The 60,948-nt window shown below is 42.5% G+C and overlaps 1 protein-coding gene across 1 annotated transcript; it reads left to right on the top strand.

Moving 5' to 3' along the window:
* Nucleotides 1-24,248: 24,248 nt before the first annotated feature.
* Nucleotides 24,249-60,210, top strand: JAG1 (jagged canonical Notch ligand 1; the record flags this gene model as incomplete). The annotated part of the gene is made up of 26 exons (XM_081997956.1): nucleotides 24,249-25,598; nucleotides 26,551-26,856; nucleotides 37,719-37,770; nucleotides 43,279-43,533; nucleotides 44,546-44,606; nucleotides 48,425-48,555; nucleotides 48,870-48,989; nucleotides 49,452-49,565; nucleotides 50,097-50,210; nucleotides 51,051-51,164; nucleotides 51,568-51,614; nucleotides 52,166-52,339; nucleotides 52,844-52,994; nucleotides 53,526-53,690; nucleotides 54,212-54,325; nucleotides 54,962-55,075; nucleotides 55,186-55,299; nucleotides 55,424-55,540; nucleotides 56,055-56,082; nucleotides 56,196-56,281; nucleotides 57,090-57,203; nucleotides 57,454-57,563; nucleotides 57,645-57,881; nucleotides 58,214-58,345; nucleotides 58,817-58,967; nucleotides 59,753-60,210. Exons 1-26 carry the CDS (start codon nucleotides 25,521-25,523, stop codon nucleotides 60,208-60,210), a joined length of 3,657 nt encoding a protein of 1,218 aa, XP_081854082.1. The 5' UTR covers nucleotides 24,249-25,520.
* Nucleotides 60,211-60,948: the final 738 nt, after the last annotated feature.

Here is a 60,948-nt window from a genome sequence, read left to right on the forward strand (position 1 = left end):
AAAATAGTTGAAGCACACAAGCTACATCTCCAGTTCAGGAAAGCATCCCTATTCAGAAAAGGTGTTTATGCACACAATTACCCGTTGTCCCGAAGAAGGATGGATTTCAGTATGTGTTTAAGTGTTGTCAGAGTCTGGATTGGCAGCCTTGTACAAAACAAATGTGCTTAAATACATTTTGAAAATATTCCTGAACTTAGGAAATACAATGGTAACAAAGCTCAAAAGGACTTTTGAGGAGGATTTTTTGTCTGGGCTCACTTGGTTTTTAAATATAAAAGTATAAATTAAGCACAAATTAAATTCCTACTTCAACTATCTTAGGTGTTAAAGGTACTTACTTCCTTGTGACTTGTTAACTGACAAATATTTCCAAGTTAAACATTGATTTTCCTTTGCTTCCTTTCATTCCTGTCTTGAGCAATCTCTCGGATTGTGGGATTACAAAAAGAGTACATACATATATCACTCATTTCAGGTTTCATGGACTTCGGAATCATTAGGTCTTTATACAGTAAACCTACAAGAGCCAAGTCAGACTACATCTTTGGAGAGTGCTATTGCTTTGAAACCGAAGTAGTTAAAGTCAGCAGAGGTGCAATCTGTCCCACTATCTGGCAGGACATAGTTTTGCAGAGATAACTGAGGGGAATTCTATGGCATGCAAAATACATATGGTCATATTAGATAGCCTTGAGTTTCCTTCTCATCTAAGATCCATTGATTTAGTTATGTTTCTTTGGTAAATGAAAGAGTAACTTCTGATGAGATGCAGATATATTTGCATCTTCACTGAATTTCTGCTGTACCTCTTTGAACTCAGTATTGTCCCAACTTTGGACTAACTTCACTGTGATTTTACTGTTTTCTGTTTATGAAAGCAATCACAAAAATGAATAAAATAAGCACAACAGCCTATGAAAAACATTTAATAAATAAAACGTCAGTGGAGTAGACAAAGCCCAGAACAAAAATCTTCTGAATTTTGGGTCTGCTTTGCTACTTGCTCCCAAGAGCTGAGTTACTTGCTCCACTTTTCTGCTTCTTTTTTTTCTTAAAAGTAAGAGAAAAGCTGCCTGCTTGTTTTTCTCTCAAGAATATTGTCAAAATTAATTGATTTTTGTGCTTGCTTCATTTATTTAGTTTACGCAAATTTAGTAAGGCCCTCATCCAGTAAAGCTCCTAAGCATATACTCCACAAACAATTGTATGGCCTTCTGTAAGAACACAACACCTTGAACCTGACCTTCACAACTGTGATTTTTCGTCTTGCTTTCTGTGCACTCACTACAGTTTACCAGTACATTTCGGGGTTTTTGTTAAAATGGATTTCCCCTTCTACACATGCAATGAGACTATCTCTAAGAGCAAACCTGCCCTCCAGCTTGGCTTCTCTGAACACAGCAGAGACTGCAACAATGAATGCAGGGAAGAGAAAAGCTTGTTGGAGAGAGACGTAAGGGAGATGAATGGGGCTTTATGTTTCTTCTGCAATGAAAAGAGTAATGATATAGAAGGGCAGAAGAAAAGATTTGAGATACTGCTCTGGGTTCTTTATGTGTAAGCAGGGGTCACCTATGCTGATTTCTAAGGAAAAAAGCAAAAAGGAGCCCAGTGGCCATATAGCGTAACGACTATGCATACCCCAGAGCTTGAGCGCCTAAATGGCATATTTAAGGCTCATGAAAACTGTACCTTCAATAGGCTCTGATATCTGTCAGTCAGACTTTCATTAGCAAATCAGCCTCCAGCATTGAGTGATGTTGCTATTAGGAGTGAAGAAGCCTGTTGGTTAGGCAGAGTACTGTCTCCTTTTATTTGGAGCAACCTCTGAGAACTGTAAAATAATAGGAATAAAGTGAACAAAGACAATCTTCTGTGTGGAAGAAAGAAGAATTCAAAAATTCCACCAAAGTCAAAGCATGTCAGAAAGACAGTATATGAGATAAGGGAAGTTTAAGCAGTAATTTTCCTTCCTAGCCAACAGGAACATGGTCTCCTTTCAGGTAATGGCTGATTCTGAAGCCATAGATGATTTATATAGTTTAGTTAAATCAGGCAGGGAAGGCAGACTATTAAATGTACAGGAGTACTACACTGAAACAGTACAGAAAAAAAGATGGAAATATTCTGTTATTAATCGATAGCTGAAAATACAAGCTTGTTTAAAGGTCACGCTGATATTATAGTGTAGAGAGGAGAAAGTGAGAAAGAAATATCGTTAAAGTATTTAGGAATAACACAACTAGAACTTGACAAGAAAAGGAAGCCTAAACTGAAACTTAGGGGGCAGGGACAGTTCTGACAGATTGAGAGACAACATACAGAAAAAGAGACCTGTGGCAAAAGTATCGGAGTCCGCAAAAACAAGACATAGTATGTGAATAAGAGAAGCCAAGACAACATCTGGTATTTGGAAAAAGATACCAGAACTGCAATGGTTCACATCATTTTGGCATTTGCAAACTCTTGAGGGGAGGTATTGGAGAAAGTCCAGTACAAAGTCAATGGACACTGCATGACTAGCTCAGGAAAGGTTGTAGGACATTAGATAATGCTGCAGAGGATCAACTGACTGCTGAGAAAATGGATTGTTTCATTCAAGTTGGACACAAATATGCAAGACAGTTTGATCCCAGAAAAAGCAATATTTGTGCTACCTTGTCACTATTGGCAACGACCATAGAAAACAGCCAACAAAAAGGCAAAACTCTTCTCTTTAGTAAGGAAATGTAAACTAAGAATTGAGGTAGTTAAACTGGAGAGATATATTGTATAGCAGTACCAAGAGAAAGTATCTACTGTGGTAAAAAAACATGTTCCTGGGTCTTAAGCGTGTACATTCACTACAAGGTTATGGGACAGAAATAAATGAAGACTTTGATGTAAACTTTCAGGGGCAAGCAATTTCTCTGAGTGCACAAAACTTGGAGAGCTCAAACATGTGATATTTTACACTCCTGGGAAAGTGTCCCTGGAAGCTACTACAATATTTGAACAAGATTATTGCTTGAGAATGAGCAGAAGAGCCAAGAGTCAGTTCAATCATCAGTTCAGATTAAGGGAAAAAAATGAGTTCTTCAGCTGTGTATTGGTACCTCCATTCTCCCTCAATAAAAAAATATCTCAAACCTTTAAATGTGCTCACTCAAGCAGCCAAAGAGATCAGATACGGAGATCCATTGGGAGAGTAGCATGTGACATGAAGATAATGCTCAGTCTAACCATCCAATACTGATCTGAGAGGACAATGGCAGGGAACAGACCCGAAGGCAAATCACAGGAAAAAATAGGAAAAACTGAAGGAAAAAGTTAGAGGTGCCAGACCAAAGGTGTGACTGCAAACTTAAATGTGAATTCCCTTGGAAATTTCTAAGGTGGGTACCAGCACAGCCTTGACAGCTGGGATGCTGAAGTGTCTGAAGACTCACAGTTTGCTGTAGTGGCACAGAGCATCCTGAACAATGAATGAATACTACTAATTAGTTAATAGATATTTAGACCACATAAAATGCTGTATTACGTTAATGTTTTGTGGGAAACTACCTTTAACATAATTTATTATGAGCAAGTCAGAATTTCATATGTGACACACTCTCATACTAAGTAAAGCTGGGTCTGTCAGACACCTTGGTTCCAAGCAATTTCTGCATGGCAGAGGACAGGATGCTACTCTTGCTTTTCACACGTTTCTCACTGATGACAGTCCTCTGCCAAAACTTGCAAGGTTGCACCTCTATCAAGTTCATGGTGAATAAGGTAAGGCTCTGCTCACTCTGATGTAATCTGAAATAAATGGGATGGACAAATGATCAGATTAAAGAAGTGGGTCAGATCTGCCACTGGCGCCGCTCCACTGACGTCAATAGAACTAAGCTGATTTACACCAGCTGAGTATCTGGCCTGGAGGTTTCAATGTATTTAGACAAAATAAATGAAAATGCACATAAAAAGCTCCCCTTGGAAGATCCCAAGTCCAAACCCCTCATTCCTAAATAGAGTAAATAAATTACAAGAAAGCAGTTACTGTAGACATCACTTGTTACAAGTCAACAACGAACAGAATAAAGGTCAGGCCACCCTAAATCTTTAATTGCCCCTTACACTCCTGAGTGAGAAACTGATAATTCAGACCAAAATCACCTTAACTCTGACCCAAAACAAATATCTTAGCAGTAACCGTTCCTGGAATGAACAGGTGCTGTCCTTTGCCTCATGAAACATTAACTTCAATCCACATCAGGCAATTGAGACTACAAAATAAAGCTTAGCTTCTGCCCAGAACTGGGTCATACCTTTATTGTTGAAGAAAAGCAATGTTTGTCGTCTATATACAGGAACACAAACACTTTCTGAAAACACACCTACATGCATAGCTAAACTTTCAGGTGTTCCGCAAACTTAAGTTCACACCCCACATCATTATCCTAACTCTTAATACCGTTTCCTTTAGAAAATATCTTTATAATTGCTCTTCTTCTAAATAATACTTCAAAAATATTACAGTCAGACAATACGGGTGCATTGTAATACTTTGTAACTTCATCACTGATGAGGAAATATTTAGCTGTTGATAGTGTAAAACAACTATAATAAATGGAAAATCAGGCTTACTATAATGAAATTATAACACATACACATTCCTTTGCATCTAGGAAAAATAGGCCATATCCTCAGATTAGTGGAAATCAGCGTTGCCCTGCAGAAATTACAGCTTTGCCACTCACACCAAGTGAGTGTTTGCTTTGCCGCATTTATCATACCAAAAAATAAAACATATCCTCAGTTATTTAAGGATAGTGATCTAGAGAGGTAGAATTTCAGATAAGTTTAGATACACTTATTTTCATGAATGACATCAAGCTGTACGTATTCCATACAAAAGCACTCCAATCTCTCTCTCACTTTCCAATTTACTTCAACCTTAGCCATTCCTAGGTGCTTCTGTTCACACTGTGTTGGCTTAAAGCACAGATGTCTCTGCTGAGGCCTAGAAGAGAGCTGGAGACTTCTATCATGTTTTAAAAGTCCACCAAAAATAATACATACAAGGAGCAGCCAAAGTGTTTTGCTGGACATACAAACTTAGTCTGGCATCTCCCAAGTTTCTACTGCTTATATTTGCCACACTTAGGTGTTTTACATACACAAACTCCCCCCAAAATATTTGCAAAGTAAATAGATTTGTTTACATTGTTGATTTTTTTTCCTCACAGAAAAATAACCATTTTCCACTTCTCCACTTCAGCCTCATTTTTGAGGTCTTACTGATTCCAGCTTTCTGCTGTCTTGGGACTTAGTGTGCACCTGCTTTGTGCTACAGAGAGCACGAGCAAGGATGCAAACCTGGGAAGGCTGATTTGCTAGTCTAATCTTTCCTCCTCTACAAGCAATTATCGAAGCCTTCTTCCCTGCTGTGTGTTTGTGCACCAGAAACCCTCCTCTCCAAACATCTACCCTGTGTAGTTGTATGCAGAATAAGTCTTGTGTTGAACTTATGCTGCCAGAATTCCTAAAATGCTACAGCTAAGCACAGAATTTGACCTATAGCACAGTGGAAGAAAAGTTCAAACACAAAATGAGATATCCATTCCACAATCTGAATTCCAATAAGCAATTTCCTTTTCCCAGTGTACCACAGATTCTCATCAGATAGGCAATAACAGACAGAAACCTTGCCAGTTTTTATTTTATTTTTTTATAACCCATAAAATTTATTCAAGCAATTGTACAGATTTCAGGCTTCCCTTTGATCAGTCTTTGCAACAATGACTCCAGGCCTTTGCCTAGGTATGATTCCTCAATCCCAACACATACAATGGAAGTGCCCTAGCCCACAGAAAGCCTTCTCATTAAAGCTCTAATCTGTTCCACTACATTCTTGCAAGACAGAATTATCCAGCTTTAAAGCATGCCTCAATAGTGAGCTGCAATAAGACTGATAGAAACAGCTTAAGTAATTGGATTGCTATATGGTATTGAATGTCTGACAACAAAAGATATCAATCTCTATTCTACTACCGAATCTTTGTTCCTGCAATGAATTCATTTAGTAACGCACTTGGAGGCTTGCAGTCCCTGCAGGAGAAATAACAGACTGCAGACACAAAAGCAGGGCCATCTGATGAGCACAGAGAAAGCGACTGTGCCGTTCCAAGAAGTTAATTACAGTGAACAAAAGCACAAGACTATGACTTGTTGACCATTACCATAATCACATTACTATAGTCTTCTTTTATTCCCAGCAGCAGAGGGTCTATTCTTTCTTTCCATTTGGCACTGTGCATCATATTTATGTTTTGTCACCTGGAATATATTGTAGAACAGACCTCCCTCCAAAGATAGCAGGAAACGTCACACTTCTGCTTTGGTGCTGTTTCTTTTACAATTCATTCTTTCAAGGCTGATTTACACATATTGTAAGTAGATAATTTTTTTTTAAACTTTGTTCAAAGACAACAGCTCCCAAGATTTTCTGCAAATGAAAATCTGTAAGAATGATTGCCTATAAAAGCTGGTGCTTATGACATATGATACTTTTATGATTTATGTATATTATTGTAATTCAGACATGATAGAATGGTACATGACATACTGTTTACACTCACACCATTTTTGGAGCTAAACATATCCCACACTTGCATATAAACTAAAAGAGGGTACATTTACACTAGGTTTAAGGAAGACATTTTTCACAGTGAGGATGGTGAAACACTGGCACAGGTTGCCCAGAGAGGTGGTGGATGCCCCATCCCTGGAAACATTCAAGATCAGGTTGGACGGGGCTCTGAGCAACCTGATCTAGTTGAAGATGTCCCTGCTCACTGCAGGGGAGTTGGACTAGATGACCTTTAAAGGTCCCTTCCAACCCAAATTATGCTATGATATTTAAAAACATTTCAAATCTTTCTGGTCACTCCTGATTTATTCCACAGCAAAGTCCCTTCTAATAACATGTGACAAATATTTTGCTTCAAACAAAAGCAAGTTCTAAGACCTTTAAAATGGATGACTTGATGGAATAGCACTGAGACCCAGTGTTTTCATAGCTATGAGACAGTAATGTACCAGGGGGCTAGGATACCGAGAATTGAGGGAGCTGGGTGGCATCTGTGCCTGAGAAAACCCTCAGCTTTTGATTCCATATGCCAGGGGACAAATTTTAACTGGTGTACATCAGCCTAACACAAAGTTAATATATCTGGTTCCAATAACTCCACACGTTTCATAGAAAATACAAACAAAATAAAATGTAGCTGATGTCGTCTTCTTCAAAGTAGCTTAAATGGCACAGTGAATTAATTCCCAGCCACTTAGAATTACTCAAATGGTGCTGTGCCAAAAGCTGTATGAATTTATTTTTTAACACTACGATCAGCTTCAGTGGAGAATAAGCACTTCCCAGTTTGGAAGACAGGGAGAAACAGGATTGTTTGAGGTGGAAAAGACCAAGGCAGTGTCCATTCCACCCAGAAAGCTCCAGAAACAAGATCCTCAAGTGCTCTCCAAGAAAAGGGAGAAATGAACAAAAGGATGAGAGAATATTAAAATCACCAACTTTCTCTGGTGTTCAACCAGTGGCCAGGAAGAAAATGGCTAAGTAGCAAGAACTTGCCTGCAATCCATCATGGATTCATAGTTTCTGTACAAAGGACCCAATATCTCTGCTATTTAACTTAACATAAGGATCATAAATCAGCAGAACACCACCTTTTAACTAACCAGCCAGTGTGCCAAGAATATTGTCATAGAAGCAACTGACTTGCCAAGTGCTAACTGAACAATCAAGCCTCAAAAGAAGCTCTAGTCTATCCAAACCCTACCTCACCCATGGCTGGCCACGGAACACCTTAGCTAGTCACTACAGCCCACATCCTGCCTCTGTCACAAAGGAAAGCAAATCATCTCTGTCACAGTGAAGGACAGGGAGGTTTAGTGAAGCGTGATTCTCCAGACCTCAGCTGACCAGTGTAATTTCTACTTTGCTAGAATGCATCTCACCCAAACTGATCCTTTTCACACCCCCAAAAAAATCCCTTGTGGACCAGCCAAACCCTGAAAACTTTCAACCAAAGCAGGACAACCTATTGAATAAGAAAATCCCGAATAGAACCCTAGGGAGCCCACTGGATGACCACAGGGCAGTCTGATAAAAATCACCCACCACTGACTGGAATTGCTCTCTGTGGTACAGTCTGACACACCACAGCACATTTCCTGTCATACACAACCCATATTCCAGCAACAGCCCATCAAGACCAAAAACCAAAAATACCCATTTCTCCTGAAGCATTTCTCCCCTCCAGAATGGCAATGCGCTACGAAACCCAGTATTCAGACATGGAAACTGAGGCACCAAATGGCAGTGAGGCTTACTGGTTAGTTAAACCTGGAGAGGACTGTGGGGTCCTGAGGCTCACCAGGCCTCTCCTCTTTCAGCTGTGAATTCAGGAATGCCCCAAAAAGTTTTGTTTGAATTGTGACAGCTTCTAAATCCAGTCCTGACTTTTTAATAGGGGCACTGCTAGTTTGGAAACACTAAGCAGTATAGTGTATGTAATGTACATCCCTATGTAATGATTAAAATCAGCAGTGCTGTAGGCTTTCTTGAAACTTGCTGAAGATTTATTTTTTAAACAAGAGAATGATTTATTTCAACAATTATCTTCAGGCGGATTAAATTATGTGCTTTCAGGGCTCTTATTCACCACAAAATTAAGAACACTGGGTGCCAGCCATGGAAGCCCCATGATCCTTTGAGACTCGGCACTGATGGAGACTCATCCCGACCCAGGAGAAAGAGCTGTCTCTTTCCCATGGCCACAAAATGCCATCCCTGACCTTCTGCTTGGCTCCACCATTTGCACAAATCCTTTGGCTTCCCCCTACTTGACCTCCTGCAAGTTGCAATAGACATATAAGGCACATGGCTCCCCAGGACCACACTAGGCATGCTCTGGGTCGGTGTCGTGACAGAAGAGTTAGGCTCTGAAAGGACTGACTGATTAAAAGCCAGATGGCCCAAAGCAATAGCATCTCCTAAGAGTATCTGTTTTAAAATGCTCTGAAAGACCAAAGATTTTTCAAGGAAGCAGTAGCCTTCAATGGGCGGGAAGTCTTCACCAGGAACACTGAAAACATTTTTTGTTTTTATGACTAACATTTAAGAAAGCTTTTCCTGCATCTCACAAGGGAGGACCCTGCTAGTAGTCTAAGAGTATATTTATCATCATGCAAGGCTACTTTTTGGCTTTGATGAATCAGGCTGAAAGTTGAGAGGGAGGAAAGGTATTAGTGATTTCTTGCTGATAAGTAATCTCTTCACCTCCAAGAACCTCAAATCCAGATTTAAATAAAGGGGTTCTTCCATCAGGCAAATTTTTGGAAGAATGACTCATGCCTTTCCCCCATTGCTGAAACTCAGATCTCTGTCTCATACAGAAGAATCCTCAAGTGTTGATTCTCCTTTTCCCTTCCCACTCCCTTATTTCTGTTTCCCTTGATTTCAGCTTTTGCTCCCTTTATGGTTTTACAGCTTTGACTCAGTAAACAAAAGCCAGTTGTTCTGTGTGTACTGGACTTGTTCCTGTTCTTTTCACCACAGACCAAGATCACTTGAAATAAGCCATTCACACTGCCTAATGCTCAGTGTCAGCAGCAAGACACTCTGAAATATGGAGAGTGCAAGCCTTCCTAAAACACATACTCCAGAATTAAAGATACCCAAAGGTACAGGAAACATTAAAATTGTAATGTGATCATCCTGTAGAAGACCACAGGCCCTGAACCAACAGATTTTCAGTACCACCATGCTATGAGTCACTATCAATTTACCTCCAGCAGCAATATGAAAGATCATGCTCAGACTGAAAAGTCATGCTCAGTGCTGCAGCTCTCCTGTAATTTAAATACCTTTATTTTCACTCAGCTGTAATTATTAAGTAGTAGCAGCACAGCACGCCTACCTGGCTCAGACAAGCTATCGTTTTCTTAGCAACAGAATTAATTGATAGTCTAAAACCTAAAAAATAAGAGCCTTGGATGAGATAAGTGTTCTAAAATCTTGTCTAGATGGTTCTTTATAATATATGGGCATTTAGTATAAATTTTATTACCTTCCTATTACAATAGTGTCACTACGTAAGTTCCTTGTCTGAAATAATGAATCCACAGAAAGGAGAGAAGAGAGCAGAAACATGAGGGGTCCAGAGACTGGCAAGTGAAGTGCCTAGAAGCTTAAAGAAATATCTGGAAAAAATAGGCTGAAAACAGTAGGATTATCACTGTTAAATGCAAATGAGATGAGAGCTACGTAACAGACCAAACATGCAGAAAGTGAGACATGTCCTCTTCAGACTCTCTCATAACAAAAGACAAAGGTTCTGCCAATGATGTAGAAAGACAATATTCTAAAGTGATTTAAGAAAAGTCTCAATATTATTCTGTGGAACTCTGCCAGAAGAAAACTGGGAAACCAAAAATGCTGCATTTCAAAATGAATCAGTGTTATTTAGGACAAGATACAACTAAATGGTTATAAAACCCTGTGATTTTGATCCAAACCACTACCTAATGGCTCAGGATATTTTTTTCCTTTATGCAAATAATTACCTGCTTTCTAATTTCTTTGCCCCTTGTACTGACCAATAATGACAAATGTTATCTCACTGGATATCTTATCTGGTATGACAGTGTTCATGCTTCTCTATTGCCTTCCTTCTTATGTAACTGACTTCTCTATAACATAGTGATATTAATAGCTTTTTCCTTTTTTAAAAACAGTCGCTTTCAAGCTCAGAGTTGTTAGAAATCTCTTGAATGCAGGACTTTCATTATGAAAGTGCTGCTTTTACAAAATTTATTGTGATTATAGCTTTTAGTTGACAAAAAGCCAATGACTATTTTGAGTAAGAATACAATTATTGTCCTAACATATGTAATCATAACAGATACTGGGAAGGATCCACACTATAATAAAAGCAACAGCTATGTTAACCGTTATGTAAAAGCAGCTGTTTCTAATGTTTAAGGATCTTCTTTACAGGCTTTTGAGCTTCTGGAAGTTTGGGGGCAACTGTTTGTTTATTTTTGAAAAACCTTGAATAATAGGCTAATCATTTTTAATTGTGGTCAAAGTTATCAAATATTTAATCGTGTTTTAGAAAGCTGTGTCCTGATGAAAAATGTGTAAAATAAAAACCCCACAGGTCCTTTTAGCTCAGTTTTCAAGCTATGTTTATCAACACTGGTTGAGTCATCTGAATGAAAGACTAGCCTTGTAGTCAATCCACGGGGCACACAGCAAGGTATTTCAGCAAAAGAACCTCAGACAATTGATGTCTTCAGGTTCATGTTAAAGTGTATATTTCATTTCCTGCCTGGGTTGTTTTGGGGTAAGGTCTGGGCTAAGTGCTTATTCCTAAGCAGGCTTTCTTACGCACTTTAATTCGGTTTATGTCTCTATGCCATTCTCCTGTTCCAACTACTTTGGACTAGGGATTGTCTCCTGATTAATATAATTCATCTCGGATACCAGTTATCAGTGCTAAGCACAACCATCACAATCATATTGGAAGCTGTCTCACAGGAATCAGCCTTTCACTCTTCATCTCTGTACCAAGCGATTTGTTGTCCTTAAAAAAATCCCAGTTCCATATATGACTTTCCAGATATCAGAGGCCAGCTAAACACAGTGGGACAATATAAAAACTCCTGGACTCAATGAGACTCCAGGATATTTTCTAGCAACTTTGAAATAGTCTGCATAAAATTACTCAGAAGTTGTCCAGCCTGCTTTAAGGTTGGTCTAGTCCATGCTTTTCTTCAAGGTCTCTTCAACCTTTCTCCCATCAATGAGCTTCTCTCAAAAAGAAGGAGTTCAAAAAACTCTCAAAACTCTGCAAGTCCAGCACCTTCTCCTCTTTTGACCGGGATCACCCAGTTAGCCACTGGATGCAGAATGCTGATTGAATTTCAGATCTGCTGGCCATATATCTACCAAGAACAAAGGAGGTCACAAATGTAAATTTATGCTGTATTTGGAAGGCATCACCTTGGGAATAAATTTTGCAGAAATCCTCCTCTAGTAGCAAGATGCCCTTACCAAAGCTAGCTTGGGCTTGGGGGATAATCCTCTTTCAACAAAACCCCCTGCATTTTTTGTAACCTGAACTCACAAAAATAAAGACCACGTTTGAGTAGAAAAACAGAAGTCACTGTATGGACATACTCTTTTTAGAGTGCCAGCTTTATTTTGACAGTTCAGGTCTGACAGCTTTGCATTCTGTCACTTGATGTGGATAGGCTGAAACAACCTAAAACCAAGCCATGCACAAACTTCTGCTCAGCAACAAATCTTCCCAATCACTTGCCATCAACGACTGCAGTGCACTCACTCTGCCTACAGAGCACCATAAGCACTCTTTCTAAGGGAAACATCATGCTTAGAATCACAACATAGTGAACTGTCAAGTCTTATTTCCCTTCTTAATGGGTTAGCAAACGAGCTGACATATTTTTAAAAGCATCTAACTTTTGAATTGATAGTGTTTATCCTTGGCTATTATTTTTAACGAAGCCTACTCTGGCCACAGTACAAACATTCCTTTTGCTGCAGGCTGCCCCTTTGTCTAACAATCTGATACATGGGGCCTATTGACTGGTCCACTGCTCACACAGAGATGAGCTTCCCTGGATCTAGAGCTCAAACTTTCACTAGTTTCCATTCAGGCTAAAAGTGGTCATGTTAAAAAAAGTTCAAAGAACTGGCAAACAATTCCAGAGTCCTAGAGAAATAAAATATTGCTAGAGGAAATCTTCGTCTGGCGCAAACAAGCCTCTATTGGTACAGTGGCAAAACATTGTTTTCCACCTACCCCATAGCCCTCCCAGTGACAATCTTCAGAAGAGTAGCATTTCTACAGTAACCTGCCCTTCACACAATGAGCAGGCATCTTTTAGTGCACAGTCAAGGGGAAGATGGGAAGGTGTGACGTATATCCTATGACCTACACAGGATGGGTGCAGTGGGGCCTGCCCTTCCTGATGGCAGGCTGCTCTGGAAAGCAGAGAGAAAAGGGGCTGCTCTATGTAAAACAAAAAAAAGATGGAAATAGAATCTTTCCAACTACCAGGACAGCATCAATCCAGCTTGTGTCCTGTCCTCACATCTACAGAGCTCTGGGGAACTTGCTCTGCTCCAGCCTTAGGCAATATGGACCAGGATGCTTTCAAAAAGTATGTGGCTGCAGAAGTAAGGGATGGGGTGTGAGAGGTAAGAGACACGTTCAGTTCTATGTAAAGAAATGTGGCTCATAAAGAAGTGTTGCCTTCTCCCTTGTTTGCCTACATGAAATAAATTACCTTCTGCACAAGGAAAGAGTTGTTTCCTACCAAAGGTAAGGTAGGTGCCACACATGCAGCTTCTTCAGTTGGAGAGCCACATGGAAGGAGGTAGCAGGACAAGAGAGGCAGGGAGAGGTTTGCAGGACCCACAGGAGGGAACACAGCTATCCCGGAAATCCCAGACTCTTCATGGCTGTTGGACAAAGGACCCTTCTCCGTTCTGCAAGGTCCTTCCTCTTGTATCAAGAATTCTGTGAATCAAACCCCTGAGGAGTTCGGGAATTATATGCCCATCATTTCATGAAGATGCATTCAAGAAAGGACTGGACAAGTCATTAAGCTGAAGAGCAACTTCACAGCAACACTTGCCAAATCCCTATCAATTCAATTTTTACAAGCATTGATTATTGCAGGAACATATTTACTTAAACATAAGTAAAACAATGACTTTAAAAATACTTAGCAATAACTTTCTTTTTATATTTTCTATTAAAAACAGTTCTGAGGTAGATTTGTACTCTCATATATAACACATTAAACAAATGGATTCCAACTTAACCAGCTGATACCTCTATATATTCAGAATTGTTCTGTTCTGAAAGTATGAAAGTTAAACTACCTAAATATTGCAAGTTTAGTTACAGAAGATGACTTGATGATGTGCTTTAACAGCATTATGGGCAAGCAGTAAAGCAAACATGTTTTGCCACAAACTTGGGCAGAGGGAGTCTCAGGGAAGCTAGCGAGAGAAGGAAAGTAAGAGATAACGTAGAGTGGTGAAAGGCAAAAGTTGCTATCAGTGAGATCTGGTGCCGAGTATGTCCCTTATATGTTACTTTGAAATACAATGGACATGCAAAAACAGGCTGGAAAAAATCCTCTGAGGAGAAAAATCTATTACCTTACATACCCCTCCCCTCTCAAGTATCTTCTTTAGCAATCTTGCATTTGGTTTCAGTGTAATATGAACAGACCTATCTACTTACAAAAGCTCCTCTTTTCCCACCAGCCTTGTTTGTTATTTTACGTGTTTCTGCATCATTTGCAGAGTTTGCTTTGATCTACATTCCTCCTGGATGCGCAGTTTCCTTTTCAACTACCAAAAGGAAAACTGTTTGGTTTGAGAATTTGCTTATTTTGAAGCTCCGCTGGCCCAAAATACCTATTTTTAATCCGAATGAGCACAGCTCAGTGCTTTCAGCTCTTCAGCACTGGTTGCCTTCCTTTCAGGAAAAACCTCTTTGAAACAATAAGTGACCTCTTCATACTCTAATAAAATTACCAAACCGTAATCCTAGCTGGCATAAATGAGAGTATTCTGCTTGCTACAGCTGAGTTTGAATATATTCATGCATAATTTGATCCTTGAATTGCATTTATTTTAGCACCATTCTGAAATGGCCAATATTTTGTTCCATGTCTGACACCCAACAACATATACCATGCTGCTCTAAAACACCACCATAGCAGGTAATTATGAATATTCACAATATTTTTCTGTTACAGACTCATTCTGTCTTCCACCAATGTCAGAACTCCTGCTGCCTCCAAGGGCTGGCTGGGCTTTGGTGCATTTGTAATATGACTGTAAATCCTTCTGCATACAATATGTGATGTTGAATGAAAAGTCTGAGCCATTTTAATCCTTCCTCCTTCTCTAAAAAGCATCACAATGCCACCACACTAGGGATAGTCCATAGACAAAACACAGTTCATAAATAACAGGTAAACAATCTTCAAATGAGAAGAGAAGACAGTACACATCCTTGTAATGACTCTTTGACTGGGAAACAGGATATATTCTTCAAGGATCTTGCAGGAATAGTCCCAGAGGACAATTAGAGATTAGATCTTCTCTTCTATGGGGTTAGGCCACAGGAGTTAACTTGGGAAACAATTCAGATAAACAAAGCGCTAGCAAGAGGAAAGACACTGTTAGATTTTGCTTCTGTGTCTTTACTAGACACAGGCCTTCATGTCAAGCTCCACATTAAGAACTTAGTTTCAAAGGGTAACAGAGCATTAATTGACATCACCAGTATTGGAAAGGAGCAACCCCCTATGATTCTGGAGACTAACTATTGTAATATTCTTAATGAGATAGCCTAGAATTAGAGGATCCCGATCCACTGACTGAAAGTAAGGCCAAATGTGGTTAGTATCCCTCAGCAAATACACAACTCCTTCTGTAAGAGCAAGTGCAGAAGCTTGGAGATTCATGCTCTCTTCATCTGCAGCCTGGTGTACTATATGCAAAGGCAGACATGTCCTCCATGAATACTTTTTGTTTTAAGAAAAAACTGATGAGGAAAATTTGTATTCAAGTGCACGTGCGTACACAGACACCACCATGTGTAGAGCTGCATAAGTAGTGGGGGAAACAGTGTTCCTACTTTGCAAGAAGAAAAACGTCCCTCATAAAAACACAGCTATGCCCACTTTACCAGAGTAAATATTAAGAAAACAGTTATCAAGGATGAGTAACTGAAATGTCCAAGAACAGCTCCCCTTTTTCATATACATATATATGAGGGCAAAAAAAAAGCAAACACATGGAGGAGTGTTTATGCCCACCCTTCTAAGCCTGTGTGAATTATGAAGAAGCTTTGCTGGAAGAGGAGACACATATATAGAAGATCCGAACTTCTATATATGTGCTCTGTATCCAATCTAAAATTAAGAAAATGAAAGCTACTTCCTGCTAAGTGTATGTGGATGAGGCCATTCAGATTCTAGTGTAAAACATAGTGGTTTTCTGTATGCACTCTTTTGGAACACTTTTCTCTGTATCTTTAAAATATAAGACTTTAATAATAAGGATACATTAGAACATAGTGATGGTGCTCTTTGTGGTTCATTCTGTGAAGCCAGGTTCCCTGTCTCAGAAACTGAGAAGATTAAAACACCACAGAAGAGAATTAGTACTTGAGGCACCCAAATAGTAATGCCAGTGGATGATCAGGAAAACACCTGGTTTCTTTTTTTCTAGATTTAAAGTATCTAGAAACATATATAAATTGTAAATCTTGGATAAATAAGCTAAAAGCAGGAAACACCACACGTTCCAGCTGGCAATGCATTACAAAAGCAGAACATCAGGGTGCCCCCAAAGCAGATGCCTACGAGCAGTGTCCGTCCTGCTGCCTGCAACGCACTGCCTCAGCTGTGCTGCCTGCCATCTTTGGCATTGTCAGTACCACAGCTTGCATCGTTAAGATTTGAAACTGATCCACTTCAGTGATTAGTCTGATCCAACGACACAGACAGAAGAGCAGGATTTAATGGGCAGGCAGGCAGGAAAAGTCTTTTAACACTTTAGAAAACATTGACTTGGTGGAAGGAATTGGCTAGCTCAAGGGATTAGTAATGAGATACTGAGCCCCTTAGCTCTAGGTCACCACACTGAATCTGGTCCAGGTCAGTAGAAATCAAAAGCTGTTGCTGTTCGGTGGCCTTCAGGAAGTCAGTTGGTGGTCCTAGTCCAGCCACGACTGGCAAAATATCTGTACCGTCATTACCAAGAACAGTTGGCAGCACTTACAGGAAAAGTTTAGGACTGGCACAGTACAGGAAAAGACAGAGCAGAGAAAGATGTCCCAGCGAACACACTAGGCTGGGACTCAAGAAAATGGGAAAACAAGCTCCCAGATCATCTACAGATTTCCAATGTGACTTGGAATACAACTTTTGTTTCCTCACTGCTACGGTCTTCACAAGGCGTTTGTGGCCTAAATGTGTGTGAAGGGCATAGCACTTGCTCAAGTTCAGAACCTCACCTTTAAAATGGGAGTAACTAGTTCACAGGGTTGCTGCAGGGAGATCCACAGTAAAGGCCTGATTAGATACAAAAGCTAAACAAGAAACCAAGGTGAGTGAGCAAGCAAACCCTTTCTACATAAAATCAGCTCCCCTAACTCCAAAGGCAGGCATTTGCTGAGTATGCACAAGGCTCCCATCTGCAAAGCTCTGTGTTTAATGTGCTTAAAAAGAACAAATTCCCCTTACAGCAAAAAATACCCCCTAAAAAAAACGACATTCCCACTGTTGCCCAGAAGAGCACCATCAAAGAATCCAGCTGCTCCCAGCTTTTATCCAACCTAGGATGAAATTCTAATGTGTTGTGCAGGAGGTCAAACAGATTATCATAATAGTCCCTTCTGGCCTTAAAAACTATGAAATTGGAGAGTGAATCACAAGATATCGGTCACTCTTGAAAGCAGGATGGTAGGCGGCATAGCTCAATGATAGGGTGTGATACGGCAGAGTAAATCCTATGCTCTTAGGCCATGTGAAGCTGGGAAACTGACATTTTGCCTTCTTTGTTGCCCCTTTGGGACACTGAGAAGAGGTGGCAGGTTATTATAATAATAAGCCAGTCCATTCTCAATGCAGCCTAAGAATATTGCCTCTTACAGGGGTGAGTGCGTAAAGGATTGAGAAACACTAGTTATTTTCAAACTGGATTAAGTCTTTCAAAAGCTAATAGGTTTCCAATGAGCTGTGGTGCTGCTGCTGCAGCTGCTCTAATTTGAGAATAAAAGAATGCAGGCTTTGTGCCTAGGGACCTGTTATTGATCTGAGCAAGGAGGATGGGAAGGAAGGGGCTAGAGGAGGGTTATCCTCCTTTCAGCTGGGGGGGGGGTGTGTCTTTTCAAAGTCATATTATCTGCTAATAACAACAAAGCCTAACCCCATGACATGCTGCTCTATACAGGATTGCACTTGTTGAGAACTAAAAGCATTAGAGAAAAAAAACTCCTCTGGCAATCTTGCGCAGCTAACTTCATTGAGGGTCCACGAGACTCAACAGATGGGTCTCGGGACTCCCTCATTAGGAAACGCGCCTGTCCCTTTGCATCTGGTGTCCCCCTCTGCTCTGTGCCCCGCACTCATTAGCATTGCAGGCTCACAGATTCCTTAGCACGTGCTTCCAATAAATATTGGAAAGAAAGGAGTGGGGGAAGCCACTGCTTGGAGCAGCAAGATGAGGGTTCACCCCCCAGGCTGGGAAATCCTTCTACACATACACACACACGCCCCTGCAGCCCCAGAGGAGGGAGGACAATAAAAGGCAGCCAACAACAAATGTGCATTTAAAGGGACAGGTGTGGAATTGCTTCTATTCAAGTTGTGGGAGATCCTCATTCGTTCCCCTCTGCCACAGTAAATAAAAATCATCATTATATATATATAAAATCCCAGCAGTCAGGGCAACACACAGACTGTGGATCTGCAAGAGTCTGTGGTCCTTTTCAGACATAAAGCGGATACGCACTGGGTAATGCCATTACCTTCAAAGGAGTTAATTGGTTTTAAGGATCCAATTCTACAGCCACGCTCTTCTTCTTTCAGGTCTTCACCAAGCATGTCTTGCTGCCACAGTGCCAGAAATCGGGTCTGTCCTTCATCACACCTGGAGTGGTCACATCACACTTGGAGCAATTGAAGGGAAAATCATCTCCCATGTGTTTGAAAACATTGTGAGACAGAACAGCTGACAGGGAGGCAGGAATGTAAAACCCTTCAGATACTGTGGAAAGAGCAAAGAAAAACCTTTAATCAGAGAGGCAGAGTGACAGGGCACTGCATCTCGCTCATAGTCCCAAGAATAAGGCCTTTTATTTGCCATCTCTCCATGATGTTCTTATGCCATTCCTTCCCATTCACTCTTGTTCCCACTGTCCTGCTAGTAGTTGCAGGCACTTTGATCACAGCTAACTCCAGAGCGGGACTGGGAGAGGCTCAAGTGATTAACTGCTGAAGCTGACACGGACCTTGTTCAAAATGCAGTGTTTTAACACCAAAACTCCCAAATCAGAGCAGACTCAGACTCATACGAATGCTGCTGGCTCTAACATACAGTCCTGTCACATCTCTCACTGCATGATCAGTGACAGAAAAGCCCTCAATGCACATACAGGTAACATCTGCATGCCAGTGGCACTGTTGTAACATGCTGAATGCTCAAGAGTTTTTTTTTTAATTCCGATGTGAAGTATGGACACAGATAAAGCCATTTTTAGCCCCTTTGCCTAAGACCTTGTCTTTATCTCTACCACCAAGGATGCTGGCCACCTTCTGGGGCCTGTGCTTTATCTAAAAATATTTAGCTGATACAAAAATGTTCCTTCTGCCAGGGAGCAGGCAGTGCCAAGGGACTAGATAAACACAGGCCATTGTGCCACTGTATATACCCCTAACTCCCTGGACAAGTGTTTCCCCTGCAGATCATCCACCCAACTTTGAGGCTCAACTCGCTGGCCATTCCAGCAAGTTACTTAAGCACATCCTTAACTTTTGTTCCTTGATTCAGACACGTTTATATTTTGGTCTGAAGATGGATTTTAGTAATCCTAACTCCTCTAAATGTTTCTTCACACCAAATGAAGCAACTCCCTTTATATCCCCATGCAGGACTAAGTAAACTCAAGGCCCAGAATATTAAATCAGCCATGGAATAATGGCAGGCAAGGGCAAGAAGTCATATACTGTAAACCCAAAGTTAAATTTGCTAACCACAGCTCTCTTCTTTTTAGCCATTTCCTTAGATAAATGACACCTCTGTACACTTCAGTCTTGCACCCTTTGGATAGTTTGTGATTGAGAACACACTGAACACATAGTATTATATGCATTTAACAATGAAAACAATCTACATGAAAAGAAAACTTCAGACATTTTGATGCTTTCATAACAAGAAAATGAATCTTGATCTGAGCACTTACTCAATAAAATTGGCTAAAAGAAGCACACTTGCCAAAAGCTGTGAGGAAAACCCTACTAAAAACTTGGAGCGCTCTTAGAAGCATCTGTTGTTTATTGGAGACAGGACTCTGCCTAGGTTTCAGTGCAGCCTTTTCTACAACCGACAAGAATAGCTGAGGTTACTGCTTATCAAATGAAAGTGTCATCTTGTCCATGACAGACGTGCCAGCACTGCTCAGTGTCAGAGTCTTTGCACCTACTGGAAGCTACTCTAGCTTGATAAGCTGTACCCCTACTCAGACCTAAAACTGTAGTCTCAGCTTTCCCCTTTTTTTAGAAAGCAGGGATTTGAGATCAAATCACTGGTGTATATGGATCCCACCACTGGGGAGGATAACTGAAGGACAAAGCAAGTGGGTTCACAGGTTAACGTGGAGGCATCCGATCTCTGAAGGGTTAATAAGAAACAACCAGAAAGCAGGTTTTATATGCATATAAATAAAGGAAACTGAAGGAGGAACAGTACTAGTCTCTGGAATGGAGTAAGGTCTCAATTTTAAGCTGTGACAGAAAGCAATAATGTTATGGATTCAGTTAATTACAGCTGGATAAAACTTAAAAGCTCTACAATAGACATATTTTTTAGCGCTACAACTTTTAACTCTTTCAGGGGCTTTACTGATTCTCACTACAGTCATTTCTGAGTACCCCACTGCCTTTATTTTTTGTTATTCTCAGAGTATCTTCTGAATTAGATTCAGTGCCTCATTTTAATTCTAGGGAGCTAAGGCACAGAGAAACTAAGGTGGGCATTTCGAAGTCACAAAACACACATGCACAATACACACAATGGGGCTTTGAAATTTTAATTCTCTTAAGCAACATGCTTCAGGGAAAGAGGAAAGTAAGTGCTTGTAGTAGCAAACTGGATTTAGGTCTCTGGTCACTGGAGCATCTTATTCTCCAAAATCTTTTGTCACATTCGGAAAGCTTGCCTACAGATACAGCTTTAAGAAATTGCCTGACTCTGAAGAACTGAAGCTTTTATGGAAGTAGGAATGCCCTGCTCAGTGTTTGGTAAACTTCACTCTTTCTCCTAACCTCTGCCACTTGCTCAACTTCCTCATCAGAGGTAGTATTCTCTCCTGATCTATTTGTGAAATAGTCTAACACAGGGTGTGGCCTCCCCACAAAACGCTTTCTAATTAGTTTCTAAACATTAAATGACTATGGAAGTGCAATTCCCATTCCACTCAGGTGATGAAAAGCTTTACAGGAGTTCAGTCTCACTTTGTAATTAGAGAAATTAGCTTTCTAAGTTTAGATCACTCAACTGTGCAAATGGGTTCATCTGCTGGAATGTGTTGCTCTGAAATGTGTGTCAGCCAAGCAGCACAGCACAGTCCCTATCTCTGCCTCCGCGACACTCGCCCAAGTCGGGAGGTCAGTTCCAGTACAGCAAGAGGAAAATCAAGTGTTATGGGTGTATTATAGGAAAGGCCTTATCTAAAAGCTCACTCATCCGTGATTGACTGTAGTGATATGTTCTTCTCCATGCAACAGCGAAGCTTAACTCCTAGATAACGGATTATGTGAGTGGATGAAATATTCACTTTTTCACTCAGTTTGTCCAGAATTATACCTAAAATTGCAGCAAATGAATTTTAGAGGGTGGCTAATTTAGAGAAGCAAAACTCCTTTTATAAAAATCCACAGAAAAACGAAGGGCTCCTCTAGCCTCTTCATTTGCTGTGAAATGAGGCCATCAAGCTTTATGAATTCTTTATGACTACAGATTCCACATTTCAGCCAATCCTTTTCTGGTAGCCCTTTCTACCAGGTTATTGAAGGCTGATGCAGGATCAGGCCCCCACGATTATGCAACCATCTTGATCTGCATTACAGTAGTAAACAGAAGTTTAGTCACTGACTTGAAAATGAGATGGATTAGGTCCCTGAACGAAGTATTTTTCCAGCGGCGCCATTCCAAGCTTACCTTCAGGTATCACAAATCTAAGGAAATCCTGTGGGATTGTTCACAGCCGTGATTCAATGAGTCACTGAGCTTTAAAAGGAAATTACAACTTTCCTAACACAAAGAATTGACTTCACGACACCTGACCCTCATAAACCAGGCACTCCCTCTAAAGGCTGTGATCCTCGTCCCACCGAAGTCCCGGGCATTCTCCCAGTGGCTTCAAGAAAGCAGGATCTAACTCTATATTAGGGAACTGATTCAGGCCTGAAGCAAAGTACTGTCTGTAGCACTGGACCTTGGCACACTAGATGCTTATAATGGCTTCTAATGTGGATGTAATCTAATTATGTCAGAATAGGAAGATTAGCAGGAAGTAGCTTTACGCAATGTAAAAAGCTTTGCGCCAGACACTGAAAAGTTCTTCGCTGGCCTCATAGGAAGACACGTCAGCTCTGCACCTTGTCAGACACGGACATATGCAAGTAGAGCATTGCAGCAGGAATTTTACATGCACCAATCTCGGGCTACTCAAAGCACCTACAATTCAGGCTCCCTGTGCACATGCAGCAATTTGTATATACTCGTGTACACACTGTGAAATGGGCATCTTAAAAAGATCCTCAGGCTGCATTGTGCACCACGCTCAATTGGTTTTCAGTGCTGCTGTGCAGTAGCTAAAGATACGGCCTTGAGAGCTCAGCAAAGAAAAGTAGGGAAATAGGACTTCAGGGGTGAAATTTTGGCCGTAATAAGTTAAGGGCATTTTGCTATACTGACTTCCATGAGGTCAAAATTTCTTTCAGGGCTGCGAGGGAGAGGGTTTGCAATGTGCTTCTGCACATGACTCGCGCCCTGCCTTGGTTTACCTGTCAGTAATACTTCGTGTCTCAAGACATTGGGAGGCTTAATTCATTAGTGCTTGCAAAGCATTTTAAGTCGTTGGACAAGTAATTCGTTTTAAGGGCAGCTACACTGCTGAGTCACAAGCACTGTGGGAACCAATGCTCTGGATTTCCTAAGCACTGAAGTCAAACAGGTGGAGTAACCTTTTGCAGAAAGGCCAACTCCAGACCTGCCCTAAAGGTATGGAGCATACCAGCAGGCACCAGGGTATTTAAAGGCCCAGAGGAGCACATATGTGGCACTTGTGAATGAGTAACATTTAAATAGGCTGCGGAAGCTAACCAACACCCACTGAAAAAAAGAAGAGAGGCACTGGTTCTTGTATCACCAAACTGCAGCCGCTTTGTGGATAAAACACAATGAAGGTTTACCAGCCTGAGAAAAGTTAATGACTCCAAGTAAGGAACAACTGATACTGTTAGAACTTCTGGGATGAACGAGGTTGGAAGGAGTATTCGGCAAGCGTGTACCTCGCAGGCATGCCAAAATTGCTGGTATGTAATCTAAGTTTTGAATTTGCAAATGGGAAGTGATCTGCAGGAGGTTGATGAAAGTAGGAGCATGGTTCTAGCGTTAGGGGCACACGTACTGCCTGCTTCACAGCCTTAGACAGTCTGTAACAGGATGGACCTTACCACAGCCAAGAACAAGCATGCACTTTGCTTTTGCCATAGGAAATGAAAACAAAGGAGATAAAATTAGGTCAGAAATCTTGTTTTCCTCTATACCACTGACTGTGGTGTATAAAATAGACATTCACACATCAACTGTGTTAGATCAGGGCGGAATAGGAGGTGGGGACGTAAGAATAACTTTGGTCAGACCAAACATCATGTAGGCCAGGTTCCTGTCTCAAGAAGAAAGGGACAGTGATGCAGTGACAGTTCCCAGCACCCTTGCCCAACTTCTAGAACAGTAGCTCAGGGACTTCCCAAACCAGAGACAAAGTTAGGGGTGGTTTTGGGTTTTTTTTCAATGCCCTTTGATGTGTAGATTTTCCTCTGGGACCTAACCTGACACTTTTTGCTACTGTGCAAACTGTTGGGCTTCTCTGTCCTGTGGCAAGGAGTCCCACAGGTAAACCACCTGCTATGTGCCTCTGCTCCTGAAAGGATGTGGCTGACAAACGCCAGCACTCGCTTGGAAGCTGGGATGCATGCCTCCAGCACCGGGAGCAGGCAAGCCTGACGGTGCCTCTGCACTCACCCAGCGCCATCTTCCCCGGACTAACCCGCCTGGAGCTGTAGGATGAGCATGCGCCCCGCTCGCAGCTCCTTCCCTCCCGAACCACGGGAGATACATGTCGGTGCGGGCTCGTGTTGAGGAGGGGACGACTAGCACCTCCGCTTCCCTCAGGAATGCCTCAGAGACCTCAGACACCGGGCCGTCCGTCCCTCCTCTGCCCTCGGAGAGCGAAAACCCGCTCTCGGGGAGCGCCGTCGGCTCAGCGGCTCCCCTCCCCCCGCCCCCCTCAACCGTCCCTCAAAGGGTCGCGCCACGAGCGAGCGCGCGCCCCTCCCGCCCCGTAACGGCTGCGCTGCCTCAGGTAACGCGGGCCGGGAGAGGCGGGCGGCTGCCGCCGGCCGAGGGCAAGGGAAGTTTTCACTGCAAAAACGACCCCAAAGGCTTCATTTTTCCTTCAGCCAGCCACGAGGAGGCGAGGAGGAAAGGGCTGCGGCTCCCGCCCCGCTCCCGGACAGGGAGGACCCGCGCGTCCCCTCAGAGAGCGGCGGGCGGGAAAAGCCCTCTCCGCCGCGCGGCGCTGCCTCAGCCGCGGGCGCCGCCGAGGGAACCCGCCCGCGTTCCCAGCAGGCGGGCGGCTGCTCCAGGTGGCCCGTGAGGCACCTGCAGAGCGGGGCTTCCCAGGGGAAGGCGGGGCGGCCTGGCGCCGGGGCCCGCCACCTCCCTCAGAAGCAGCCGCCACCCGCGGAGCGGCCAGCCCTCCTCTCCTCCGCCACCGCCTACCACCTCCTCATCTCCTGCCGGTACCTACCTTCCCCTACTCCTGCCATTCCCCTCCCTCCTCCTCCTCCTCCTCCTTTCCCCCCTCATGCATATGGATGCGCGCATGCGCGGGCGGGCGGCCTCCCCGCCTGCCGCCGTGGGCTAGATGAAGCCGAGCGGCGGCGGGGCTGCCAGACGGGCGGCCGGCTCCCGGGCGGTGTGTGTGCTGCATGTGCGTGTGTGTGCGTGTGTCTCGGGGGGCGGGGGGCTCGCTGCGCCTCCGCCGCGCGGTGGCCGGCGCCCTGAAAGAAATAAAAGGCTCGGGATAATAATCGCAATAATAAAAAAAAAAAAAAGAGAGAGAGAGGAAAGAAAAGGGAAAGAAAAGAGGGAGGCGAGAGAATAAAAGGAGGCTGGGCTGCTTTGCATTGAAGACCGGGGCGCTATTGAAAGCGCTTGAAAAGCGGCGTTGTTCGGCGCGGGTGCGCGCCGCAGCCGGCGCGGTATATTAGAGCGGGGCGGCGGCGGCGGGCAGCAGCGGCGGCGCCTCCTCCTCCTCCCCTTCTGGCCCTCCCCGTCCCGGAGCGAGCGGCAGCGGCGGCCTGCAGGCAGGCGGGCGGGCGGGCAGCGCGGCGGCGGCGGAGGCATGCGTGCGCCCCGGCGGGCAGCCGCGGCGGCGTGCTCCCTCGTCCTCCTCCTGGCCCTGCTGGGGCTGCGGGCAAAGGTACGTACCCGCGTCCCCCCGGACTGCAGCCCCTCGCGGGAGGAGAGAGGGAGGGAGAGGGGGGGAAGCTTCAGCGAGCCTGAACGGGGCTCTCGAATCCGCCGCGCAGAGCCGGTTGCGGTAATTTTGCCGCTTTTCCGCGAAACGCGGCTCCCGCGGTGATTGCGGTGGATGGCTTTTAAAAAGCCCAAACATTCGGCGATGCACAAGGCGCGTTTGCAAACTGCTCCAGCGAGAGTGGCGTTACTGCTGCTAACTTTCCTGCGGAGGTGGCAAACGCAGAAGTCCTCCGTGCGGCAAGACCTAATTCCCTGGGAATAAAAAATCCAACTACTTGCAAACCGCTTTTTTTCGAAATTAATTTCTTTTCCTTTTTTTCTTTTTTCTTTCTTTTTTTTTTTTTTAAACGGGGCTAATGGCAGTGCTCTTTGGGTGACTAATGGGCAAGGTCTGAATCTCAGCTGAGCAGCCTTGAGCGGGAAGGCTCTTTTCCCCGTCTCAGCTGCACCTCGGAGAAAGCAGAGGAGTTGCATTTCCAGGGTACTTCAGCTATAGCGTTTTGTTGGGTTTGCCCTCGCATATACACTCTTGATTTGGTTTAGTTTTATTTCTTAACGATTTAGAAGCTTTCCCCACGCACACTGTTTTTTGGAGTTGGCACTCAAGGTTCTTTATTAGCATTAAAGGTGTTATTTGGCTGGGATGATTTATGAGCCTTTCTCATGGATGTCTGATAGGGAAAAGCTTGGAGTGGTTGTTTTTTTTTAATGTTATGCGTGTGCTTCTTGAAAACACGCTTAAAACGACTTTCTCCTGTCTGCAGAGTTGTTGTGAATTGCGCTTGGGGAAAAAAGTGAGGTAACTGTATGTTTCTTGTTTTTTTGTTTGGTTTTTTGGTTTGGGTTTTTTTTTTTGTTGTTGTTCTCCTCCGGTTCTTTCTTGGGATTAACAGGTGACTTTAGCATCGGGACAGTTCGAGTTGGAGATCTTATCCATGCAAAATGTGAATGGTGAACTGCAAAATGGAAATTGCTGTGATGGCACCCGAAACCCAGGAGATAGAAAATGCACCAGAGACGAGTGTGATACCTATTTTAAAGTTTGCCTGAAGGAGTATCAATCGCGGGTCACTGCTGGCGGTCCTTGCAGCTTTGGATCCAAATCCACTCCTGTCATCGGAGGAAATACCTTCAATTTAAAGTACAACCGGAATAATGAAAAGAACCGGATTGTTATCCCTTTCAGCTTTGCCTGGCCGGTAAGTTGCGTGGCCTGCTCTGGCTCTGCTTCTGTTGGACGGTGCTGTTTGAGATGGCCATAATGAGCCAAGCTCTAACTTCTTGCGCAGGGGGAGAGGGACCAGGATTGGGGAGGGAGCAGGCGTCTTGGCAAGAGCGTCAGGGATCCGCAGCACAGAAATGAGTAAAATGTGGTGGTGTTTTTGTTTTTGTTCCCTGGGGCTCACAATGCACAGCCTGTTAAATTTGAAAGTCAGATGTGCAGTGAGGGGGATCTAAATGGGTCAGGGAAGCAAACCCAGTATCTCTGCACTTTACAGCATGAATAAGTCTCTTGAGACTTAGAAGGTCAGTAGGGTTTTTTTTTTTCTGGTGTTTTTTCGGTTGTGGTTTTTTTTTTTCTTCTTCTAAACAGTGAAGTTTTGGACTTAAGCCAAAATAGCAGTGGGTTAGGGGCTGTAGAGGGATCCCGTGTGAAAAGTGTGTGTCACAGCTGGCTCCTTTCCCTGGAGCGTGTTTGGGAAGGCTTCCTGCTTCTCCCAAGGGGAAATCTTACTGCTCTGCTTGGTGTTGATGGGAGCTGCTGTTGCTGCTCTTGGTGAGCTAGTTGCCAGCTTCCCTGGGAAGCTTGCTATGTTTTGAGGCGCTTGGGGGCTCTAGAAGCTAAAGGGTGAGGAAAGCCTGCCCTTAGCTTTTGGTCCCTTTCACTCACTCCTCCCTACAGCACACCTTTTCCTGGCTATTTGCTTCAGCGGTCCATAGATTCTGGCTTCCCTCTAGTTGTGTGCAAAACTTGATGGCTCAAGGAGGTGGGGCTTTTTGCCAGGCACTTTCCCAGCATTGCAAATACTGGTCAGTCTTGTAGAGCTGTGAGATGGAGAACGGGTGACCCTTTCATTAGCTGAAGCCTGCTTTGTTGTTGGGCACAGAAAGACCCCTTGCTTAGACTTCAGTGCTGCTTGTTTCTTCTGGGGTGCTCAAGAGGTTTGATATGGTCAGCTCTGCAGAGTCCTTTACTCACTGCACAGAAACTGAGGACCGTCTTTGCAAAACAGCCATACTTCAGGACAGACCCACAGAGTCAGGCTTCAGTGCCATAGGGTTTCTGGACACAGAAGACTGCCCATGGCCTTGGATGGCAGGAAGTGCAGTGTTTTGTGCCCAGCAGTACTGCGTGCGGGCAATCAAAAGCTGAGGATGACTGATCTGAGGGGCTCTTATGCATGCACAACAGCCTGGCTTTTGAGGTGGCTCTTTGGGATGCTATGGTAGAAAAGCTAAAAACTCCCAAATTCATGCTCCTGAAACTTATGTTTAGAGATCACCTAGGAAACAAAACTGTTTTTCCCCCTTCCCCTTCTCCAAAGGCGCTGAGCAGACCATTTCCCACCGGCTGCCTTGGGATATGTTGATGCTCAGCAGTTTTGAAAAGCCAGTCATCCTAACCTAGATGCCTAAGGTCATTTTTGCGAGGGGAGGAGGGCTCTTACGTGCACACAGGGGAGGGGTGAATCTTGTTTCCTATCCTCTGTCATTATCGCTGCTGGCGAGGTGGAAGCACGCATAGACTTTCCACTCCCTCCAAAGCTTGGCCCTTCCTAGTCAGATAAGGACTGGTTGCTGGGTGGTCCTGGCCTTTTTTTGGGGGTGAAAGTCTGCCCCAAAAGCATTTCTCCTCCAGTTGTAGTGTAGACATCCACTTTGTAGTCCTACTGCCGAGGGCTGCAGGCAGCCATGTGTTCTTGAAATGTCCTGTGCTGCCTCCTACCTGCCTCCTCTGTCAGCTGTGACTGCTGAAGAGGCACAAGGGTGAAATCAAGTCTGTATTTTTAAGGAGATAGCATTACAAGGTACAATAGCAGAGTTAACAAAAGTATTCTCTGTTGGAAGTACAAGTCTGTCCTTTCTCTTTTATTTTTTTTTTCTACCTTGAAATGAGATAAAACTGTTATCAAATATGCCATCAAAGGGATAAAGGGCTTTGTAAAAATCTGAGGTATTTGAAGCTGTGCCAGTGACTGCAGTGCTTGTGTTGCAGATTTTAACTTTTTTTCAGAAAAGTTGAGGTTCATCAAGGATTTTTTTTTTTTTAGCTAGTCCCTTACCCTGCTCCCAGTAATTTGAGTGCCTTGAATCTGAAGATATATGTGTGTGTATATAAAAATGATGTGAACGCTGAACATGTGCCTTTTAACAACCCCTCTCTTCATAGGGTTGGGAAGGGAAATCTGTGCGTAGAGGGTGGGTTTGAGGGGGTGGGGACCCTGGGAGAAGTTTCTTAAGCTTGCCTGCATCTTAGTAAAAGAAATGCTTCTATTGTCCTGCTGAATCTAATTGAGCATTGGAATCCTAGAGCAGCAGCAGCAAAACTCCAGTGCAGCCTTTGAAATGTGTAAAACTTGACAACTTCAGACACTCTGGTTCCTAAGAGTGGAATTTTTGGAATAAACTCTTGCATATTCCCATGCAGAAATGCACTTTTGGAGATTGTGATGATAGTCGGTTTGCGATTATCAAGCCTGCCTCCCAGCTTTAACTTTGATAGGACAGAGCTTTTATGCTAGCCATTGCGACTTTCAAATGGCATTTGAACAAAAGAATATCTAATGTGGCAAAGCTCTTATTTGTACTAAAATTATGTACACAAATCATTTTAGCGGTTTTGAAAGCTTTACAGATAAAGTAGTAAACTTAATTAATCAACTCAAATCTGATGCTGAAATTTCAGAACTTAAAAAAATTCTTTAGATGGGTGAATGTTTTTGACTTGAGTAAAAGCTTGAGACTAGCATTGCATTTACCAATGTGGCTAAGCATGAGTTGGCTTTGAATATATCCAACGGCAAACTACAGTAAAGGTTATAGGAGCTACAACAAAATGTTAATCATACTGCACTTGAAAATTCGTGCTCATCTCTGAATATGTGGTGTTTCTGTTCTGTCTGAGGGAGGCTTTTCTTGGATGTTCCAGCTTGAGTCAGTAACATTAAGAAGTCTTGCTGCCTTGACTACTTTAAAAAAAAAAAAAAAAATCTCTTCCCATATCAAGCTGCCCCCTTATGCCGTATGTGAAAAATAGTTATGTTGCATTAGAGGTCTTTATTCATCATGCAGGAGAGGAAGAAAAGAGAATGGTATGCTTTAAGTGTATTGTTAGATCTGGCTTGTAATGTAGATTTGAAGTGTTGGAGTCTTATTAATAATGTATGTGGTTTGCTCTTGTCAGTTTTTGATATGTACCCCTGTGAGTAATGGGTATGGAGACGGTGGGCCATAAATTAATTTAGGTGATGGAAGGTTTGAGTAAGTTGCTAGGAAACAGGTCAGCAGACCAGCATAAAGGAACTAGAGGGCATCAGCTACTGCCCCTGCAGTAGCTAGCAATTCTTCTGTAAACTGAAACAATAGTGAGAATGATTTAAAAAAAAAAACCAAAACCCAACCAACCAAGCAAAACCCTACAAGACATGTAGGCTTGCTTCTTGCATTCACTTTGAGACTTTGGTGACTTTCTTGACAGGCAAACCTGGCTCACGAAGCCATATAGAAAAGTATGAAACAAAAGAATTTCCATGTTCCACTTGTCAAAGTCTGTCTCAACAAGTTTTGTTTCATGGTAGACACATGCTCGTCTTTGACATAAATCAAATGTCTTGCCTTTCTTAAAGAATCCAAAGTGTGATGTGTGCTATACCTTAAGGGAGCTGTGCGTGAATTAACTAAGCAAAGTTTAGTGCTAAGCTTTGCTTGGTTATGTAAAGAAAGATCTTTTGGGAGTTTGGTGAGACTGTGAGTAAGAAGGAGGTCAAACTTGGCAATTGCTTTGGTATGCATAGCTCCAATTTCAAACGTCTTGTTTATCCTGAAATTATGATCCTTGTAGTTATTTAATATTGGGGACAATTGCACCAACACACCAGGAAACTACTGAGGTGGAAAAAACCCCCTCCAGTATCTAAATGACTTCAGCATAAAATACAATTAAAAAGCTTTGAACATTTTATTCCAACCTTACTCTAAAAAATAAAATAGTCAGCCTTTCCGCTTTTTGATGACAAAATCTTACTGCAACTGGTTCCTGAAGACATAAAATATATTTTCTGGGTAGGCATTGTTTTTTCTGGCTAGGAGGAGATAATGAAAGAGCTGTAGTGGTTTTTAAGCTTCATGAACTTTTTCTTCTTGTCTTGACAGAAGAGGCTTCCAAAATACTAATCTGCAGCTGATACTAAAGTAACAGCCTTTTGAATCTGAGAGAAAAATGTCACTTCATTCAACTGCTTTTTTAAAACAAACAAGCAAACAAACCAAACACTAGGTCACAGTCATAAAACTAAAGCTTGTTTTTGGATTTTATTTTTCTCTCCCTCCAGTTAACTTTTTGAAAACTTGTAGAAGCAAATGCTAGATGTTGTTCAAGCTTTTCTTAAAGAGTTCCTGATAAGTCATCTTGGAGCATGGGCAGAGCAGAAGAAATGTTTATAATAATAAAATGCATATTAATCAAGTCTACACTGTGTCATTTATTGTTGAATAATAATTTAAGAATAAATCTTCAGCATTCAAAGGGCAATGTTTTGCCTAGGATTACTATCCAAAATGGAGCTGAGAGTATTAAGTGACATCTGAAGCATAATTAGCATCCACAAGGCTGTTTTTTCCCAGGACTGCAGAGAAGTGATGCATCTATTCGGAGGTTTTGGACTTTCTATGTTCTTAAAAGTTATTTATGTTCCAATCTATTCAGAACTTCATCTTCCTGGTAAATCCATTTGACTATATTACCATAATATGTCTAAAAATAAATCTTCATCCTGCCTGCTTGCAGAATTTTTGTTCTTGTTATAATAAAGGCCCGCTGCAGTTTAACTTCAGTGGCAGCTGGATTTGAAGGCATTGAAGCTTATTCCTAAACTTTCTCAGACTACCTACATCCAGTGCTGTCAGCTTGTTTATGCAGCTGGAAGTCTGCATTTCTGAAAATGAATTGCATAAAACTGATGCTTTATGCTTAAAATTCTAGTCAGGTCAAGAAAACTTACCGCTTCATTGCGGACTGAAGGCTGGAATAGAAGTAAACTAGTTCTGAAGCTAGTAAAGTTGGGCCTTAGCTAATTAAGTGAGATGATGTGCCTTACAAGAGGCTTGTGCTCTCATACATGGCACTTTTTCCAACTTCAGTTGATGCCCTGCAGTACATGCAAAAACCTTATGCTGCAGTTCTTAAAAGTATTTCTGCGAAGGTAACACTAATGACCCGATGGGTGTTGAGAAGTTGACCCAAACTTGGCTTTGCATTTCTGCTGATGAATAGAAGTTTTATATGTTAATTGACACAGTTATAATAATTTTAGCTGGTAACCCATATGCGTTAACATGGGGAAAGATGTCAAAACCAGCTGTTGCCTTCATTTCTTGTTCATCTGTGGAGCTCATGGTTCTGTGGTCACTATTCTGCAGCATAAATTGCACTGATTATTCTTGTGGTATTCAGAAGAAACTGTAAAATGTGGATAGAAGTGGTTATAGTGGTTTGTAAATAGTCAAACATCCAGAGTCTTTTACCAGCTCAACCCAGTTCTTATGCACTTAGGTAAATAAGTAGAAAGGCTTCTTGTTCAGGCTTGCTCTATGTGAACCTGACTGTTTTGCTTGGCTGGCTACTAGGTATTCCCTCTATTAACCTTGCCACCCTTTTGTAACTGGTGCATTTAATTATCAGTGAGATGCTTTAAACAGGTAGGGGGACTGATAAGAGCAGGTAAACTGCTTGTTGGGGAAGGTTGAAAGCAACCATTGACATCTTGGCCTACCTGCTGGTCTTTGACAAGTGGGGCTCCGTGAGAAAATAACTCCGTAACGAGATAAGGTGCTGATTAAAATGCTGCTGTTGTACGATGCACCCTGGTAGCTGAGATCGATTCAAATCATTAGTTTAAAAAGAAAGGTGGGGGGAGGGGAAGTTATACTTTTTTCTTTTCCTTTCTGTACAGGAGGGGAGGAGGGAGGACCCCAAGTCTCCCCACTCTATCCCAGGACATTGTTCGGTTAATGCATGCTAGTTTTATGATTGGAATACATTGTAGTCCGGCCACCCAGACAGAGGCATTTACTGCTAATATTAACCAAGAACAATAGCATGGCCATACTGACTGCAGTGAGGATTACAGAACATAATGGGGCCTATCCAAAAATAATGCTAATACAGGACAAGCAACAGGAAGCAGCAGTGGACTCAGCATTGCTCGGCTCCCAGACAAACCATGGACTTACTTCACACAATGGCAACTTCAGCACATTATGTATTCACAGGATACTCATTATTCCAGCAGGCTTGCCAGATCAGAGATCAGCCTGGTTTACTGGATGCTTAAGCGTATGCATAGTTTGGATAGCGGTACTTTTGTGTCCTTCATCGTTTGGCAGGAGGGTGGCAATTGCATCGCAGCGAAGGTCTTGACTTCAGTTACTAGCTTGGCTTGTGCTAAGGCCCAATGGGGGGGAAAGTCTCTCCTGGAAGCTGCTAATATAGTTAAATTTGTTTTCATGTCTTCTCCTTTATGTGGCAATGAAGTGTTTACTGGCACTAACAGCAATGAAGGAACTACTCAAAATGAAGACTAAAGGAACAGTGTGCTCTGTTTTCATGTGGGCATATTCTGATGAGGCTCTTGGCTGGGTTGCCTGCTTGAGGTTCAGCCTAGCTCTTGGCCATGGACTCTGGGGCGTGAGATTGTTACAGCTTAGACTTTGTTTATATACGCAGGCTTGAGAGAGTAACAGCTTTATAGGGTGTTGCCTTATCCTTATGTAGGCCTGCCCAAAGAAAAGCTTCCTGATGATGTTGCATTTGACAAAGGGTTAAGAGGGTTAGGTTGCTTCCCTCCTTTTCCCAAATACGTCCACGTCTCCTCTGGGTGAGGAACCGGTTGTCTTCAACTGCTTTGAAGGAATATTCTGTTGTCAAAGTTGACTGGCTGACCAAAGCATGACATTGTGACACATCTGTATAGCAGCATCGTGACTGGTCATGTGGCAACAGGGGTACCGAAGTGAGAGTCCTGCTGATGTTTAGAAGAAGTGGTTTTGTGACTAGCCTTAACTCTGCTCAGAGATGCCTTCCTTCCTGGCCCTTGGCCACTTTGGAATACGCTTCAGTTTCCCTCTTCCCTATCTCACCCCCTTCCAGCTGAAGGGAGGAGGGATTGCTAGAGCTCTTGGCAATTTGCTGTGGCCTGCTGTGACAGCATGCCAGTCTCCAAGCCTCCTTCCCTAGGATGCAGACAGGGTGCGGGCACCGTCCTCAAACTGGTCTTCACAGCTGTGCACGGCTGGCAGAGCGTGAGGAGAACATTGCTGGGCTTAACCTGCTCTCCTTGTTTGGCAGAGGAGGAGCAGGCGTGCATTCAGAATGCAAACTTCCCACTGCATTTGTCTAGTCATGGTTTCACATGCTCAGCAAAGCTCTTGCATGGTTTAACCACAAGGATAGGAGGGAAAGAAGTTTGACTAGTTGCAACCTCTTCCAAAAGGAGGCAGTCCTTTCACTAATGAGCCTGATGTTTTAATCTTGCTCTGTCCCACTGACTCGCAGAATGCCTTTAGAAGCCAAAGTACAAAACCACCTCTTTTGGGTGGATGTCTGGATGAAGGGAGGGAAGAAGGTAATCAAGCAGAGAGCTTTAAACACCACCTGCTTACCTGGAGCTGCTAGTATTTCATTTAAATAACCAGAAAAGAGGTTGTGTTGCCCTTTCAGACCCTTAAAAGGGACAGTTTCTGATGGATTTCAGGGTCTTCTCAGTCTTTCTTGAGTTGTATTATCAATGGATCAAGATTTAAATTGTGGTGCCTTGACATGAGGAAAATAGTTCTCGCACGTAGGTGCTTGCTTTGTTTTTTGGAGTGTGACCATAGCCATTTCCATCCTCTCTGAACTTAACTCATAGGAGTTTTGCTTAAATTTGACCATGCTGCCCTGGGATGATCAGACTGTGGATGTTGTGCAAAGTGTGCTGGCTTGCTGTTCCTTTCAAGCTGCCTTTCCTCTCAAGCCAGAATCCCTGCCTTCTGGTCAAGCTTGGGTTTACAGCAGCTAATTGGGTGTGACTCGGGAAAGTTCACTGCTGCCTTGTTGCCTAGGACATTGCTTTGATAGAATAAGGTGCATGATGTGGAATTCTTGTGTCTGGATATATATATTTATTCAAAGATGGGCAGAGGTCATCTATGGGCATGGGAAAACTTAAACCTCCGCGCTGTAAGTAGTCATTCCTGAGATATCTGAATTGTTGATCTATAGAGTGGGGATGATATGCACTTTTAAAAAATCTCAACCGTGCAGTCTTTGCAAAGAACTGCTTTTTTGAGGCGGGGTAGAATTGGCTAGAGGTATGGCATAGTTGGATTGTTGAGGAGGGCTTGCTACTATTGTTGTGGGGCTGTGGGTGTCTGTGTGTCTCTTGTTTAGAAGTGTCGCGTCTTGAACGCAAAGTCTTGTCCTTTCTTTGCCTCGTGCTGAGAGGGACAGAGCCAAGAGATTAAACTGCCGTTCTTTCTATCATCCCTTTTCAGGACAGGGATTCTTCATTTAAAATATTCAGATGAGGTGAGAGGGGGCACATAGGAACAAGGGAATTGCTAGGGTAGGTCTCATTACCCCTGCATTTTGTTTCCATCCAGTTAAGCAGAAGCGTCTCCTCTTTTTAAACAAATTCCTGTGTGGTGTTGGAAAGTGGTCACACAAGTATCTAGCAACAGTAGCACTCAGAGCTAGGATTCAGCCTTTCCTTTCCTTAAGGGCTAGGTGTGTTGGTAAACAGTCCTGAGAACCAACTGGGAACTGTTGCTATGAGTTTAGACAAAATATCTTCCAAAACAATTATGCAAGGCCAAAAGGAAAACATCCTTAACTTTACTGGAAGTAGTGCTAGTTGCTATAATTCATTCTCTGTATCATAATATTTTTTTCAAGCTTGCAGTAACATGTTGTGCTTGTGCTTCTCAATGCAGGTAATTAAACCAGTGAGGAAGCACCCAAGATAGTGCAATTTATATCTGTCATATGGCTCAAGAGTTTTATTCTGGCTTTGTTTGTTTATTTTTACCTCTCACTTGTGTAAGGACTTCTTAAATCTGCTTTAAACGGTGTTAAATGATCATGTTCTGCTTTATTGTATTTTCGGAGTTTCTTTCAAGCTGACAGACTTGGTCTAGAATAGTGACAAATAACATGTAACTTTCATGAAATATTAACCAAAAATGGTTTGGGCCAATGGAGCCGCTGCATAGACGCTTGGGCACATGTCTCGGCTTGCCCAGCTTTGCTTACTTTTTGAAGCATTTTCCCACAGTTATCAGTGAACGAAATGGAATCCTAGTCTGCTTTGAATATGAAACATATTTAGGCTGTATTCCAAGCCGGTGTCCATCACAAACTAGGTTTTCATTCAGAGGCTGCATGCTGTGTCCAGTCGTGAGAAAGCAGTCTGCTTCAACTCTTTTTTTTAATTCCTTTTTTTTTTCCTTTCTCTCCTCACAAGGAATTTGAGGTCTGCCTTACACTTGCACCTTGTAGCAGCTTACTCTCAGAACTGTATTTTGGTTTCTGTTACAGAAAAGGTGTTAAGCACTGCAGACCACAAATGAGCAGACTGTGACTGAGCACAGATACAATTAAGAAGAAATAAACCTTACGATACACAGCTTCTATGGCAAAGCATCGAAACCCTTCATGGGAAGTTTTAATTTGTTCGATCACTGTTCTGTGCACCAGAAAGATGTTACATTTATTACCTCATTTATAGTTGTTACTCTACTTTTTGGTTTTCAAATAATATTTTTTTCTTCTTTTTCCTCAGCTTTTTTTTTTTGAGGGGGTGCATGTTTTGTTTTTGAATGATTCTGTAAGTTCGGATATGGCTGGCTAAATGGCAATTTTGAAAGATACAGCCTGGATAATAATATCTCGGAGTAGAGCTGGGGGAGGAGAAGATGTTTTAATGGCCCTTGTTCTCAAGTTAGGATTGAAGATAAAGGTGGCTTAGATGTAATAGCTGGCATCTTTCCCACCCGTGGAGTCACTTTAGTTAGTTTATGCTTATGACTATTATTACTGGAGTGCTAGAGAGCTCATTGGCAGCTTAGTGCGTCTGCCCATGTGACACGGGGTGGATAGTGCGTCTTCCCTTTCCCTGCTCTTCCAAATAGTCTGATTTTAGCCTTTGTTTTACAATGCTTCCCTCTCGCCCCACCCCCTTCCCATATCCATCAGTTCTTCCCTCAGTTACCTGATACTTGTGGGAGCTGCGATGGCCCTCATGCAGACAAAGCTTTCAAAGGGGGTGCTGAAAAGCCAAGTCCCTAGAGATTGCGCTGTCAAGGCAGAGCACAGTAATCTTAGCAACACTTCTTGCTTTCAGGATGGCTGGGGGAAGGGACATCAAGACTGCTTTTCTGTAACTAAAATTCTTTTGAAGCAGTTTTTGAGGGTGGGGGTTTGGTTTTCATTTTTTGGTCTTTTTGATGCTGCTGTGCTAGCCTGGTGTTTTCTGTCTTCTGTGTGCAGTTCTTCCACACATGCTTTATTGTGGCTACAGCATAGTGTCAAAGGCTGTACTTGCTGGTTAAGTACATAAGATGCATTAATGATGACAAAGATGAGCTATCCAAGGTGAAAGGTCTTCTAAGTCAGACTGGATAAGGTAGCTTATGGGGTTTCAGGAAGATCATGTTTGTCTCAAGTATAATCTGTTACCTATTTATGTTTTCGAGTATTCCATTTTAGGGTGGAGACCAGGAGTTTTCTTTTTGATGAAGATATATCATTTTTTTCTTACAGTCATGTGTGGCTTTGAAACTAACTCTTATTTCTCTTTTGCAGAGATCCTACACACTGCTTGTTGAGGCATGGGATTACAATGATAACTCTACTAGTAAGTATTCATTCCACTGGTTTACTTAGTTCAGACACCCTGATTTCCTGTCCATTGAAAGGCCTTTGGTAGTCTAACCAGCTTACTATGAAGTAGAGAATGAGTAGAGGGGAACGCTCTCCCCCAGGCAATTTGCAGCAGCTACTCCAGACTCAGCAGCAGCCTGTCTCCCTCACATTGCCTGTAGAGGGGGGGTAGCTCGCTCACCTAGGCACCAACGGTTTGATCCTAAAAATAGATGCTGTTAATCCCCTCTTTCTCCTCAGGGAGAATAAAAGCCAACGGGTTTCTTCAGGATTTTTTTTGTTTGGATTTTTTTTCTTCTTTTAATTAGGAGTGATATTCAGAAGGCTTGTTGACTTGGGACTTCTCTATAAACTATGTACTTCTCAAAACTGAACATGCTGCTTAAGAAAAAAAAAATCTCCATAAGATTTGTTATAGATATCAATCTAATGACTGTAGGAGAGAAACAGGAGTGACTACCAGCTCTTCCTTGGGAGCTGGATGTCTAGGGATTTATGTTCAGGGGCTGAAAAATATTTACCAGACACCACCTGGTAGAGCTGTCTGGAAATCAAGGGTGGAAATCTTTCACCTAGAATGTCTTTGGTTGGTTTCAGAAATGTTCTGCTAAGCTTCTCCTGTTGGCTAGAGGACTCCTGTACAGAGTCTCTTGGCATATGAGCTGTCCTGCTTATTGCCTACTGTTACTGAAGAAGGTGGGCAAAATTAGCTCTATTTTCAATCTAAGGCTTTAATAGTGTGTGGTAAAAGCCACAGGAGAAAGTATGAATCTGAACTCATAAACCTTTTGTTGACACAACAAGCCTTTTCCTTCAACAAAGAAGCAGCAGCACTGTGGCCCATCTTGCACAAATCTTATAACAGCTTCTTGTAGTCTGCTTCGGAATGCCAGGTGACAGCCAAACAGTAATGAAATGGACTTCATGCTTCAGGAAAGAAAAGGCTTGTAGAAATGTGCACAGTGCTGTAGTTTCATGTTCTAATTGGTGAAGAGTACACTGCTTGGGAATGGCCTTTGAGTCTGGGAACATTTCTCCACAGATCTGCTCTTTATTTTTTTTTTTTATTTTGAATATACATGGGATGTCCTGTTAGTTCTTAGTTCCAGAAAAGAAGTTGTCCATTGCAGATGATTCATGTGACCTGTCAGTGACAGCCACGGCTTGCTTTACAGCCAGCCACATTTCAACAGTGTTGCAGTACCTGTGATTTCAGGTCCTACCCCAGCACAGTCATGGAGTGGTGGCTGGGAGACTTCTTGGCTTTTGACTATGGAGTGTTTTATGGAGGAGCAGAAAATAGATTGCTGCAGCAGCAGAGTTGTATTAAAAATGGAAGATGCCTGAATTCAAAATGAAGGTCTTGTTTACAGTAGGAACTGAGAGGTTTTTTCAGACTGGGTCTCTGCCACTTTTACTATTATTAGAGCTCATCTTTTTTCATGAAACAACTGCATTTCCAAAGCTACACAATGAACCCTTTCTTTGCTTTCATGTTCTGGAAGTACAATTGTCTTCAGACAAAATTGCCTCATTTCTCAGCAGTGCATTTGACTAAGTGCAGACATGTTCTTACATATGTTCCTGATTTGCATTCCTGCTCTAGATTTGCTGTCACATATCCATCTGTAGGTCACTTCAGTCACTGTACTGCACAAAGCTTTTTCCTTTGTACCGCGTCACTTTACTTGCAGTCAGCTTTCCCATAGCTGAAGAATAAGTCTTGAAGAATTAGTTAAGGAAATCGTTAGAACTAAACAACTGTCATCATATAGAGTGATGAGTATGTTTTTGATGTCCAGGATTTTCTTTCACCCTAATTACCACTGAATTGTAAGGACTCTGTGAGAGCTCTCAAAAAAAAAAGGAAAAAAAAAAAAGTGTGTTTAGTAGGCTTTGTGTAACTTTTCAATAGCACTAGCATCCTCTGATCAATGCAGCCGTTAGGAGATCCTAGAGTGGATGCTTCCTTCCCCCCTCTACATTCCACTCCTCCTACGTTGGCTTTACCACATACTCACTCTTGTCTCACTTCCAAGAGAGGCTTGCAGTTAAATCCTGGCCCTGTTGAAGTTGATGAGAATCGTGCTTTGTTGGAGCCAAGATTCAGCTTAAATGGTTTTCTTACTCTGGTTCTTGTCTAGATGCCATCTTGCTACTGTCGCTTCATACATAAAGCTAATGGGGCTGACATTGCATCTCAAACTATGTCAAAGAGCCATTGTAAATTACTGGTATCAGTTGCATGTGAATTCCAGTTGGGCATAAGAGACTTCAGCACAATGTAAACCAAGCCATAGCTGGAAGTTGTCTGAAACAAAGACTTTCAAAAATAACTGTGGTGTCCTTGGCCACCCAAACTGCTTAGAGGAGTCTAGGCTTTTGTTGTTGTTGCTGTTATTTGCTTCCCGATGTTGCGTAGTTACAATTTCCAGAAATTGGAGCACTGAAGAGCAGAGGTGGGCAGTCAAAATAGCTAATTTCCCTGTTCCTAAAACCTTTGATACAGTTGCTCACTGAATAAAGAGACAGATTAACAGCTTTGAAGTGTAGCCACAAGAAGTGAACGAAACCAACAAACTCTCTGACAGTGAAGGGCAGAGTGGAAGCTGAAGATGTACAGAAAGCCTCTCTCTTCCACTTCATCAGTTTCTAATTGGTTAATGTTTCCTCTAACCTTTCTATCAAAGCATGGGATTCTGAGCCAGATGATGTCAGGGGAGTTAGGAAGATTGGTTTCTCTCAAGCCTGGCTGACTGCTGCTTTTTATTTACTTAACCAGCCTGCTGCTTTGGAATTGCTCGCTATAAAAGTTAAAGCGTTGTTGGTACGGGCTAAGAATGGAAGAGTTGTTGCAATGCTTTCCCTGAAGTCTGGGTCATCTTGCTTGTGTAAGTGCATACTGACAGGTGGGAATAGGGAAGGATGGAGAAATTTTTGTACAAGAAGGAACATGCCAATACTTCATTGTGAAAACTGTGGGTGATGGCTAATGGAAAGGGATCTTAAGTCTGTGAGACCTTACTTGAGTTTAAATGTATGGTGGTAGCTTTACAACGTGTATCAAATGAAAGGCATTTTAGCCATGATCCAAAGTGAAATCACAGCTGGTTTTCATCTGAGCCCTTAGAAAAATAAAGTCTAGTGGACTAATAAGGATGTTTCCATTTGAGTACAGCCTGTGGTTAAGGGCTCAAAAGAGCCGGTGGCTGGAGTGAGACGTCGGAGACGTACAGCAAGGACATGCTTCGTAATGAGCTGGCAGATAGGGGAAGAAAGATAGAGCAGAGGCAAGAGGAAAGATGTCTTTTCCAAGGCGATTTGTTTTTCTGGTGCCAAGGACTGAAATAGCTGTCAGTGGTATGTTCCCAACGGGGAACAGAAAAAGACGGGAAAAGCAAGAGTGTGTGTGTAGAGCGGGGCGTGGTTTGTAAAACTAAATTGAGTCTTGTTCCCCTTTTCTTCTGCCACTTACAGGAGAAAAGGATAGAGTTGTTTTACTCACAAGAAACAGGATGTCTTTATGCACAGACTCGGTATTTGGGGAAATGCATTTGCTTTCCAACTGTGCTGTAGATCGGGGTGTAATCTTGGCAAGTGCAGCAAAGCCATCTCCAGCACGCATGAGTGGAACTATAATCGCTTGACTAGCCCCATTCAAGGTGAACAGATATGCATCTGCTTAAGTACCTCTTAGAATTAGTCAGTAATCTTGTTGATGAGATCTAAGAGCCTTACACCTGCACGGTACAGGACATGATATTGCTCTGGATATACCAGTATGGAAAAGTCCTTAGGCATCTACATGACTTGTGAATGAGATTTAAATTAATAAAGGCCTACATGCATTTGAAAGTCTTACACATAGATGTGGGGTTGGGGGCTTAGTGCCAATGAATAACAAAAACTGATTTAAATGGAAAATACTATAGAACCAGAAATACCAGAAGGTGAATAAGAAGTTGTTGCCCTTAATTTCACACTGTAAACACTTAATGAATGCTGTAGTCTCAAGCCAAGAATACCCCCCAAAAATGCTTACAATGTCTGAGTATCGACACTCTTCTGTGGTTGTGCAGCAAGTACTTTGACTTAACTTTATTCAAAACTGCAGAGAGGCAGGCAGGATCTAGTGGTGAATTGATAATGGCTATCTGAGGCCTGAGAAGCCTGTTTGGAAGTTCTTTTTGAAAGCTACAAATCAAAGGTCCTTAGCAATACATTTAAAAGTCTTTTAGATGAAAAACTGCCCATGTGTCATATTAAGCTTTATGTAGCAACTTCATTAGTCTTCAGCTCTGCCTTATGTAAAATCCCCAAACTTTCTTTTGTAACTGTTGAGTGAACAAGCTGAACATCAGTACGTTTTACTTCTCAACGCTTGAATGTGCCAGTACTTCACACGCTGCTTTCTAACACATCATTGGCAAACTGCCCTTCTACCTAAAATTCTTCTGTCGCTGGATTATGCTCTCACATACAGAGCAGGGTAGCCTGGTACTTATTTTTGGTTTTGAACTATGTCTGCAAGGATCTTTTGGCTGTTTTATGATAAACTTTCACTCAGCAGTCAAGTGCTTGCTAGCAGCAGGTCGTAAGGCAGTGTCAGATCATTTAAGTCACAAGACCTGGACTACAAAGTGAAATACCACAGATATATACAATGTTCCGAGCTAATGTGAAATATTATTATTTCAAGCCATAATTTAGACAGTTGTAGGGCTCTAAAGCCAGAAGACTTTTGCTGGAACTAAATGTCAAGTACAAAGCCTAAACTTTGAAATGGTGTATAGAGAGAAGGGGTATCTATAGCATATATATGCAGTGATTTGAGTTCTCTGATTCAAGCTCTGGTAGTCTTGAATTTTTAGCATCAGCACCTATCTGAAGAGAGAACTTCCATGGTATTTCTCAGCCAAAACCTGGTGAGATCACTGATGTCATCTGAATGCCAGAGTTGCTGGTTATCAATTTAGTGTTTACACCAGAGTCCCAGAAGGCTGCAAACCTTTTGTGGTGCTTATGTTCAGTTTGTAGACATTGCTTTATTAGGCTGTTGTAGTATGATGTTTTCATAAATATTCCAGTTAAAAACAAAACTAGTACCATTAATGGAGAAGCCTGGAAAACCACATTGTGTACCAATCTGTTGGAGCTAGTAGTAAAAGCAGCTGAATTTTCTTTAATCACAAACTGTATGATTCTTATTGGATGTCCTTACAGTGCAAAAGAGATAAGTGATTGGCAGTAACTAACAGTCCCTTTTGATTTCAAGCTTTGTTCATTTTGATAATGCTGCATGTGTATTTCAGTTAATGGTTTGTAGCTCCAGGGCAGCCTTATCTTACTCTCTAAAACAGAAAATTAATAAAACCAACTGGCTGCCTCAGAGAGTCTTGCCTGCAAAGCTAGAATGCTGTGATGTGGGAGGTAATGATAGCTAAACAAAGTTTTTAACTCTGACATCTCTTCTGACTTCTAGATCCCGATCGCATTATTGAGAAGGCATCCCACTCTGGCATGATCAATCCAAGCCGCCAGTGGCAGACTTTGAAACATAATGCAGGAGTTGCCCACTTTGAGTATCAAATCCGCGTGACATGTGCAGAACATTACTATGGCTTTGGCTGCAACAAGTTTTGTCGACCAAGAGATGACTTCTTCACTCACCATACCTGCGACCAGAATGGCAACAAAACCTGCTTGGAAGGCTGGATGGGACCAGAGTGCAACAAAGGTTTGTGACAAATGCTTGACCCCCAAATGATCAGCGGGCTTGGATAGGATATGAGTGCGTCATGTCCAGGTTGCAAGTCGGTGGTCAGTTTGTGCAGACAGTAGGGCTGAGGACTGACAGAACAGCGACTAACTCTTTACACAGAGAACAAGGGGCAGGAGAAGACTAGTTTCTGCCTTGTTTTAAAATCTTGGAGAGATCTGACAAGTACTGGGCACTTAGCAGATGTGTTCTTTCTCTGATTATCCACATCTTTGCCCTTGGGAAGAAAACCCAGCCCATTGACTTCAATGGGAGTTCTGCTGCTGACTTCAAAAAGGATTTCCCCTTTGGTGCAGAACTTCAAGACAAGCAGGAAGGAGAGTACTTGTTTTAGAGCTGACCTGGCAAGTGTGAAGCTTTGGTGTTTGAAAAGTCCCAGGCTGTTTGTTCTACCTGAGATGATGTTTAACATGTTTACCTAGGAAGTTGCCATTCCCTAATAATTTCAGAAGGAGAAAGCAGGACTCTGAATAGGAACAGACTATAGGAACATGTCTTGCTGACTGAGTTTACCTGCGATTTGAATCAACGCTCATCTTAACATCCTGTCTGTTCGGCTCAAAAGCAAATCCAGAGTAGTTAAAAGTTGCTTTGTATTAGATGTAAAGCCAGGGAGAGTGGGCCAGTTCACCACCAAAAGGCAGAGAAGGCAACCTGTAGGCTCGAAATGACTTGAGCTCTCTAAGGTGAGAAGGTTTTTCTTGCATAGAAACAACTCTTTGAACAGCATTAGGTATGATTCCTCTGCAAAGCTAGCTGTAGGCTTCCTATCACAGGGAGCCACCTACCTTGGTTTTCCTTCCAGTAGACTTGATACGAGAGGCTTGTTAAAACCTTGGATTTAGTAGGATTACAATGCTGGTTAGAGATTAAAACATTCCCACGAGTGTGAAGATGCAGGAAGCAGGCAGCATGCTGATTCTCTTCTCTTTTTTTTTTTTTTTTTTCCCTTTTGTTTTTGTTTTAACAGCTATTTGTCGTCAGGGATGTAGCCCCAAGCATGGTTCTTGCACAATTCCAGGAGAGTGCAGGTAAATGCTCCCCTCCTCTCCTTGTTTCCCCTCACCGCCTCCCCTCAAATAATTAAACAAGGGATGCTGAATGCAATAGGGTTCGGGAGGGAGGGTGTTTCTAGAGTCATGTTTTTGACCAAGGCGCATTAGTCGTGCTGACGTGCCCAGAATAAGGGGGGAGTAGGCTGTTAACGCACTGATAGTTTTAAGAAGCTTTTGGTTTGTGAAATGGTGGCACTGGGGGAAAGGAGGGTATGGGATAAATCGTGTAAATGTTGCCTAATGAGCACTAACTAATTGTTTCTGCATAAATAGTACAAAAGTTTTGTGGGTATGTTGGGTTTTTTTTTTAACACAACAGCCTGATTAATAGGCTTTTTCAACTACAAGCTTGAAGTACAGTGTGGCTTTTCTCTGTTCTTCTCCCTTTCACTGTTTCCCGCTTCTGCCCTCCCACCCCCTGGTTTCTTCTATCAGTAGGCAAAAGTCAAGCATTCTTTAGAATAGGATTAGTTAAATCTCTTGGTTCCCTTACCATTGTGAGCCAGGCTGCAAGTGCTGAGAGGTTAATAGCTGGGATGAAATCTTGTCAGTGGGCTCCGATGAATGCAGAGTTTTGCTCCTGTGCTTTGAAGTCCATTCTGTCCTGGCAAGGAGACAATGAAAAAGAGAGTTTATCCATAACCCAACAATTAAATATTTGGAATGCCTCAAAATATACAGCCTATATTTACAGCACAGGGAAGTTTTCTCCCTGATTAATGGAGGGTTAATGGATTTTAAATATGGACATTCTTTATCAACAAACTGGTTGTACGCTGCTTCATGTAACCCTTTATCATATCTGTTTACCTGCAATAGGGACCTGAGGGCTTCTGAGGTTACAATGTTGATATTGATCCTATGTGGGAAGGGTTAAAAGTGAAGCTTGGGTATTCACGAATAAAACACAGAAGTCTGAAGAAACAGAAAGTAATTTTGCTGCCTAATAAACATATTGGTGGATTCTCTATTGCTGGAAACTTTTGCGTGAAGTGGACCACTTTTCTTTCCAGACAAGCTGTAGTTCAAACAAGAACTAAATCTGGGGTGTCTGACAGACTACATTATATAAGAAGTCAGCCTAAATAGTCACAGTGGTTCATTCTTTCTCGCTGTCCCTGTAATCTATGCTTCAAAAACAAACCAACAAAATCATCAAGGAACATTCTGAAAGTAAGGTAGGAAGTAACTTATCCTCCACAAGAGACATGGCAAAGTGAAAGTCAGGCTGCAGGATGGACTGATGTAGGTTGTTCAGTGATTTTAATGCTTATAGCAGCACTGATATAAGCAGGTTAACCTCCAAAACACCAAATCTAAATCTTTTTGTAATTACAAAAAGGAAAAAAGCCTAGCAAGTAGTAAGGTAGGTATTGGGGGGCCAGATGGCGAGAGGAGTGTATCAGTGAAGGCTACCAGTGATTTGTGCTTCTGTCATCGGAATAAACATGCCTTGTAGGGGTTGCTGTCTCCTAGTCAGAACAACAGGCTTTGTTTCCAGAATTTTTTTTTTCTTTTCTCTTTCTAAGTCTCTTACCTCCCACTCACTGCCCAGACATGCACTAGTGCTCTTATTTACTTAAGGTGCAACTTTCCCACACTTGATTTGCATAGTCTTGAAACAATGCTGTCCTTCTGGTGCTTTCAGATAACTTCTGCTTGCCAAGTTAGACCAATATCTTTAAAGTGAACAAGATTCTATTTTCTTTTAAGTTTTGATGAGTCATATAGCCTGTATGTTACAAATGCAACAGAGTTTAAAAATAACATCCCAGCAGAAACTGCTCTGGGTCCTGGTACAATAGACAACTTGCAAACATTCTTAAAATATCCTTTTCCCATTTTGTGCGAGTCACTTTCTTTAATGCAGGCCAGCCAACAAAACCATATTTACTCATGAATCACTATACAAGGAAAGTTAACTTTATATTTCTCATGAGAAACTGCTGCATACATATTATTAAACAAGAATTATTATCACAAATCTTTTTCTGGAATTGATATCTAACTTTAAGTGCCCATAGCCTTACCCAATTTTGTTTGTTACACTTTGAAGCTGATCTTTGAAGAAAGTCTTATCTTTGGCTCTAAAACTCATGGCTTTTTTTTTCTGTGTGTTGGTTTTTTTAATTGTTTCTCTTTACATTTGCTTCAAAGAAAACAAAAAACCACCCCTTCGATTTGGCAGAAAGGAATAAAATTCTCAGTTTGGATACTTGCTTTTGTAGGTGAAGTCCCGTAGTTTTTCTTGTGTGCAAGCTCACAGGCAAGTTGCTTTGAATGCAATATAAATTAAAAGGGTATGTTCCTAAATTTTGATCTTTGTGTGTTCTTATTATATTCCCTATACAGAAGCATTTTCTATGAACTACTTAACAGGGGTTGTTTTGCCTGATCTGGTTTTCTTTCATGTTCTTTGCACACAAAGACACATAAGTTGGACTAGCTTTTTTTTTTTTTAACACAAAAACTAATAAGAATTTCCCATTGAGTTTGAAGAGACTGCTGTTGAAATGGCTATTAAAAAAAGTTAATTAGGATGTAGTTTGTCACCTGAGATTTTTCAGAAGGGGAGTCAGACTAACCACTAGATGTGTGTGATTACCCAATGGATAGATCCTTCTAGCTTTTTCCCATGAGAAGAAATTACCAGTAGAAGAATGGTGGGGGGGTTTATAAATAGAAAGCTTAGCTGACTTCTGTACAGATGAGGTTTGTTTTCATAATTTAGTGACAGCTTAGTGCATAATTGCTGCTGATCAATTACTCTCAGGACCTGTTAATGAAATACAGTACCCCAACAAACCCTTGCTTTTCATTTTCAACTTGTTTTCCTTGTTTCTATCTATAGATGCACTTTCATTTGAAGAATCCGTGGTCTGCCTTGATAGTGAGAATTAAATGAAAGCCAAAATGAGCTTTCCCTTAAGGGGGATTTACTTTAAGAGAACATCTTCCTTTTAAGTACAAAATTCGGGTAGCTTATTGACAGTGGCGATAAATAATTTCAATAATAATAAATTTTTCTCCAGACATGAAATTAAAGTTTCTCAGAACTGCACGTTTTAGTTATTCCCTGAAAAGAGGTTAGCATAAATCAAACTCTGAAATACACTGACAACTGATCATCTTTGAACACATGTAAAATCCTGATGTGTGCTCTGTTCTTTCATCGCTTACTGTGGCCCAGTCCATACTTGCTGTCTATGTTTTCTAGTTCAGAATAAGGTTACCTTCCAATAACTCCTGATGCTTTGCTACTGCCTTGCCGAGGGCTCAGAGTTGGTGTTTATGGTTTTGTTTGTCTTCCTGCAAACCCAGCATGGCTGAAAGGCCTGGAACCTTGTTTTCATGAGGATCTCTGGATAACTATTGTTTCCACTGACATTTTTCTCCCCCCCTGCAATTTATAAAGCACCCTGTCAAAGTCCAGAGATTGATTTGTAGTGCACACCCACCCTCTCTGCCACATTTGTGTGAGGCTCCAAAAGAGTATTATTGTGCTGAATGGCCTCATGCTGGTTCTCTCAGAACAGTTATTCTTTTGTCAGGAGGCTGGCTGCAGAGACCTTGGCAAAACTACTAAAATGTTTGTTTACAAGAAACCATCAAACAAACCGTGAATAGCTTCTTCCCTCCCCTCCCCCTGTCCTTCTCCCTCCCCTCCCCAGTCTTTCTCCAAGCTTTGGAGTTCCACACTTAGATCTACACTGAGCAATTGTAACAGGCTTTTGGTTTGTTTCCCTGTTCTGATTTTCTTTTTTTTTTTTTTTTTTTTCCTTTTTTAAACTAAGGTGTCAGTATGGATGGCAAGGCCAGTACTGTGATAAGTGCATTCCACACCCAGGATGTGTCCATGGCACTTGCATTGAACCATGGCAATGCCTCTGTGAAACCAACTGGGGTGGTCAGCTCTGTGACAAAGGTATGCTAATCTTACGGAGAGCCAAGTGTAACACTTGATTTCTAACACTGTCAGGCTTAGCAAGGAGAGAGTGCGTGCGAGACTGAGTGAGCGAGCCTCCTGAAACATGGTGGGAGTTTTTTTGTCCTTCAGCTACTTAGCGTTGTCTCCTCTGCTGTTCTGGCATTGTTAGCACATGCGCTTAACTTTTCCCTGTCCTGTCCTACTCTCGCGCGGATGTATTCTGTAAAGGCTCTAGAACAATGGAACAAAGCATGGATGTGATGTTTCTGTTCTCTTTCAACCCTGGCTTTCATGCTCCTCACCTCTTGCAGATCTGAACTACTGTGGAACCCACCCACCCTGTTTGAATGGTGGTACCTGCAGCAACACCGGCCCTGATAAATACCAGTGTTCCTGCCCTGAGGGCTACTCAGGACAGAACTGCGAAATTGGTAAGTGTTTGGTGCAGCTGCTGAGCTGCCACTTGGCGGCTGATTCTTGCCAGCTTTTAGTGCCTGTTTTTGGATATATTTTATGAGGTTGGGTAAAAGTCAAATTCTAATATTAATTATGATGTCAGGCCTGGCTACAAAGATCCAGACTTGCTTGTTCGTGCTTCATCATGAACAGTTGGTATCTCTGAACATCAGCCTTCTGATCACCGGAGAGATCACTACAAGTTACCTTGTCTGGCTGTGACTCAAACAGGTGCAAGTCAGTGTGGTGATGAGCTTAGCATGGAAGATGACTTCCCGCTGGCTAGTAGCTTTTTGATTCTTAGTGCTCACAGGAGCGTGCAATACATCAAAAGCAATGGTGGTGTGTCCAAAGTAGAAGCGTGTGGAGGGAGCAGGGGGTGGCTTCTGGTGACACTGCTGTGGTCTCTACCATGATGTACTTGTGTCCCGGTGCAGCTGAGCACGCCTGCCTCTCTGATCCTTGTCACAATGGAGGGACCTGCTTAGAGACATCTACAGGATTTGAATGCGTGTGCGCGCCTGGCTGGGCTGGACCAACTTGCACTGATAGTAAGTCCTCCCAAGATTGTATTAAAAATGTGCTAGTTTGCTGTTTTAGATCAGTCTTTTTAATCCCCAATAAACTTACAGGACAGTCTACTTAATCTTTGCCCGTTAGCAGCCATTTATAGCACCGTGCACCTCTTCTCCTTTGTACTGAGGGTTTTGTTGAAGTCAAGGGGAAAGAATGGCCGATGGCTTCTTGCAAGCAGCAGAACCCTGGATTTTTGTAGCATTCTGGCAAGTTGTTAAAATACTGTGTTTAGAGACCTGGCTGGATCAAACTCTGACTTCCACTTGAAAAAGGCCACAGGTGTAAACTTCGTTCCCTGTGCTTTGAACCCTCTTTCACAGTACTATTATTTTTAAAGGAGGCTTTTGCTGAAATCGGAGTAGACCTGGAAATTCCAAGCAGAAGTCCTGTTGTCTTTCTGTTCCTCAGGGCAAATCCTAGTTGCAGCAACCATTTATCAAATTTGTCAGTTACTGGCATTGTGTGTTTGGTAACAGAGCTAAGCCTCTCCTTGTTCTGTGTTACAGATATTGATGATTGTTCTCCAAATCCCTGTGGTCATGGAGGAACCTGCCAAGATCTAGTTGATGGATTTAAGTGTATTTGCCCACCTCAGTGGACGGGCAAAACGTGCCAGCTAGGTGAGAACTGCATTTCTCTTCATCCAATGCTGGTCTGCTGGAGGGGAGGATAAATGCAAGAGGGATCATAGTCTGGCAGGCAAGCGCAATCCTGCCCTTTGTTTTGGCCATGTTTATGGTTCCAAAGCCTACAGACAAATTCTGGCACCTTGAGAGTCTGAAGTGTCAGTGTTTGCAGGACTGGGGTCTAGGACAATCTCGAAGCGCAGAGTGGCTTCCTTCTGTCGTCTTTTTGCTGATGCATGCTCACAGTTGAAGGAAATAGTTAACTAAGCCAAACAGACGTACTTCAAATCCTAAACGAACAGAAGTGGGGAGGGTGCATGTATATGCCCTCTGCTCCCGCCCCCACATGTATTTCTGCCTTTAGCCTGTGAGAAAGTTGCTGTATCTCTTCAGCCATGTCAACTCCTCCAGACCAAGGAGTTCACAGCTGGGTTCCAAAATGTGGATGATCTCACGAAGAATGAGCTGTCTGCATTCTTTACACAACACACTAATCCCAACGACGAGGCTGCAGCTCTCATCCTTCAACATGCTTGGTTGAAATGGCGGGGGGGAGGGGGGAAGAAGTTGCTCTTAATGAGTGGCTGGGTAATTATCAAATAATTAGCGTAACCTGTACGTTCTAATTGTGGAGAAATTGAAAGGGACTTCAGAGACTGATGTATGATTGACTCTTGTTCATCCAAGTCGCACTAACCCATGCTGTATATTACAAGTTCCTCTGAGCTCTGAACGAACCGCTGATTATTGCTGTGCAAACCGGCTGTAGGCTTTTCTTTTTTCTCTCCCCTGCCCTACAAGCCTTGCATTTGGCCATTCATGTTGTTTTTTTAGATGCGAATGAATGTGAGGGCAAACCCTGTGTCAATGCCAACTCCTGCAGGAACTTGATTGGCAGCTACTATTGTGATTGCATTACTGGCTGGTCTGGCCACAACTGTGATATAAGTAAGTGTCTATATCCTCGGGTTTATTAAAGGCTGCTTTTGTGTGTATATGTACGTATGCCACTGAGTTCTAAGCTCAGATTTAAACATCAGGCAGAGTCCCAGCAGCTGATGTTTTCAGAAAGGGAGTAGTTGGCATGGAATGAAAATACACAGTTTTATCAAACTCATTAGTCCGTAACATAGCTATATTCTGATAAAGTGACTAAAACAATGATGTGAAGTTTCACAGCCTCTAGTAGAAGAATCGCAAAAGGTTCCCACCCCTTATAGTAACCTTATCTCGAGGAAGACGTGCAGGAAACTTGACAAAAGGTTTATCTAGCCGCAGTTTTAGAGCGACTTGATCTCTGCATCTAGCGTAAATATATTTTTGCCTTCTGACCACAGTAATTTTATTACAGATATTAATGACTGTCGTGGACAATGTCAGAATGGAGGATCGTGTCGGGTGAGCCATCCTTAATTTGGTTTTCCTGAGATTTGCAAGAGTAACTAAAAAAACTTGAGTCTAAACACAAACAGTGTGGAAAACAGCAGTTTGCTGGTATAAATTGTCATTTCTTTGAGCTGTGCGGAGGGGCGATGTCATGCTGCAGCACGTCGGGGTATGTGTGTAGAACAGCAAGGGCAAAAAATGCAACTGCAATAAATGACTCATTTTTACTGCCAGTGTCACCAGTGAATGAGCTGGTTGTTGTGCAAACTACCTACTGTAAATGTACGTAGGTCCTCCACTGCAAAATGTGGATTAAGTTATCCTGTGTGGAAATTAAGAATGTAAGTTTTTCCCCCTAAATATTCATGCCTTGTTTTAATTTGAGATAGTTTCTTATGGTGGTATTAGGCATAGTAAGAGGACTTTTTTTTTTTTTGGAGTGTCTTCTTTCTTTCTGCTTTCTTCTGTTTTTTTTCTTTTTTTTTTTTTTTTTTTTCCTTTAATACAAATGTGTCAAAAGGGAGGAAAAAACCTTAACTCTAAACTTTCTTGTTCCTTCCCAGGACTTGGTTAATGGTTATCGGTGTATCTGTTCACCTGGCTATGCAGGAGATCACTGTGAGAAAGACATCAATGAATGTGCAAGTAACCCTTGCATGAATGGGGGTCATTGCCAGGATGAAATCAATGGATTCCAATGTCTGTGTCCCGCTGGTTTCTCAGGAAACCTCTGTCAGGTAAGAAGCGTGGATGAAAAGGCAGACTTGCAGCCAGTGGCGCTTCTACCAGCGCTCTGGATACCAGCACACTGAATGCCTTGCATCCAGTGAACCAGAGTATAAAGTTGGACAGTCTGCCAAGAAAGTGCTTGATTAATATATATCGGGGGCAGGGGGGCGGTGCCGGAGAAACCAACAAAAACCCTCACGGGCTGCCGAGGATTCTTTCTGTTAAACAGACCACAAGTGTTTGCGCGGCAGGTTTTGTTGCGTGCTATTAACTTTCGGTGTCTGTTTAATATCAAGAGTGCTGTCTGCTGAAATAGTTGCAAGTCTAACTAAACGCTGTGCGTTATGAACTATTCATTGAGGCAGCAGATAAAAAGGCCAGATTCCGCAATGTCTGCCTGCCATAGTGAGGGAAAGCTATGACAAAACTTCTGTTTCACGCAGCCTTCCCTGCCGCCTTTTCTGTTTTTCCCTCATTTTTATTTCCCTTTCCTCTCTCTGCACTACTTACAGCTAGACGTAGATTATTGTGAGCCAAATCCATGCCAGAACGGTGCCCAGTGCTTCAATCTTGCTATGGACTATTTCTGTAACTGCCCTGAAGATTACGAAGGGAAGAACTGCTCCCACCTGAAAGATCACTGCCGCACAACTCCTTGTGAAGGTTTGCGTTACCTTGCGGGCGAATGGGAATGACTGGCGGTAGTTTTGCCCCTCCCCTGGATGGAGCCATAACGCAGCTCCAGTAGTGTAGTCGCTGGAGTGGTCGTTGTGCAAAGACCTTGTGCCTCGTGCCTCTATTTGTACGAGAAGATGAGTACTAGCTGTAAATGTCAGTGCTTTGAAAGACCGTGTTATGTCAGTGCGGACAGAAAACACATGTAGCAAATAGCCTGCTTTGCGGAATTTATTCCAGGCCCCGGATGTGGTCCAGCGATCTTCAGATAAGAGGCTGTGATTATTTTATGCACAAACACTTAGTATAGTCTCTTTATTTTAAAGCAGCAAGCATATTTAATGCTGTTAGGTTTATGGTTGGACTCGACGATCTTACAGGTCTTTTCCAACCTAAATGATTCTATGATATGCGTGTCTTTTAAATATCCATCACTGGAAATTAAAAAGTTGCTCTTAGCTTAAGAAATCGGATGGAACGGGCAATCCTCACACAGGTCTCTGCTTTTTTTTTCTACAGTAATTGACAGCTGTACTGTGGCAGTAGCTTCTAACAGCACACCAGAGGGGGTTCGTTATATTTCGTCAAATGTCTGTGGTCCTCATGGAAAATGCAAGAGCCAAGCAGGTGGAAAATTCACCTGTGAATGCAACAAAGGATTCACTGGCACCTACTGTCATGAGAGTAAGAGCCAAAAGGCTAATATATTTAACCATCCCCTACTCTTTTTGGAAAACGATTGCATCCTTTCCTCCCAGACTGCTTTCTTGTAACACAGTGAACCTTGGAACTGCTTTAAGTTTTCATATCCCGCTTGGGCGAGGCAGATTGGAATTTGCTAGGCCTTGGGGAAAGTTCACTGTAATGAACCTTCTGGCCTTGAATTGTATGTTTTTTAAAAACCTTATGTATACAAGGTCTGAGGCAGTTAATAGCGGGGTTTAACATGGATCTTAAGGACTCCTGATTTTTTTTTTTTTTAAATAGTAACTTCTGAGTGACAGGCTCATCACTTTGTGCACTGTTTTTCAGCTATTTCTCATCTTGCTTCATAACCCTTTCTCTCAAAAGGGGCTTAGAAATGGAAGCAGCACCAAAGAGGCTGCAATAAGAAGATGACTTCTAGTGACTGTACTTCTAGTTTGATTTTTTTTGTTTTGTTTTTCCTTTTTCTTCCCCTCCCCTCTTCCTCCAAACCGTTGCAGATATTAATGACTGTGAGAGCAACCCCTGTAAGAACGGTGGCACGTGTATTGATGGCATTAACTCCTACAAATGTATTTGTAGTGATGGATGGGAAGGAACATATTGTGAAACAAGTAAGTTCACTGTTCTTCAGCACACAGAAAGATCTCTCAGAAAAACATCAGGAAGGAATGGTTGGTGCTGTCTTTAAGACAATAGTGACCAATGCCAATTCAACATAAATTCTGCTTCAAAGGCCACGGCAGACAAGGTGTCCTCTCTTTTTTCCACTGAGTCCTGGGCTTTCTTATCAGAACTAAACCTGAGTTATGAAGCTGAACTGGGAGTAGAGCCTGGCTCTCCTGCTGTTCAGTTTTCTGCTCTACCCTGTGGATAACTTGCTGTAAGAAGTCCCTTAGCATTAGTACGCACACTGCATATCACACCTGTATTTTGTCAGTCTTGGGAACGGAAGAGGAGTGAGCACTCAACTCCTATCCTCTGACTGACAGGATCGTTTATGTGGTAGGCCTTTTCACTTCCTGTTTACTGAAGCAAGATGACAAACAAAAAGAAAACAAGCTGGAGGAAGGTGATAGAATATTCTTCATCTCTGTGACAGCGCTTAAAGCTTTAAAATACTGTCTTAAGTGTTCACTCCGTGATTTTGATACACAGGCCAAAATTAGGGATGGGACATGCACCTTTCAGACATTGTTAGTCAATTCTGTAAACATTGCTTAGTGCGTTTCTCTCCTTAACATATCTAGATATTAATGACTGCAGTAAGAACCCTTGCCACAATGGAGGAACTTGCCGAGACTTGGTCAACGACTTCTTCTGTGAATGCAAAAATGGGTGGAAAGGAAAAACTTGCCACTCGCGTAAGTTCAGCATTTCGAAAACACAACAGGCGTGTTCTGTTAGGCTGCTTAAACTTGTCGCGTTGCATGAAGAAAGCACTGTTACTAAGGATGGTTTGTGTTCTTCGCAGGTGACAGCCAGTGCGATGAGGCAACGTGTAACAATGGAGGAACATGTTATGATGAGGGGGACACTTTCAAGTGCATGTGTCCTGCAGGATGGGAAGGAGCCACTTGTAATATAGGTAAATACCCTGCATGATCACCGGGAAGCAGACGCAGCACTGAACCTGTGACCTCAGTTTTTCCTCTTGGCTCAGTTTTGACGGCTTTCTAACAACTTAGCGGCAAACCTTGTTTCTGTTACAGCAAGGAACAGCAGCTGCCTGCCAAACCCCTGTCACAACGGTGGTACCTGTGTAGTCAGTGGGGATTCTTTTTCGTGTGTCTGCAAGGAAGGCTGGGAAGGACCCACGTGCACCCAGAGTAAGCTGTCTCTGCTTGAACTTTTCCAGAGTGTTGCATGATGAGAACATTAGCTCATCCTGTCACCCTTGGAGTCCAGATTAAAACCAGAAGGGAAAGCTTGTTTGATGTAGGCTTTAGCATCACCTGAATCTTTGTTTTTAATGACTTTCTGTGATAGAGCCTTGACCTGGGCATGAGAAAGTTGCAAATGAGCTAAGTGGAGACAGATGTTGTCTTGTTTTCTCCCGCATTCTTCTTCTAAGAGCAGCTCTGTCTGCTTCCACTCTTTTTTTTCCCCCCCGTTAGATTCTTTACAACAATCTCTTCCTGTGTACATGTGTTCCACAATGTAGTTAACAAATTTTGTGGTAGAAGCCTGGAATCAATTTAGGAGAGAATTTCAGCATATTTTTGTTAATGTTGAGCTAAGTGTAACTTGGGCATTAGGGGAAGTTTGATCCTTCTTTGCTGACAGTAGAGTTGTATCGGCCAAAGTCTGCATGTTTAACGTCGTCTTGTCATTGCTTTGCAGACACAAATGACTGCAGTCCTCATCCTTGGTAAGTTTAATATGTTTGTCTTCCACCCTTTGCTTTTTTGGTTGTTTCAGTATTCTAGGTTCTTTTTATCTGTAGCAGGTTTTTTTAACGTGTATAATGACTTTTCTTTATAGTTATAACAGCGGCACTTGTGTGGATGGAGACAACTGGTACCGCTGTGAATGTGCTCCAGGCTTCGCAGGGCCTGACTGCAGGATCAGTAAGTGTTTCAGTGGCACTCTACCTTGATGTTCGTCTCGCTTGAATCTTGTTGTGAGACAATCATCTTAATTAAGTGTTAGATCAGATTAATGATAGACATCCTATGTCTTCCGTATCTGTACCCAGATCTGTAGCAGATGCGGGGAGTGCAGGAATTGCACTGATAATGAAAGAAATCGTCAAGTCTCTTCAGCTGGAGCTGAAACCTCTTGGTTCAGCCGAGTGGGCAAAATGCCCTTCAGGATAGTCTTCCCAGTTAGAATGTGTTTGTGGGGCAGAGGTTTGTGCTCGAGATGAAAGCGTGCCAGCCAAAAAACTTGTCAGTTAATAATCCACCTACAGGCCCTGAGGTGATGTATGCACTTCCCTGTAATTTAATAATAATTACAGGTGGAGGACACTAACACTTTTTTTAATAACAGCCATGGAAATGGAAGTTTCATAGTAGTAATACAGCTGGGAAGGGGCTTCACGTTGTCATCAGTTGAAGAACCTTGTCGGGGGACAAAACCTGGAGTATGTCAAAGGAGAGGAAGTGTGTTTGTGTGAGAAGGAATGTGTCCGTGCCCTTGAAAAGCTGAAGTAGCCGTAGGGGTCAGGTTTTGATCTTTGTTAGTGCCACACAGCAGAGACTTCAAAGAACTTGCTCTGAGATTATACCGGTGCTGCTAACAAGAATCTAGCTCCGAGTAGACACTAGAAAATGAACATAAAGTTCCAGCAGGCAAATGTCTCGCGTGATTTTTCTGACAAAATAAAAGGATCCTATAGAGCAACGTTTTTATCTCCTCTTTTTCCCACCCTAGATATCAATGAATGTCAGTCCTCACCCTGTGCCTTTGGAGCTACGTGCATAGATGAAATTAATGGGTACCGCTGCATTTGCCCACCGGGTCGTAGTGGTCCAGGATGCCAGGAAGGTATTCCAGATGTCATAGCCTGTCGTAATACTTGTAGCAAGATCTGTCTAATTGCATGTTAACAGGTTTGTGGTTGTATGGGTGTTTTGAGGGGCGTTATTTGTGTGGTTTTAAAGCAAGTTACCTTTCTTTACTGAAGAAGTGAATGTATCACTAAGCTTAGATGAACTTAAGGGAAGGGTGGTGTGGGGGGGTGTTTGCACTTTATTTCCCTATTTTAAGTTTATAATTCTGTTCAATTTCTCTTCAGTTACAGGAAGGCCTTGTATCACCAGTGTTCGAGTAATGCCAGATGGGGCTAAGTGGGATGATGACTGTAATACCTGTCAGTGCTTGAATGGAAAAGTCACCTGTTCTAAGGTACAGCTGCGCTGTGTTTTGGGTTACGCTCTCCTCTGTCCTGTCACCAGTGATTACTTACTGGTATTCATTCTCTTCTAGGTTTGGTGTGGTCCCCGACCTTGTGTCTTACATGCCAAAGGCCATAACGAATGCCCAGCTGGACACGCTTGTGTTCCTGTCAGAGAAGACCACTGTTTCACTCACCCTTGTGCTGCAGTGGGTGAATGCTGGCCTTCGAATCAGCAGCCTGTGAAGACCAAATGCAATTCTGATTCTTACTACCAAGACAACTGTGCCAACATCACCTTTACCTTTAATAAAGAAATGATGGCACCGGTAAGTAGCAGGCCGCAGCTCACCGTGCTGTGGCATGCACACGCTTGCTTCCCAGAGCACGAAACAACTATTTCTGACTTGGTAGAAGGCTGACGCTCCCTTACTATGGAAGAAAAGAGAAGGTATAGAAGGATTAATACAGATTTCAACCCTAAATGCTTTTGTGCCCAGAGAAGAACAAAAGCTGTTTTGGAGGGAATTCCACCTCTTCTTCCCTGGCAAACTCTTGTTTTGGGGGAAAAAAAAATATTTCTTACATCTGTGTGTTCATGTGCACACATATATATGTATGTTTAAAAAAAAAAAAAACCACCTTTTTTTGTATCCTCCAGGGACTTACCACAGAGCACATTTGCAGTGAGTTGAGGAATCTGAATATTCTGAAGAATGTTTCTGTTGAATATTCCATCTATATTACCTGTGAGCCTTCACACTTGGCAAATAATGAAATACATGTTGCTATTGTAAGTCTTCCTGGAATATTTTTAAATGTCTTAGTAGTTAATTGCTTGGATATGTGTGTAACATGTGCATTTCATAAAAATCGTAATTCCTGGCTTTGTCAACATTTCTTGTGGCTTAGTTTCCATCCCCATTCCCTTCAGGAACAGGGAAGAAATCCTGGTTACATGTGTGTACTTGAAAGCTACCATCTGGTAGCAACCGTAATGGGGCAGTAAAACGTTTTTTGAGCACTCTCTTGAGCACTGCTTTTGGGTTGGTTGGTTTGGGTTTTTTGTCATGTTCTTAAAGGTGGGGACAGAAATTCTGCATTATTACTTTCTGCCCTTAGTTGGGCTTTTTGCTTGTTTCCGTTTTCGTTAAGTATTAAAAGTACAGAGGGCCTTAACTGATTGTGAAAGTTTATAAATAGCGCATTACCCACGCATCTGATCTGGCATTTGGCATTAATTGTACGACTTCTTCTTCTGTAGTCTGCAGAAGATATAGGGGAAGATGAAAACCCAATCAAAGACATCACAGATAAGATTATTGACCTTGTCAGTAAGCGCGATGGTAACAGCACGCTAATTGCTGCAGTCGCGGAAGTCAGAGTACAACGGCGACCGGTTAAAAACAAAACAGGTAAGCTCTTCCTTGTCTCCGAAACCTCGCACGCTTGCCCTGACTAGAATTACCTTTCAACGTGGGTGAGGTTTTTGTCGCTTTGGAGATTTGTAGTGAGCCTGAGCATCTCTGCCTCTGTTAACTGGGAACGATAAATAGGCTTTGCACCAGGAGCTTACCACTTCTTAAAAAAAAAATTTGTAAAAGTTCTGAAAATGCTCTAAATAGGTGGCCTAACCTGTTCAAAGGGCTGCTAGTCTTTTGCACCCCTTATGGAGAAATAAGGAAGAAGCAAACAACTGGCTGGCTCTGAAAGCTCCCCTGTAGTTACCTGGCAATGCCCCTGTCCAGGTGTGATGACTTAAATGTTGTCAGAAGTGTCCCTTCCTGGCTGGCTGCACGGGGCCAGGCATGCCCTGCCGGCTTACTGGCGGCCACCAGCGGAGGGAGAAACGGCCATAGTGGTGATGGAGCCAGTTGCCGTCTGGCCAGGAGAAGCTCCCTCTGAACCAGCAGCCGCGGCAGGGCAGGGTAAGGAAGCCTGGGTTCCTGCTGCCTGTGAGGACTTAGCCCTCCGTGTAAGAGGAAGACGCTTTCCACCGGGGCCAGCAGGCAGTGCTCCCATGTCCTAAACTCACTTTAAACACCCTCTATTCAAAAAGAGCAGAGATTATCCTTATGCTGCCGCCTGGGCCCCAGTGAAAAAGTAAGGCTTAAGAACCGACACTTGTTTTCGTTGTAGAAAGCCTGGCCTGGAGTGCTTGGTTCGCAGCAGGGGTTAACTGCTCTCGTATCTCTTCCAGATTTCTTGGTGCCATTACTGAGCTCGGTCCTAACAGTAGCCTGGATCTGTTGCCTGGTAACCGTGTTTTATTGGTGCATTCGAAAGCGCAGAAAGCAGAGCAGCCATACTCACACGGCGTCCGATGACAACACTACCAACAACGTAAGGGAGCAGCTGAATCAGATAAAAAACCCCATTGAGAAACACGGCACAAATACTGTCCCAATTAAAGACTACGAAAACAAAAACTCTAAAATCGCCAAAATAAGGACACACAACTCCGAGGTGGAGGAAGACGACATGGACAAACACCAGCAGAAGGCCCGCTTTGCCAAGCAGCCAGCGTACACTTTGGTAGACAGAGATGAAAAGCCCCCCAACAGCACACCTACAAAACACCCGAACTGGACAAACAAACAAGACAACAGAGACTTGGAAAGTGCACAAAGCCTAAATCGAATGGAGTACATTGTATAGCAGACAGTGGGGTGCTGCCATGCAGGGCCTTTAAATAGCATTATAAAGGCACTCGAGAGCTTGTAGTTCTTAAACTGTTGTGTAATATTTGAGTCTAAGGCTATTATTTACTTAGAATCCCTGTGTTAATTTAAGTTTTGACAAGCTGGCTTACACTGGCAATGATAGTTGCTGTGGTTGGCTGGAATACCAAGTGCTGCATTTCACATCTATGCAAAACTAGTCAAAAGTGCCCTCGTGTAAATTCAGCTGTAGCTGATACAGCATGGAAACGTTTCATAAGGTATCACGTAGCCTTATTGCTCTTCCTTAGTGTTAATTTTTTTTTTTTTGCTGCCAGATGTCCCCATTTATACAGTTTCTCTAGAATATTACATTTTATTTATATTTATTGAATTTGAGTTTTTTGTATATTGGTTTTATGGTGACGTACAACTAGTTCTGTATTTGAAAGTGCCTTTGCAGCTCGGAACCACAGCAACTATCAAAAATAAGTTTATTATTTATTTTTTTATTGTATTTTTGTTGGGGGCGGGTGGGGGGAACTTGTCAGCAGTTGCTGGTAAATGAAGAATTTAAAGAGGAAAAATGTGTCAAAAATAGAAGTTTGTATAGATATGTAAATAATTCTTTTTTATTAATCACTGTGTATATTTGATTTATTAACTTAATAATCAAGAGCCTTAAAATATCATTCCTTTTTATTTATATGTATGTGTTTAGAGTTGAAGGTTTTTG

The sequence above is a fragment of the Phaethon aethereus genome (assembly GCF_964289735.1).
Source record: "Phaethon aethereus genome assembly, chromosome: 3".
In the NCBI taxonomy this organism is placed as follows: Eukaryota; Metazoa; Chordata; class Aves; order Phaethontiformes; family Phaethontidae; genus Phaethon; species Phaethon aethereus.